The following is a 72,089-nucleotide window of genomic DNA, read 5'->3' on the forward strand; positions in this document are numbered from 1 at the left end:
CGCTACTCAGATGGCTTTCAATTGAACGAACAAGTCAACAAACGACGCCTCAATGTCATATGGATAAGACTCCACTATATGCGTTGCACATTTACGTAGATCATACAAGGTGAGAGACTCAAACCCTGTCATGAAACAACATAGTTTGTCAAAACCAGAATATAACCTCAACCGCTTGCGAAGTTCAACAGTAAGACAATCAACTATGCTGTAGAATGTGTGGCGAAAACGCGATATAATACTTCTGTATATTTAACCTGTTATTCGTGTCTGTGATCCGAGTTGTAGAATATTCCGATAAGTAAGTGAAATATTCTATAGGTTAGTGTATTAATCTGTCCGAAGATTGATTGAGGAATGACGCGTGAAAAAAAATGTGCAGGTTATAAACATTCGGTAAATTGAGCTTGAAAATCGAGGCACGGTGTTAACAACATAAGGTAGTAGTTGGCCTAAACTATCCTGAAATCTGACATCTGATGGCATTTTTTAGGCATGGCGTCCTTTTATGTTATAATGATTGCAAATACATTTATAAAAAATCTGGAGGGGATGTCACCCTCTGGGATGCTTGACGACCCTGTATTTAGGTCAAAAGGTCTAGAGTGCATTTTGTTTCAAAAATTAAGGTAAAATTGCCAAAATTGTGAAATATCAGATACTATTACTGATTTTACTCCTGAACTGACTCATATTTGATACTTGAAGGGTTATCTATTTTTTAACTGATTTCGGTTTTCATAAGTAGGTCAAAGGTCATCAAGTGCACTTTTATAACCCGTATATAACGTTTATTGCAATGTATGTTGAAACCAACCAAAGATCCATGTATTATATATTTGTAAGTTAGTTTTCAATGAGAGATGGATACTTTGATGATGAAAAGAGTATTTTTCTGTTGTATCTTAAGTGAATATTCCTAACTTTGTAAATTACGTTACCTAAATTAAAAGAAAACAAAGTTCATTTTTAGACTTTTAGCATTTATTGCGTTTTATAATATTAAATAAGAACCAAAATTATTTCTGCATTATCCTATCAATACAATTACGAGACTTTAAGCAATGAAAGTATAGTTACAAGTAAACATGTGTGATATACGTTACATATATATATATTGTTTTATATGCATATTATGCTAAATTGTAATAGATATGAACAATGTATCACATATTTTCTTTTACCAAAACAGTGATCTATTTAGTAATATATTTCAAAATCTTGAAGTACAATTTATAATATAAAACAAATGTTTATCTGACTTCAATGCCCTGTCATGACCTACTGTATCATCATGCTGAATATAATGTCGGTCTTGTGTGATAATGTATTTAACATACGTTACATAAATTCGCAGTTTTGTTACAAAAAACACGAATTTCAATGGCAGTATATGTATATCTATATCTTTTACCATTATTATATAGGGTTTAAACAGCCATTCGCTTCAAATGCGCCTTCAAACAAGCATCCTTGGTCAGATCGATAGTACTTACATCATGCTGTTCTACACTTGGTTTGACAGCCACAAGATTCTAACTGGACACATGCTGCAGGGGCCTTTGGTTTCCTCATCCATACCGGTTTCAATGAATTTTCTTCAAGTTTCCATGCGCCAATATCAAGAGGATCATCAGGTTGAAATTCCTTATCTGTGGCATTTAGCAATATCTTTGCCTGATAATGTGCCCTTTTAATGTGAAGTTCAAGCACATCATTTGTTGCGGGTAACACATCCAAACTCTTCCTGGCTGTCAAAATTAACTGAAACCTACATGTGTCAATGTTTGGTGAGTGGTCCTGACAGCAGTCATACAGCACATACAGAAATTTAGAAACTGCTAGAGCATCACCATCTCTACCAACACCCTCCAATTGATCAGGTATATACTTCACCCAGGCGGTTTACTTACTTTTTCCATTTAGAGCAGACGTTGTGTTGCCTCCTGTCAAAGCGTGAAACCCCAAAATGTTCCTTCTGACATTGTCACCTAGTTTTTCAGATATTATGTGCACAGGATAACATTATCTTTGCTTGCCTGTACCAGATATCATATTTACCACGGCGTCAGCTCCGAGGTGGTATATATTTACAAGAGCAGAACGTCAGTGTCTCTACAATATACTTCTAAACGCATGTAGCCTCTATCAATAGCGTCCATTGAGTGCAATATCATCCGCGTATCTGCCTCCTCATGATTTACACATAAGTTTGTCGCATCAAAAGTACTTGACTTTGAATCAACATCACCTGGTAATCCACCTCCTACAACTAGAGTTGATCCTGCTGGAAAGATTTCTGATTTTAGCAATTCGTTTGAGAGAAATTCAGCCAAGTCTGCTCTATTGTCATCGTGTGTGATATACTGTTCCCATATATGCGAAAGAGAAACGTATTTGACTTGTTATGAGCTTCCTAAAAGGTCGTCGCTTTCCTTTCCTCTTAACTCTCGTTGCTTCTTTGATATATTTACTTCCAGAGTATCGATCAAAAGTAACATCAACTCGGGTAGTGGTTGCGCTGAAATGCATTAAAACAGATATTACAAAAACACTTGCATATTGTCTAAATGTTTGACAGTCCTTAGGCTTACCTAATCTCTGTATTAGCGCGTGCCCATCAATTATTGCACATGTTGCATCAGTCGTTGTTGGAACAACTTGAGGCATCACTATATCATTGTCCTTTGAAAGCACTTGGAGTATGTTTGATTTCTGGGCTTCATGCATTTTCCCATTTGCCTTTGCAAATGATAATGGCACATCAGAAAGTTCTAGTACAGATGCCGTTTCTACGGCTCTCCCTAAATTAGCTGCGTTGAAAAGTATCTGCATAAGCTTTCTGTCAGCCTTAAAAATCTGTGTCACTTTCTGCTTTTCATTGACTGTCTCCTTATAGAGATATGCAAATATTTTGAACTGCAACTTTTGAATAGAAGAATAAAATTCAACATTCTGCTCTTTCATCCTTTTCTCTGCAAATTCCTTGAGTAATGTTTTACCTCAACTTTCACAGGTTAATAAATCATTTGTGATATCATTTGTTGCAACGTCTTAAGATGCTATCGAGAACAGTTTGTTCGCCATTTATGCACTGTGAATATATCATATGAACCAAAGAGCCTTATCGTTTTCTTGATGCATTCTTCTTCTGAAGGAACTCTTGAACCTATCCATCTGCTCTCTTCGTCAGCATCATTTTGATTGAACATTTTCATGGTACTATTAGAAACCTCAGATTTTACTGACTACGTAATACAATATTTCTCTTACCTTTCCTGTCTTTTTATTCCAATAATACCCCCTTGTCGTTTTACACATTCTGTTTATCTACTCAGTAGCTTGGTCGACAGGTACCCCGTTGAATTCTTTTTCCTTCAGCGTGACTGCAAAGTGACATTCAATAAACTCTTTGAACAGTTCAGGTGCTGCATATATTAATGCTGTTATGTCTGCTAGATATACAAGACCCTAACGGGCATAGTTTGTGTGGTCGTCAACGATTAGCCACGGTAGCATCTCGAAAAAGGCTTCAATTTGCAACAGCCAGTCGCCTATTCTTTGGGCTTTAATGAACTTCATAAGGATGTCAACCAAATGTAGGTAGGAAATTCAGATAGAAAAGTTCTTTACTTCACTTTTCTCTTTGTCCAATTTATCTAGTAATTCACCAGGGATTAGATCAGCAGTATAAGATACATGTGTATATGCAGTTTAAACAGGATGAAGAATGTACACTATAAAACAATGTAATAAGACACTGAAATACACAAATGAGTTTTAGTTTTTTTTTACGATGTACTTCATTTAATATATAATGGATCATTTTAAATTTTATTTTTACTTTACAAATATGTTTATAGAGTTAATAAAAAATTAGCAAAACTATTCCATTGTTTAATAAATACTTCTTGAACATAAGATTTAATTCTGTTGATTTTCAATGCCAGTTGTCATGTTATTTTGGCATAAAAGTGCACTTAATGAACTTTTGACTTATATAAGTGAACACTAGAATAGATAAAATTTTAATTAGATCCAAGGAGGTTTATTTTCAGACAATATTACTACCTTAAACGTTTCAACTTTGGTTATAAATCACAATGAGATGTATTTCAATTCCTTAATAACTGAAAACAGTACCCATTGACCTTTGACCTAATTAAAAGGATGTCAAACACCTGAGAAGGTGACATTCCCTCTAGATTTTTAGCAGAGGGTATGTAGATAACAAAAAAACATAAAAAGAAGCCATGCCTAAAAATGCCAACCAACATTTTTTCCAGGAACATTTCTCAGATTTTTATGTTAACTATTTGATATACATCAGAGGAGGCCCGATAACACAAAGAAGCAATGCAGTGTTACATATCTTAAGAGGCCCCTCCCCACTGGTGCATCCAGATAGCATAACAAATAAAAGCGAACTAAACGGTCCATACGGGCAAGTCGTATAATAAAACAGCGAAACTAATGGTTCTAAATGGATATACAACACAGAAAGAAAATTGATAGCACAGTGAATCAAAGCGAACTCAACGGTAACAATTAGATATACATCTGGAAACTGGTAAAATCACAAAGAAAACTTAAACATTGGGAAACTGGCCTGACGTTGGGGCCCAAAGCTGCAGCTTTGTTAGCCCAGTGCTTAAACCGGCCCCGATTTATTGAACAAGAGAAGCCTATTTAAATTCAAAGTAATTCAGAATTTACACAATCACTTAGTGCATATATTTTGTCTTTCCATTCAACTTCCTTGTGTCTTCTGTATCTGTGTATCCCTAGTCATTTTTGAATAAGCCACCCCTATCGCGATCAATTATTCTGCCCGCCTCATTGTCACCAGTAATCTTGCCGACACTGTAACCGTCACCGTCTTCCTTGTTGTCACCATCCGTGTCGTAAATCTGCCAAATTTTATTCTTCTCCCAAATCTACATTCTCACTGCCAACATTTCTCATGTCTCTCCCACGACCAGCATCCACATCTTTCATGTAGCCACCATAAATGTGCCTATAACACCAACCATTTGTCTTGCTCACAATCTCGTGCTCGATCAACCACACACACCTAACTGCCATCCTCTTTGCCCGCCGTACTGCCCGACTGGCAACATCCCTGTTGTATACGTCACAATCTTTGTCCTTCTGACAGCCAACACCGATTTCTGCCTGCCTCACTTCATGTCTCCCGAACAGCCACAAACCATGTCCGTTACTGCAACTTTCAATATAATTTTCCCTGTCATCATCCCAGCTCCCTGAACAGGCCGGTTCCTGATTTTTAATTAGTTTCAACCCATGTCCATCTCTGTCATCCTCACTATCATTCCTTTTTTTCACACATTTATCATCACGTTCATCCGTAATTCATTCCCTTATGTTACTGACCTATTTTTTCAGTGGCCTGCTTTCCTGTCCCTGAAAACAATCTCCGCTTTTTCTTTACGTTTCTCATTGACTGTTGCATTCTCTTACACCATACGTATTTTTTTCCGGACAATGTCCAGTCTGACCATTGGTCATTCACCCACTGTCAATCAAAGTAAAAGATAAACCATTCAAATGCATTTATCTCTGCCATACGGCCCGACGAAAAATATTCATTTTTGAACAATACATGGATGGAGCGGTCGTTTAATTTGCGACTGACCAATTATGTTCACAATCACAGGAAAGCAAACAAAACTTAAATACGTACTCATATTTAAATTATTTTCGAAATTTCCCATACCATTATTCCACATTGATTTGGTCATTAGGTGTTTAATTTAAACAAAAAATAACAAAAAAATCTCGATTTAATTAGCATGTAGTTAAACGGATATTGAACTTAAATCTTTTTTTATATAATACAGCTCAATCAACTTGGAGTGAAATCTCATAACTATCCATGACTAACATCATTACTACTAAATACTAAAAAAAGTTACGCCATTGAAGACGTATCACTCTCTTTTCTATTTAAAAAGCTAAAGTGTACTAAATTGAGGTTGCATTAACGCAGAACAAATATAATGTTCTTGTCTATTTATATGATTACTTAAATCACACGCTTGCAACTACAGAACAAGTTTTGTTACAGAACAAAATATCATACTTCAGTTATGTTTTGAGCATAATATAGAACACATAGATATTAGGATGGTGGCGATATGGCGCTGAGTTCGCACGATTATGAAGGGATGTCATTTCCCTATTAAAGTGTCTATGCAATCTAAATATGTTTGTTTAAATTGTTGCATTTACGACGAACCTCTTCAGTTTTACAAACGAAGTCATGTCAACGGAGAAAAGGTTTTGCCGCAATATGGATTACACTATTAGTAAATCAGCGTAAATAATAAGAAAACTCAATATTACAGAAAACAATTATGTTGTCAACAAAAATAGTTTACGAATACTGTATGAGGTGTAAAGTTAGCGGAGTGGAAATATTTGCGAATTTCGCAAACGCAATAAATTCGCTAAATGTCCTGCATGCCAAAATTGCGCCGGCATTGAGGTAAAAATTTACGGTTACACCGGGTAAAGAAAATTACTGTATACCATCATGTAAGAATATTAATCTTGACACTGGTTGGGGACTAAAACTAATTTGATATCGATTATACATAATTACGATCATAAAATGTTTGAGAAATATATATATAAACACGTTTAATAAACAAAATGTTTATTTTTATGTTTGACTAACTATTAACATACTGCTTAGTTAATAAATTACTGAAAGACACACAAATTAACAAATAAACTGAGCGTACAAAGCATACAAAAACGCACACAGCGCACAATGCTACATAATGTTAAAATGCAACAGTTATCAAAGGCTGATTAAATCATCTCGATATAAGATGAAATTGTTTCGTGTGTCTGTATTAGCCACACTGGGTGAATTTCCTTTATCGATAATGTGCACAGGTCGATGTCAACAACATTTAAATTGTTTCTTTTTTCTGCAACACAATCTGAAAAGTACGCTTGGAAACAACTTTTAAGTTCATCTTTGAACAGTTAATTTGGTATTCATCGAACGGTTGAAGTTGATATGTGCAGGACGGAGGCACGAAAACAGCGCGAATGCTGTGATGATACAGCGTATCCAGTAACGTATGACTTCTATGGGTTTTGAATATATCAAAGATTGCCGACGCTGTTTGGTTATAACTGAAAATAAATGACTGAACAAATAAACTGATTCGATTTGATGTAACAAACCGTTGTTAAGGTATCACATATCTACATCTTCATATCGGTACGTTGACCAGTCAAACTTGACAATTACTCAACGGGTAGTGGCGCTTAATACAAGGGTAAAGAGATCGATAGAAAGATAGATGATATTAAAATAAAAGATATGATACAAATTAAGTACAATATAATAGTATATATTCAGGGAATATAAGGTTAGAAGAGATAATACAGATAAAGTACACGATACTACATATTTAAATTAGGATTAATAAGGATAGATACATAGTAGAAGGAAGGATATAGAGAGATAATCCCAGCAGGTCATACGACCAGCTGGGAGTGAAACCCCTTGTTATAAATGCAGCGTCGCTAGCTCCCTCTTGAAGGATACCAAAGAGGGGGCCTCAGCTACTGTAGCTGGTAGTCTGTTCCACACTGAGATGGTTCTGGGGAAGAAGCTGAACTTAAAGACATCTGATGATGTTGAGTAGTAGTTGTAGGTCAAACTATGCATGTTTCGACGTGTTCGCGCTGGTGCTTCTGATAGATAGGCATCGCTTGGTATGTCGACCAGGTCATGTATTATCTTGTACAGAATCACTAGCTGGAGTTTTGTGCGTCTGTCCTCAAGAGACTCCCATTGAAGTAGATTCAACATATCGGTAACGCTGCTGGTATTGCGGTAACGGTTGGTGGTAAAACCAACCGTATCGACCAACACAGAAGCCCCGGTAGGAAAACATGTTTTCACACCTTATCGCTTGATTACAATAGGATTATTGTTATCGGAGAAAAGACATTGTTAAAAGTTTTTCCCCATAAATCACTAAAGCACGGTAATATATTGTCATTCAAATTAAAGTTACCTTAGATATTTTGTCAATATGCGACTAAACTACATGTATTAAAATAAGGGAATTTTAATTATCGCACACTTTATCCATTAAGTGCTATAACGTAATGAAGTTGAACATGACAATGTTGTCCAGGAAACTGTCCATGGTCTCCTCATTGCTCCGATGCGTTTCCGAGTAGGTGATATGCCATGCTGGTGGGAGTTTTGGGTTTGGGTGGCATCTACCGGTTTTGCCTTTGTAAATAACTTGAGGGGCAACAAAATTTTACCAGCCTTTGTACATGACAACAACACTGTTATTTGACGTTTGTCGTCCTTTCCCGCAATTCTTACTTGCTTGTCGCCTTCCTGCGCCATTGTCCACTGACAAGTTGGGACCATGTTTACACCCGTCTGGTCCCAGTTGATTACAAGTTCAGGTAGAATGGTTTGCTCTGATATCAATGTTTCAACCCTGTCCGTAAATTCTGCCTTGATTTTACCAAAATTGTCCGGAGATGTTTAATTTTCTAAGTCCCCTTCCGTTTTGTATAATTCATGCGTTCTAACAGAGATCTAGACCAAGTGCGACCAATGTCAATGCATCCACCATGCTGACGTATTGAAAACGTATTATGGTCTTTAATTACCCCGATCGCAACACTCATTACAATTGAGGTGTTTACAACTCCACCTGCATCACGCAGTTGTCTTATATATTCTTGTATTTTTAAATCCAACTGTTCAGACAATTTGGTTGACCGCCCACGTTTTTGGGGTAGGGTTCAGAGACATCATCTACCTGCTCTGTCTTTGTTTTAATATGTAGCAAGCCTTGAAATTCCGTATGGTACTTTCGTTTACAGACTTTCTCAATTTAGAACTGAAATGTTTGGCAGCCTTTGTATTTCCATGCTCTATAGCATAACGTGCCATTTTTGCCTTTGACTCTGGACTATAACAGGTATACTGCCCGCGTTTCCTCTTTTTTTCCCGAAAGAACAGACGATGTTTGGTATTCCCTTTCCACCACAGAATTTAATGTCCCAGCGAGTGGTGATGATGGTGCATATAATCCAATACCACATTTGTCTGATTCATTTTCTTTACTTTATTAAGAACTTCTATTTCCTGTAAGCCACTTTTACATCTTGACTTCGTAAATGCAACTGAACAACTATAAGCAAACAGCAATTTTTGGACGAAGAAAAAGACAGAACGAACAACGCTGAAATCATTTTATTTCACAAGCTTATATCAAAATTGAATTCAATAAATTAATGGTCGGAGTTATTTATTTTAACAGAACGCTTGTCATAACAGATAGAAATACTAATCATTTTCAAGAACACTCAATTTCTGCTCCCCAATACCACGCGATCGAAATGAAGTATTCTTTGTGTTAATTTTTTTATTTTACATAAAATTCGGCTACATCAATAAGCGTATATTCAAAAAAGGTACATTACACTTTTTTGAGAAAATCAAAACAAATCCATAGGCTTTCTTGATGGAGATATATAATCTTAAATGATGGTAATAGAGAAAACATTAGACATCATTGATGATAGAAAAGTGATTGTACAACAAGTAACCATAAAATGTTTGTGTTCACTAATACCGAAAAAGTTGTTAGGTTTCCGGCACACGTAATTACATTATTAGTTTTTTCAATATACACGCTCTTTAACCAATTAAAAAAAGTTGGTCTGTGAAATGTTCCAAGACACTGTGCAACCTTTTGCTCCTCTTTCTATTTACATTATTTTAAGATATGATCGAAAGTAGTAAAAATAATCGAAACCTCAAACTTGAATACAATTTAAGGACGTTACAAGGAATTATAGTCGTTAGTTTTCGAGGAGGAAACAACGTTTCAAGTTCTTACTTATTTATTGTTTTTGAAGCAATATACGAATTTTATCTTCAAACCACATCGCATTTCGGACCATGTTTAAACCTAACGCCAGTTATAGCCGATGTAACCTATATAGAGTGAAAGGTTAATTATTTTGAGTAAAAATGTATTGCTTTTGACGGTTTCGTATATCTTTTGAACGGGGCTTTGCAAATCACTTAAAAAGGAAGCAAATAGCATGGAATAAAAACATCGACAATCACTCTTTAAATGTTGAACTGCCTTTCTATTTAAGAAACACTCTTAATAAATGACCGTGCTAGTGCACCACTTATTTATTCCCACTCTCAAAATGTCGCCACGATTCAGCAAACACAATTGTACATTCAAACATATCATGTACAAAATATTAAATATATTAAATGTAAATAAACCAATTGTAAGTATGTTGTTTTTTCTATCTGCAAACGTTATGATAGGTATATAATCATAGCAATTAAGATCCAATTATAATACAATTGTGAAAACCTACTAATTGCACTATCATTATGACATGTTCGAGCAAAGTTACAACTACTCGAAAATATGCTTTCTATATTTATGATAACAATTTGAATAATATTGTGTACTGATTTAGCTGAGGTCAGCAGTATAAGCCATTTTGAGTATCAAAGGTAAAATACCCAACATGCTATGTATATATGTTTAGCTTATTGATTATATTACTTGACTTTATTTTCTTCGTGTTTGAATATTTTTCAAACACATTTTGCAAAAATACTGATCTACTTATACATTACAATAATAGCACAACACCACAAGGCATTTAAAGATAAAAAGAAAAGTAATACGCATGGTACATATGCATTTAAACATATTGAATTATCTGTGTAATGAAAGTCATTGAAAGCAGAAAATCGAGCACATTCATTTTTTGAAACGTCCCTAGCTTACGTATGAAGGTGTAAGATAGCTTTTACCATACACTCACAATTAAAAGCTAGTGACAATGCTTTGATGTATAAATGAAATTATTCAAAACTAAAATCATAACATTTAAGGTCATTTTGTATTGTATTATTACAATAGGAAAAGAAAAAGAAAAAAAAGGATAACATTTTTCACAATGTATAAATGATACAATTTTGAATTAACTTCAATACCCGAATAATATGTGCAATGTCGAGTGACGAAAGGCTTCGGAAACAATAATATGTACGTATATAGTTGTATTATAAATAGGTCTATACGTTATCTTCGATGAAAGATTACAAAAGTACGTGTATTTAGCAATATTGTGTTGTACACAACAGCTTAAGTTAACACTCAAATGATAAAACGATGAAAATCTAAACCTAATTCACTGTCAAAAGATGTTGAAATAATTTTTGAAATTGATTTATTTTAATCATTATACTGAAACTTTATGTATTTCTTGGTTCATGGGAATGCTTCAATGCATTTTATACTAAAATTATTAATGGCCCTGGTAGACTTTATAAGTGTCCTATTATAACTATACCTTTCACAATCGTGCAGCTATCAGATTGCAATATACTCATAATATTATTTAAAATTGGACTTCAAAGACTCTACGTTATCATAAATTGTAAACACTTTATTAAAGAGTCTTAATTTCACTTTCATTGATTTGTGGTGGATCATTTCGTGTCAGAGAGAAGATCTCCTGGTGAATTGACATAGCAAACACTCAGCTAAATTGCGGATTCATTTTCCTTTGTAATGTGCATTGAATCCAGTTTAAATCTAAAATGTTAATACTAATTTGAACAATTTCATTTCAGATTAAAGAAACAGTCGCTTATTCACAAACGAATATTAAACTGAGAGAAGATATATTGCCCTGTGTCTTCGGGAGTGATGTAAACTGTAAAACACAAGTCATAGACCGTTTTCAATCGACACGCCCTACGAGCCAATGTGTGCTCATAACACCCTTGCCCTGAAACAAAATAAAAAACAACAACACTATAATGGTTCAAAGCAGTATGGACAGTCATCTGAAAAAACTCACGTCAAACAAATTAATGTAATGGTGTTTAATTTGCAGAGACCAAATCACAATGCATATGTAATGACGTAGTTAAATTAAAGTATCTGAAGTCATTAAACAGCACGTGTCGGTTTAATAAAAGACATGGCGACAGATGGCTAATTCCGTGGGTGTTCTTTTCAGCAGTATTTTTGATAATGAGATACATGTAATTAACATATCTATCAGAAGTATCGGCCCTCTTTATGAATACAAACGAATTTTGGAAGTGAACACATACAAAAACACGCATGCTTTAAATGTCAATCTATAGTTTAATTTGTCTTCTTGGACAAAGCAACGAAAACTGCATTAAAATCGGCAACGTTTTGACAAAATACCGGCTTGACTAAGCTCCCTATAGTAATATGTATCATGTACAATGGGTCTCATAATATCGGCCTTTCTGATTGGTTGCTAAAAGTTGTTACTCTGTGCATGTGCCTGCTCTTAACATGTTATCTTAATGGAAAAACGAAACTCTTACTCATGTTTTTCTTAAAATAGTTTTACATGTTATTAAAAAATAAGCGGCTTTTAAAAGATTTCATTAAGCAATTATTAATCCAGAGGCAGACTTACGTAATTCTGTGTTACGTTATTTTACATTAATAGCATCACCCTGGAATAAAAAGTGTCTTACTTCCCAATGAAAACCGGATATCATGAAAATGATCGTCGTAATAGTCATGGAAAAACATCTAATTAATTACAACTTTCAAAAATTGAAAAAATATTGACTTTCCAGCACTCCTTGTGGTTTTTCATTTTAGTCATGATACTTTGAGGAAGGCCGATACTATAAACATAAGGGATACGTTATGGTTCAACGTATTACCTCTGGAAGCCTGAGCATTCAAAACGATCTAAACATTCGTACCTTAATTTCGATGAAGCCCCTATGCTCGGTGACGTAGTTAGAGAATTCAGACAGCAATTTTGACGTGGATTCGGACATTTGTATCATAAGAGCTGAAGTAATTGAAATGTTTCATCCTTCATTATAAATAAATAAATAAATAAATAAATAAATAAATATATATATATATATATATATATATATATATATATATATATATATATATATATATATATATATATATATATATATATATATATATATATGTGTGTAAACAATTAGAAAACTAGAATTATAAAAGACAATATACCTATTTGTACAAGTAAACAGTGAACAGAGATACATACTTATGTGAAGCGTACATGTTAGGCTTATGAACGGCATACTTATGCGTTTTTTTCCACGATTAACAATACATTTTTATTTGTATTGATTGATTTGGAAGAAAATATGTGTATACAAGATTCTAGACAACTAGAGAACTAGAATAATAAAAGACGCTATATGTATTGTTCACGAATACAATAAATACAAGTACATACTTATGGTGACCGTATATGTTCGGCTGATGAACGAAAATGTTTTGAGGTTTTTTTTTATCATGATAAACAATTACATTTTATTTGTATTGATTGGTTTGGAAGAATTGAAGTGTATACGAACGTAACGAGGTGGACTCCATACGCGAGGCAGTATTAACCGTGTCACCGAACAGACAGTAACGAGGCATCGTATGGCCGACAACGCCGGCGACGACTGGGCCTGATAAAAAATTGAATTCGCATTTGTGAATTTCAATCCGACTACGGCGCTACGAGGTTAAACTCTTTTAAAGTTATACCTCTCACATTTTGAAAGTACATAAGCAAACTATGCCATCATAATCTTAAAACAACATCGCGCTGAACACATTGATACGCATCTGAACTGATTTGTCTTGCATATAAACACTCGATGTAGGTTTATCTGTAATAATTCATTCGTTGAAAGGTACACGCATTAATGACTTCGAAATCACGTGTATGAAAATTGCTTACAAATTATTCAGTGTGATAAATAAACAAATGAGTATACATCTATATTACTGGACCACATATCGTTAAATGTGTGAATTGTTTGCACGTGTAATTACACAAATGTACATTTATTATTATCACACAGAAGTTAATGAGCTTTCCTTTTCAATAAAGAGGGACCTGCGTGGATACTGATAAGGTGTTATGCGATACATGTACATCCTAAAATGTTTTCGTGTAGGCGCAATACAATAGGCTTCAACTTACCTGAATTAATGCCGATCCTGATCTTCAATTTTGTGCCCGGCCTTTGTCGAACCGTGAAGCCTTCCACTGACTTCAGGATGACCAATGCCATGTCGGCTATCTCTGTCACGTGACTGTTTCCTATACGCTCAGGAAGACCGGAGACGCACATGTAAGCGTCACCAATAGTCTCCACCTGTCAGTACGCATCGCAGAGATAAAATATATTAACTCATATCTTGAGGCATACACATAAAGGATTTAGTTTGAATCTATTTATTTTAGCTCGATTGCATCGAAAGCTGATGGCTTATCAAAACACAATCGTTTTCGTTGCCTGGAAGATCAGGTACCAGATGTCTTTTGGGTAGATCTAAAAAAAAACTGTCTCACTGTCGGGTTCAAAGCAATGACCTCCGGGTCGCTAGACACACGCCATATCCACTACGCCACGGCGACATTCTTGAAGGTAATAGAGGTGTTGGTTCTACGTGTACCTCAACATCAAATGGAATAGCACACACAGGTGTATTTGATGTATGATAAGTCATAATATTAGTGTAGTATAGTTACACCGCATTGGTGTGTTCTTGACAGTTCCCTACACGACCATTAACAGTAGTTCGCTTAAGATGACATTTTTCATAAACACAGCATTGTTTGACAATAATAACACACACAATATATGTAATTTTGCTTTTTAAGTTTCAAACTGAACCTACCTATGTTTTTGTTTTAGCGAATTTTTCCCCTTCATAATCAACATGAAGAGTAATCTGGTAGAATGTTTACCCCTAAATCACTTATAACTGTGTAGTCCCAATGGAGATTTAATCCTATATTTAAGATTTCGTCGTTTGTTCCATAACTGTTTAATGGGATTTGACAATCAACAAACTAACGACGAAAGGATGGCATTTACATGTTGTGCACCAATCGTTAGTTTAACATGACTGTTATATAATCGTTCTTTATTCAGCACAAGTATTTCAAGTGGGAGTAAAGTGATGTTACCTTATACACTTTGAATTTATCAATGATGTTGTCGAAAGCTGTGTACAAATCATTGAGAAGATCCACGACCTGAAAAAGAAGCATGGCGCTAATTGAATGGTACAGACAATTAATAACGATGTTTTGATACGTCTTATTATATATCACGTACACATATATCAGTCTGAATAATAATGCAGTTCCAGTACCATGCAGTTAATTTCATATTAAAATAGGGTAAACTCATTTCAATGTTCAATTATAATAGCCTTGTTAATTTTATTAGAATTAAACAGCTTTTTCTTTCATGATGTCAAACACATTTTTTAAGGTTAAATGAGGTGACATAATGGTTGTTTTTGTCGAATGTATTCACGTTAATATTTCAACTTGCAAAAAGAGACAATTTTCAAAACGAACGATATATCAGTTAACCATATCTAGAACTTAATACACGTGTCGGATGGAAAAAAACGACAACATTAATTTACTGTTGCTAATGTGGCCAAAATATATGTATGTTTTAATTTGCCTGAATATTAATGAATCAGTTATGTTAACGAACATGTCTGTAGTAAAATTAGGCTTCACTGATGAAACTATAGGGCATTATACAATCGCATTATCACGCTTAAGATTATTAATAACGATTAAGTCAATCTAAAATAACCTATGGGCCATGGTATCAGAATAATCTAGCTTTCCATTTGTCGTGTTTATACCTCGTTAATTAAAATCATGTTCAAATCATTAATTTGTAGGTTGCAATAATAAATTAACCATAGAGTTTGCGACCATTTCGCTTAATTAACCATATAGTTTGCGATCATTTTCGCTTAATAAACTATTGAGTTTGCGATCATATTCGCTTTATTAACCATTGAGTTTGCGATCATATTCGCTTAACAAACCATTGAGTTTGCGATCATATTCGCTTTATTAATCATTGAGTTTGCGATCATATTCGCTTAATAAACCATTGAGTTTCGATCATATTCGCTAAATTATTGATACATTTGCTACAATCGCTCATGTACGACAAATAAACTATTTAGTTTGAGTTCATAAGCGCTACATTTGATACAATTTGCTTAATTTACAGAATAATTCGCAATCTTGATTTCTACATATATTCAGTAAATTAACAATGGAGTTGAGCCGAACTTTTAACGTTTATAAATTTTAGTGGTAAAAACAACCTGTTATGTCTGGCGTTATCTGCTAATCAAGTACATATCCTGACTTATACGTATATACATGGTATGTGTTATTTGGTTCCAGTAGTATTCACACAAAAACTCACCTCAGCTGGCGAAAGAATGCTGCAAATCGTAGTAAAACCAACGATATCCGAAAAGTAAATTGTCACATTGTCGAACGTCTCGGGAATGACCGACTGGCCCTTCTGAAGCTGTGCGGCTACCGACCTTTTGAACAAACAAGAATAATTAAATAAGGCGATGTGAATGGCGTCTGAATTTACTTGAGTCAATAATAAGCTCTTGGGTATAAACGATTGAAATTTTAGTGTCCGTTTTTGATTGTTAGTTCTTACTTTGAGATTTTGTTCATTGTTAACAATTATAAAACAGCCATTGAGATCTTAGAAATAATATAAATATATATATCTTCAAATAACTAAATGAAGAAGTTGTGTAACATTGTACATTACTCGTAGCGTTTCAGAATACAATTTTTTTCCGTCCATACATGTTCTCCATTCACTTAAAAATCACGTCAACGCGCAAAATTTTGTTAAGAACACATGTATCGGGTAATTTCTTGTCGCGAAAGTTCCTTGTCAATAACTTTGGACTCACCTTGGTAACAGCCTGTGAAGCAGCTCCTCTACTTTATGTTTCTCCTCCAGGAAAGCTTTGGTTCTCTCAGAGGCCAATTGCTCCAAGTTATCCGCGTAGTTGGACATGCGCTGCAGCAGGTTGTCCATGATGTTCGTGGATTTGCCTCTATAGAATATTTAAATATTTAAAAGAAATAGCTCGGCGATAACGATTAATTCGTGAATGATAGGTTGCCAGGATGTTTCTTTTCCCTAAATATACAATTTTGTGTTCATGCCAAACAATTTTGTCATGTTGTTTCGTTGGAAGTTGGTGTTTTTAAAGTTCATTAAATGAACGCTGACAACCAATACACAGTTAATCAAATTATCTATAAGTTAGTTCACAAAAACTGATCATTCTGTCTGGTATTGGTTAAATATCTACTCTTAAAATGGGAAAAAGTTTTGACTTATATTCCTGCCGTAATCATTCTGGTAAAAAATGTATAAACCTATTGATAAATACATGGTTTAGCTCTAAGGTATCCGTTCCAAGATTTCATACACTTTCATGAGGAGGTCCTTTTAGAAACTTCATGTAGCGAGTTTTCGGCTGATCGGAATTTAATGACATTGAATCTTCATTATGTACTGCTGTTAGCATCAACGTTTGGATATATTTTTTTAATTATTGTTGATGTAATGAAGCAGATTACGTGTGTTTGTATTGATATTTTTCAGTTTTAAAGTAGATAATATTTTTTGGCATCTATGTTTTGATTTGTACTATTTCTTGTCTAAGAGCTGAATTCAGAACTTTATTTTTCCTAGTTCAAATTGGTTTAACCATTTGGAATTTAACAAATAAGCTAAAATTATATATTGTATGACCCTAATATACGAATTTTGAAGTCGATTCAAGATATATTTTTGTTTCATGACTCAATATCTGTACTCATATTTATTCCCTTTTTGCAATCCTCCTCGTATTTTCAATACTTTGTTATTTTCTTAATTGAAGCTTTTGTAGTGTTTCGAAATGAAATACTGTACATTGAATTATTTTTTAATATATAAAGACACATATTGCTGTGTGAAAAAGAGACCAGCTAACCACACAATTGACGACAACGACAATGTCCATACAAATGAGGAGGAGCAGAACAACGAGGAAGAGGAACACGAGGTTGAGGAGGAGCAGAACAACGAGGAAGAGGAACACGAGGTTGAGGAGTCTTCAGATTTTGTATAAATTTTTGTTTCATGCAAACAACTTTCGTGTTATAAGTCTATACAGAAGTCGGGATCAGAATGTGGTAGACACTTAATTAAGGAAGCGCCACTGTAATGGGTACCTTTCCAAATATAATCTTATGTATTATTCTCTTAATCAGCATCATTTCACTGAACTACATGCACATTTTAGATAGGCTTTTCATGCTTTAAAAAATACTGATATTTTTCTAAAACACCCCCCGCTCGGCATTTTTCCAGTTTATTTGCACCCCTGGGGTATATGAAAGTTCCATAATTCATCCAGATTTCCAACAATGGGCATGCAGTTGGTGTGTGCAAATGGAGTAAATGTGTTGAAAGTTTAAACAAGATGAAATAAGTATTCTTTTACAAACATTTATTTTTATAACATGTTATCTATGGAAGAGCGCCATGAAATGTAAGTGGTTTCAGCCAAGTAGAAATGGGTTTGGTTAAAAACCAAGTGTCATACAATTCAAAATAGTATCATGTAAGTAATATTTTGAACTAAGTTTATATATATATATATATATATATATATATATATATATATATATATATATATATATATATATATATATATATATATAAACTATAAACAGCAAAAATACCAAGAAATATACAGATTTACCGTTCACGTTTTGAAATATAAATAAAAATGCAACATGCATGATTCGTATTTTCAGCAGTACATCGCCGAATTTAGCCATGACGTTTTTTTATTTTCAAAAATTGAAGAATGTGCATAAAATTACCACATATTTAACAATAAACATAGCGTATATGCTATGGTTTTTAATCAAATTAAGTCAGAAAAGAAATTAAACGCGTCGCAAAAAGAATGCGTTGTCGACAGGATTCGAACCTGCGCGGGAAGATCCCAAAAGAGTTCTAGTCTATCGCCTTAACCACTCGTCCACCACAACTGCACATTAACACCAGCTTAAATTAGATATGCATAAGTAAACAGGTAAAAAAGGCTCTTTAATCTTGAAAGAAAATGCGGGAAATCATTACAGTGGCGCTGCCTTAATCTATATAAGGTAACAACCGCACAGTGACTCTTTAGTAGGGTGCAATGACCTGTGGGACTAGGCAATTTCTAAGTTCATTTCCGCCCGCGGATTTGTTGCAAATATTTTTTATTCAAGAGCCAATGTTTCTTATACTACAACTGTTATTCTATTTGATATACTTTCTACCATTTATGCTTAAAAGTTTGTGTGTGTGATATTTTGAAGCAGGAAGCCAAAGGATGCTTAACAGTGCACACACAGACGGGAACTTTGCAATTGACCCACTACCTATAAACTAAAACGTGTTTTAAAAACAATAATCTTACTTTGAAATAAACTGTTGTGTCCAATCTTATACAAAATCAATCAACTGTAGTGTCATCAGCGCTGTGATATATTTTATTTAAGCGATTACCTTGCTATATGCAAAGTTAACGAAAACGACAAAATCGCCCCTCAGTATGTGTTATTTTCTCATGTGCAACGCTTCATAAGTGTATCAATTTCAAATGATGATTACATATAAACCAGATTGTGCTGTCAGTGTAAGTTGACACAATTTGTTATATTTTTCTGCCTGATGTAAAGTGTTCTGTTATGTTTGTTATATGTGCCAAAAAGTTCGAAAAGTGTCATTCAGACATTGTATAAACAAGCCTTTTTAAAATAACGTCTTTAATAAACGATATCAATCTAAAACTATAACCAATAGCAACGCACGCTCTGATCTGCCGGAAGTTCTCATCGATTTCGGCGAAACTCGGCCTTCCACGAGGGTCTTCTTCCCAGCAGTTCTCTATCATAGTGAGCATGCTCGACGAACAGGCTTCCGCAGGAATAAGCGGTCGGACGAAATTGTCACCTGGATTCTGCAGATGACCGATGATCACTGAAATAACACGGAAGTGGTTCATATCATTTGTTCGCTTTGAATACAGCGTAGTTCGTTTTCCACAATTTGGCATTTGTCATACTTGCCAAGTGTGTTAGATTAAATGCGATTGGTTTTTTTATAAAATTCATGGAAATACTATGTAATAACATTTTGGCACATGTCATCCTCGTTCTGAAAGAACTAACCTTTATGTATGTGCGTAAGGTATCGTCCGAGATTAGCCTGTGCAGTCTGTACACGCAAATCTGGGACGACACCAGACTGGACGTCTTTTAAACAAAAAAAACATGGTAGCTGAAAGTGTCTGCACAGGCTAATCAGGGACGACACTTCAATCACAACCATTAGTCCCAGTTTTCCCACAAATAAGGTAAATATATGAGTAAACCTTCGACATCCTCTTGGTTGAGTTCGTAGGGAACCATCCTCGTGGCGATTTCTTGCAAGATGATAGCGAATGAAAACACGTCCCCCTTCTGCGAGGCACCGATTTTGCCGTCGGAGCTCCTAAGATGCTCAGGTGCCGTCCAAAGTAGCTCTAAAACGACAACCGGAAGACATGTACGTGGTATTGGAATTAAAAGACTTAAGCGGATTATAAGTTGCCTAATACACCGTCTTAACGACGACCATAACATTCACTTTTAGAAAAGCAATAGTCAAAGTAAGAACCCCGTGTTTTCGATCTTGGCGATCTTACACAACCCGTCCTTGAATTAAGTTAGCAAAGACGGGGTTATACTAATACGTTGATACAGCATTCCTGATTATTCATAATGAACAATAGCAACGCATATGCCGTTCATCCGGTTTCTAAAACAGTTTATTTTGCTTCATTAGATACAAAGGCTTAAAGACAAATATCTTGTTCGTTTATATGGAGTACTGTGTTTCTTCGTATATATTTTGAGGACACTCTCGTACATACATTCGAACTGAAGACTGAGATCTATTACTCTTATTGCTGTTTATTCAAACACCATTAACATGATTAAAATAACTGTTTTTACTTCCTATATTGCAGGCCTCGCCACTTGAGACCCTGCGTATCAGATCCCTCTCTGGATAGAGCAGCGAATGAGGTCCGTAATCAGTGAGTTTGAGCGCGAACCGGGCGTCAATGACGCAGTTGGTGCTCGAGAGACGTCCGTGCATTTTCAAGGGACTTCTGTGCAGATATAACATGCCCTAAAAGTGAAGTAAGTCGATTACAACAATCGAAATGGCGTTTTATTGTTTACCGAGTTCAACGAAAAATATAAGTAATTTGTTTTACAATGATGTTTTAGTGAAGTAGAAATAATAACGAATACACGGTACACTGATTATAAAAGGAATCGTTCGCAGATTTTCGTAACATTCAAGTTAACTTCGACGGAATTTCATTTATTTTCAAGTGATAGATTAGAACATGGGCAATAATGAGCTCAAGTATTCTGCAAAAAAACACAACAGAAACAGAGGTAAGAAGAAGATATAATGTAACGAAAAATGTAAAACCCACTGATATAAACTTTCCGTACGTCATCTAACTTTTGTTCACAATATTTAGTAAAACAATTAGAAAACTAAATTAAATAGTTTCGCGTTTGTAACAATTTATAATTTACTCAATGTTTAATTAAGTTTACCCGTAAAAGTAAATATAAGTAAGACAAAAGTTGTAAATTGCCCTATTTGTAAACAAGTCACTTTAAAACAACAAGATTTGTAAAAGCACACGTTATTTATTTCTGTGTGATCTGTGTTGCTCCTTACGTTATTTCTATATTTAGGGAAGTATGTATTAAATATACATCTTTACTATATTATATAACTAGACAAAACATATCATACACTTACTAGTATGGGCAATACATTTTGTTTTAAAATGGTTTACAAATCATGGCAAACATACATGCATATAACATTATATGTATGTATATATTGGCACTTTTTACTCATGTTACATCGACTCAGTAATTACTAAATTCCTAAAACCTAAAAACTGATATTTCAAATGATGCGTCATTAACAATAATGCCCAAACAGTCTTTTAACATGCACGATGATCGTAACTCACTATGTAAGACAATATTAATTCCATTGCATAATACCTTAATTATGTCGTTCATCAGTGAATATCGAAACGACCAGTCAAGCTCAATGCTGTCGTTTTGGAGCATATCCTTCAACGAACAAAAATATACAGTGCTTATTAGTTAAACATACACACGGGCGTCGCTTAAGGACGAAATGATATATCCGTCGTACCTTATACACTGAAAAATAGAAATATTTATGTTTGCTAGCTCAGCTTACGAAATAAAAACGTATACAAAGACCACGCTTTCGACCGAAAGGATATCACCCCACCCCCACCCCCCCCCAAAAAAAAAAAGAGGTTAGCGATAAAGGGACACCTGATCTATTTCCGAACATCAACGAATGTCACCGCGTTAGTCTGAAATTATCCGAAACGACTCCTAATAGACAAACACCGATTACCTGTAAACTACCCCTGGGGCAGTACTCCATGAGCAGCAGATTGTGTCCGGGCTCTAGAACCGCACCCACGAACCTAGCAACGTTGGCGTGGGACAGCAACTGCAGCTTTATGTAAATGGCGAGAAAGATTACTGCAGGGAACCAACACATAAAATTATATATGCATCTTGTGAATAAGGACAACGTTTTACAAAGCGAATTCCATTGAGTCCACGGGTGGCTCTTCTCAACGTAAGTGTGTGCTTACGCGCCTAATTCAATATAAAGGCAACAGTCGCGGAAAGTTATCTCGTGTGGAAGGGAACTTCCGCCAGTACATGAACGCTGTTAAATGACATTCTAAATTTAGCAACTGGCATATGCTTTCTGATACATGGTAGCTGCATTTAACCTAGTTACATTTGCTGTGCAAGCACGTCATCCAATTGCCACATATTGATAAATTTATAATTACTTGATATAAATACATATATATATATATATATATATATATATATATATATATATATATATATATATATATATATATATATATATATATTTATATATTTACTTCGTGTGTGTTATCGACAACTACAGTTGACCCATTTATGCCTAGTGGACCCTCCCTTCCTTCTTAATTGGATTAATTTATTTCCAAAATTAGAGATGTCTAGTTTATTTATATTTTCTAACAGAAATTCATTTAAGCAAACAGTGCAGACCCTGATGAGACGACGCTGTTTGCAAAGGCCTTTTTTTTCTAGACGCTAGGCATAAATGGGTTAAACTTTTGGAATTTGTATTAATGCTAATTCTAACGGCGTTCTTTGTTTTACTATGTGCATTTGGCTATGTTGCTACTTAATTTAAATAGCTGCTTATATCTTTGTGGATCAATATTACTTCTTAAGTCGATTGCTAGTGCGTCTCTGATTTAGAATTAGTCTTCGGTTTTGCATACACCGCCATTATAAATAGTTCACGTTGCAAACAGGGGAACAAGTATTAAAAAACCTAATTCTAGCGCAAATTATATCGTAAATTACTATTGCCGGGAGATCACTCTAAATCAAAATCAAAATTTCCGGTACCAATAGTGATATATTGACTATCTCTGGAATCCTCCGTAAAAGGCGGAGAGCGAGTAAAAAAACTTACCCGTCTACATCATGCCTATTGTTTTGCTTGGAATGTCTAAAATCCCTCTTTCGACACCTTATTTCTGTTGTAAACGCTTTGAGAAAAATGATGCCCAGGTAAGTTCGACATTTTGTGATTTATTTACGCTATAACAGGAACTTAAAAGCTTTACGTGTCTCTGTTGTAACATGTATCGCATGGGATTTGATTGGGTTATATTTTACATTGCATCAACCGTGCGTCAGTTGTTCATTTATATGTCCGGCTCATTAGTGATAGAGGAAGGCGCCACGCCTGAACAACTAAATCAATTACTTGGGTAGGACGGTGATCCAGGGATATAGCCTCGGGATACGAAAGTTATTGGTTCGAGTCCCGTGAAGAACGGGGGCAGCCAACACCTTTTTCAATTATAACAGACAACTATTGGTTTGTAGCACAGATATATATAACGATCAACATAAAAAGGCATATATAGATAAGAGTCACATATGGATATCAGGGTGCGATACCCTAGCTCTTTCTATGTAATGTCTATGAACTTTCTTGGTTCTTTATCGTAATCTTTGTAAAGCACAGATACATGGGCTACCCTCTGGGTTTCATACAAGTTAACCTCTAGTTGGGTTGGAAACATGAAAATGGTCTCTGAAAAACCCACTGCCATGACCGGGATTCGATTCGTAGACTTGTGGATGGTGGTCAAAGCGTAACATCACTGAACCACAATGCATCAATCAACATCAGACACAAGTAGGCCTACTGGTTAGGTACCCAGGTGGCAGAATAGTGAGTGAGAGTATAAATTTGGAGAATTTATTTTACAATTGGACACATAATATTTAATAAATAATATCATTTTGTAATTTCTCTCTAATCCTTTGGTTTTTGAGTACAAACCCATTTATTTTAATTGTATATGTTAATTTATAATAATTGCCAGAGTTAATAGTCAAAAAGTAAAAATCTATAAATGCAATATTCAAAAATTGATCTTTAAGTAACATATCACTTTGTTATGGCCACAAATTTATATTTTTATGGGAAAACAGGGTCAAATGCGTAAAGTGTTGTCCCAGATTAACGAGGCTAATCAGGAACGACACTTTCCGCCTAATGACATTTTGTAAGAAAACAATTCCTTTAAACGAAAATACTATAAAAGCGAAAGTGTCACTCTAATAAGCCTATGCAGACTGCACAGGCTAATATGTGAAGACATTACAGACATGCTTTAAGCTGTGCAGGCTGCACAGGCTAATCTGTGAAGACATTACGCACATGCTTTAAGCTGTGCACACTGCACAGGCTAATCTGTGAAGACATTTCACACATGCTTTAAGCTGTGCAGACTGCACAGGCTAATCTGTGAAGACATTACACACATGCTTTAAGCTGTGCAGACTGCACAGGTTAATCTGTGAAGACATTACGCACATGCTTTAAGCTGTGCAGACTGCACAGGCTAATCTGTGAAGACATTACACACATGCTTTAAGCTGTGCAGACTGCACAGGCTTATCTGTGAAGACATTACACACATGCTTTAAGCTGTGCAGACTGCACAGGCTAATCTGTGAATACATTACACACATGCTTTAAGCTGTGCAGACTGCACAGGCTTATCTGTGAAGACATTACACACATGCTTTAAGCTGTGCAGATTGCACATGTTAATATGTGAAGACATTACACACATGCTTTAAGCTGTGCAGATTGCACTGGCTAATCTGTGAAGACATTACACACATGCTTTAAGCTGTGCAGATTGCACAGGCTAATCTGTGAAGACATTACACACATGCTTTAAGCTGTGCAGATTGCACAGGCTAATCTGTGAAGACATTACACCCATGCTTTAAGCTGTGCAGATTGCACAGGCTAATCTGTGAAGACATTCCACACATGCTTTAAGCTGTGTTTTCCCAGAATGAGGCTAATTTATTTCTCACTTCACTTTGTTTGCATAAATGATATGTTTTTGATTTAATATATTTTGTATTGCATATAACTGTGGTTATTAGGGAATGTTCCTGGGCAAGAAACACTTCCATAGCCTTGCAGTCGTTTGCAATTCAGGGATCATAACTTAATGAACTGATGCTGCAATATAGCTGAAAATAAGTGAAAATAACATAAAATCTCCATAAAAGTATAGAATTGTAGCTGTATTATGTTTTTGTAAATAATACTCTACATGTATCTGTATCATTTTCTTTTCAGTGACGTGGAGCAAGTAATGCAAATAAAAGATCTGTGTCGCCGTAGGTTTTTGCATTTGCAAAATGCCCAGAAAACCAAAAAACGATGAATTAATTGTCTCAAGCTGAAGAGGTTTTATTGCAGTAGTCTGTTACGTGTAGCTCAGTTATATTGCGATCCTCTCATTAGTGATGGAGGAAGACCTTATCACTTTACAACAAATCAAAATAATTCGAGTATTATAGGCGGCTATGTAGCACAGTCTTAAGTGCATACTCTTGTTTATGTGTTTGTTTTTAAAGTTTATGAGGTTTTATCATGACAATGCCGCATTGTGTGAGGACCTCTGGTCACCTAAGAAAGCATTCAATATACCACGGCAATAGCAGAACTTCATCATCCAGCTATTCTTGTAAAAGCAATAATGTTCAAATACATCTATAGACTAGCCCTTAATCATTTTACGAACGCTTCCTCTACTATTAGTGCATCTGATTTTGAATTTTCTTGTAGTTGTCTGGTTTATTTTTCCTTCAATAGTTTTATTATGGCGAATAATCCACAGGTGCTTCTTATTTAACCACATTTCAAACAAATTCTAAACAATATATACCAGCATGTTATCTTTGAGATTTTGATCACAATGATTGTATAAAGGACAGATATGCCTCTGACATCCGAACACTCTGATAAGTAGTCATAACGTCCGCTTATGAGACTACTTAATCTGGCAGGCAGGTAGGCAGATGCGGATGCTGGTCTGTAGCTTTTCTGGTTGCATCTCTTGAAGTTAGATTCTAAGACCCATTTAGCACGATATGGCTCATAAACATTAATTTTCAACATTGTAGGACCTGGGTCTTGCTCAAAACGCAGTGACGGCAGTGAAGTCCCGACACCATATGGGTCTTTTTCTTATCAGATTTACCGCATCATGACTAAGCGCGGGTTTGGTGGAAAATACTTTTCGTCTGCTTTTAAATTATTGAAGGATTATAACAAGCAGAAGAGATGATAAATAACATCATTATGTACTAGCATTATTATTTTTTCATGCGTATACTAAAAATCATGTAAATACATGAATGAACGCTTATTAGAAAACTATTGTTAAATTAATGATTCAAGAAGTTTGAAAAAAAAGTTTTTAAATGGATTTTGTATATAGATTATACAAGATTTCCTATACTTTAGATAATTATTTTGTAAAAAAAACACCTTCCCTTAGATATTACTCAAAAATATTATTGTTGATATATTTACCTATTTACCTGGTGGAATATGTTTTTTTGTTATAACAAAAAGCTTTTGTTCAGCCAGAAAGGTCTTAAAATAAAAAACTATTTTAAAGTAATTTTCACACAATAGAAAGGATGTTTCAGCAGATGGCCAGACATCAGACTGCGTGTCACCGATTGTTACATCGGTATGAGTTTTAGTTTATTTGTATGTACCAAACTATTTTGAAGGAGTCGAAGAGGTACCAAAATTTTCTATCCTGATTAATAAATCAAAGCACTGAAGGCAATGGAGTTGTATATTACTTAAAATATTATTGTTGATATGTTTACCTTAATACCTGGTGGAATATGTTTTTTTTGTTATAACAAGCTTTTGTTCAGCCAGAAATGTCTTAAAATAAAAAAACTTTTTTGAAGTAATTTTCACACAATAGAAAGGGTGTTTCAGCAGATGACCAGACATCAGACTGCGTGTCACCGGTTGTTACATCAGTATGAGTTTTTGTTTATTTTGTATGTACCATGAAGGAGTCGAAGAGGTACTGTTATTTTCTATCCTGATCAAAGCACTGAAGGCACTGAAGTTGTTCGCTATTTCATAATTTAAGACGCAATTCATTTTTTCAAAATTTATCGCAAGTTTGAAATGAAAACACGCCTTTCAAATTTATAAAGAGTACATGTATGTCATAACGCACGGGTCGAGCTTTGTGTGCACTTTTTATCATCCTATTTATTTCATAGAGATAACTTAGACAAAATAACAACAATTTGGCTCTTTTTGGATGTTCTGAAAGCATTGAAAGTATGATGAAAATGGTAATGAGAACTGAATATAAAGACAAGTTGCAATCACCATCATATTTAATGAATATTGTTGGAAAATTCCCTGTACTGATTATTTTATTTTGACACCATATACAAAGTTAAAATATACACTAAGATCATTGATGAAAAAACAATCTGCGATAATACTTTTTACTCACGAATTAGGTAGTCATCAAGACAGCCCTGTTGACCCGTACATTGTTGTTTATGCAATACTTGTTACCCGGGAATTGCTTTAAAATTTGAGCCTGTCTCTGGGAAAATGAAAATTAATGCATGTGCGCAAAATGTTGTCTCAGATTAGCCTGTACCGTCAGCACAGGCTTATCACTTTCCACCAGATACCTTTTTATCGAAAAAATCCATTTAAACGGAAAGTGCATCACTGATTAGCCCTGATTACCACTTGACACACATGCGTTAAGACCCATTTTCACAGAAGCTCAATTATGTTGTTGCTGTGTGTCTTGTAATGACTGTAGATGAAGCCAACCATTATGAAATAGCGTGTCAACATAATCTAAATACTGAATAACCTTTTACACAATTTTATTAGAAAATATCTGTATTACATGACATACTGGTTAAATATATAAGGATGAGACACACATTACATAAACAGCATCTGGTCCTGTTCCTAGTGTATCCCACACATACTGCTTATGACTAGACATATGCAACTTTACCACGATCATACAATTGTTTTCAAAACAATCTATACACTGGTGCAATATAAGTTAAAAACCTACATATACACGTGAGATTGCACTACTGTCCGGTTATAGGTACATGCCTGCATGCAAATGAATAAACTGATTTATAATTGTTAATTACATATTTGTAGTTTCATCATGGTTAAATAATTCGTGTAAAATAAATTCAATAAAACATCACACAAAAATGTATAACTTTCGTTTTCTTTGCCAAATTTTTAATTTCTTTCAAGTAAAAGAAGTAATATTTGGAAAACATATTTGGTAGCAAATTATATTGCTGCTAGTGATCACCAATTACTTATAAAAGACATAAAATAAGTGTGGAAAATCACATTACTTCATTGCCTCATTAAATCACATTACCTCATTACCTCATTAGATGCTAGAATTCAGGGGTTCTGTGTTAACAAAGATCTTATGACTGAATATTCGGCTTACAACAAATAGGGGGTATGAGAATATTGAAAGGAAATAAATACAATTGACCCTTGCTATGGAAAAATGGGGTTTAATGCATGTTCCTAAAGTGTCGTCGCAGATTAACTTGTACGGTCCGAACAGGCTAATCAGGGACGACACTTTCTGGTTTTATGAGATTTTTCGTTTAAAGAAAGTATTTTTAAAAAGAAAATCCAATCTAGGCGGAAAGTGTTTTCCCCGATAAGCATGTGTGGACCACAGTCATAAGCTAATCTTGGACGACACTTTACGAACATGCATAAAGCCATCTTCCCCAGAACGCGACTCAATTTGACTGCATACCAGGTCTTCTTTTCCTAAGCTGTTCACTGCAAACGTAACTTAGGTCTAAATGTCGGCACAACAAAATAGAAAGGCAATAAATTTTTACTAAAAAACTACACCATTGAAATCTAGCAATAACATATCTGCTTTAACCAATCGACAATATGTATGAACAAAACGCCTGTAAAATCATAGCAAGATAAGTAAAATAATGTGAAATAAATCAATTTCTCTAATATTATGTTGAGCCTAAGCATGCCAAATGCTCAAATGACAAACAACAAACTGCTGCATGATTGAATAAACAGTTCAATATGTTCTAACTAGCAGAATATTTCTTATTAAGAGTGACCTTATTTTTCTAAATCTTAATAAAATAACACTTCGGATACAGAGTAGCAAACATCATTAGCAATAAAACATAGCACACTGTATTATCATTAACAGAACATTTAGACTGGTTCCTCAAGGGTTTTCTTAAACTGTTGTAGCTCCAGTTAATCTGATTCACCTCTGTGCTGGTGTCTCTCCCGGATCTCGTCTAGCTCATTCAACAGGTGATCATTAGTTGTAACCAGGGACCCGCTTTTGCAGCATGGGGGTGAATGCAAAACATTTGTTTTGTTAAGGTTGAAATAATTTAATATTTAGCTTGACTTATGCAAGAGCTTATGTCTTATTAAGAAACATTAAGTTTATGCAATTGTATAACTGATAACTTATAATAGTTATTGGCCTTGGATTCAAGGGCAAAAAAACATTTAAATTCTATAACTGATACCAGCAGAGTAACCGATATAGCCTTTGCAGTTTGGACCTGACTCAACTCGATACACGTGTTTATTTGTATACAGTACTTAAGTGCTGTGCTGTAAAAATCAGCAATTGTTTTACACAATTGGAAAAAGGACGAGTACACTTGGGAATTTTTTTATTTATTTCAAAAGTGTTTGAAATATTCTAAACTATGAAACTCAAACCATATACCTTTTTAGATTTAGCTGCTTAAAGCATTTGTCCTCATCATTAATTATGTAGGGGGTTTCCAGAACAAATTTAAAGTACAGGAATGGCTTGTAAACAATAATTAGGAAGTATTCAATAATACATGACTTCTTTAAGTTTGCACGGTAAAATAAGATGTATATTCATGAATATTATGAAACAATATCAATCTTTACATTGAAAAAGAATTAGTGTGGTATTAACTGCAGTTCCGAAATATATAGCACAGGCCTCTTTAGTGATGCCTACCTTATTACACCTGGGTATAAAAGATCAGTGTTGACACTGCCAGAGCTCCTGTATTTGCATGCCCATGCCTCATACTTTTACTTTTACTGTCGGGTGCAAAAATTGCTTTTGCAGCACTAGTACTACTGACAGAGGTTACTGGTGCATGTGCTGGTATTGTGTACTTTTGTCACTTGTGTTGACATTCAACAAATTTGCTGCCTGCCTAAAAAGAGCAGCTGCTCTTTGCTGTTGGCTCATATCTGCAAATGTATTCATGTACATTATTTTTTATTTACAAAAACAAGTCAATATTATGTAGTATAATGATATATTTGAGAGATAATAACTGTTACGTAGTCAGATATTACACTTGTTGATATAAGTTTTCTATACTTTTTCACAGAAATGTGATCTTATCTGCTTTGATCATTCAAGTACCCTCTTTATGAGAAATCTTCATCCCCCCATTATCCTTCATCTAATAACATATTGATGTGTTTGTTCGTATGGTGTTTATGCCTATGTATTTAACTTACATTAAGACAAAGATTTCACTTATTTATGCTTCCTGGGTTTCACCAGTAATAGCTTGGGCTCTGCAGTCTTGCCCGAGGAAACTCCCATGAAAACAATCTGCGCCGCATGTGAGGATCGAACCCAGGACTCTTGTGTTACAAACCGTAAACATTAACTGTGTCACTGAGCTACACATTATAGATGCAAAGACAAACAAGATCGATCTACCATTATAGTCTATAAAAGAAAAATCTTCATCAAAATGTGTCTTTTTCAAGACACTTGTTTGGTAACTGTTCAACCCGTACTGTGGTCAACTTAAACCCATTTTGGTCAACTTATACCTGTTTTTTGGTCAACTGCTACCTATCCAAAGTAAACACGTACCTAATATACAGAAATAGGTGTAAGATGGTCAACATATATTGATTATAGTAAAAACAGTATCATTAATATAAACATTTGAAATAACAAAGAGAAACAAATAATTCCTGAAAACATAATCATTTTTGTTCGATAATGAGTTAACTGTGCATACTTTTTTTCTCACATTGCTTTCCATTTTAATTATATATGAATTTCTATACCGTAATGATAATAAACTAGTAAAATAACTATTAAAATGAATAATTTGAATAATAAAGATACGATTTTACAAACATAGGTACGATTTTATTAGATAAAGACAGTGTTACGAAGATATGTGATTAAAACAGTATGAAATTAATAGTTAAATTGAAACAAGCAAAGAGTCAAACGTTTTGATCATCGTAACTCCCCCTTCGTCACAATGATACTATGGAACGTTTTGACAGTGGTACGTTTAACGTGTAAATGAAAACAAGAGTACGCCCATTAATTTCAAATAGACCTTAATCACAAATCAAATGACAACTCAACGTTCGAAATGGGGATTACAATCGTATGCAATTTACCTAATAAACAAGTACAATAAACAAGTTCACTTTACCTGAATAAGAACAGTGGAAAATACGTTCGGGTCGACGCGGTAGAGTAATGTATCTGGTAGATATATAATATAACACCGTTCTTAGTGTTAACCTTTTACGAAAACTACCGATAACTACCGAAAACTCTGGCTCTCCGTCGTATATGAATTCAGTATTACTAGTGCATTCGTCTAAATGCATTCGGCATTCGGCTTACTTCATGTGAGCTGCTGCCGTGTGCTTATTCATTTCGCTTAGTAGAACTTACAATCAATATGCCTTTTCTAGCATTACTAACTATTGAAATGATAATGTTCCGCAACAAGAAGATAGCCAAATGAACATTTTTACAGAAATAATTCATTTGTCACTTACTCGTAAGAATACACGATTAACATACATCGAGTAAACATTAAAACGGTGTATGCAAGAAATATTTCACTAACTGATAGAAGCAAGCATAAGGTAGCAGTACACGGTAGGAAGGAGAAATATGCGAATTTGCCCCGGTCAAAAAGTGAAATATTGGGAAAGGGTTGGTTTCAATGTCAAATTTGAGGGTAATAGGTCTTATTGTACCCCCAAATTGCATTACATCCTAAGAATATGACCATTTTCAAATGCGAAACTGTGGGGTCATGACCTCTTGTTGTTGTTGTGTTCTTTGTTACTCAGGAAGGGCAACTGCGGTAGGCATATTGTATTTTGGGTTCTTTTTAAGCTGGAATCGCTAGTAGGGTCACGCTGTGAATTATTGCGCGAAAACCACCTGGATACCTGGTATTTATTCATGGTTTGATGGGTTGTGCTATGTTTTGCGTGTAAAAATATCATTCCAAAAGCAGGCTATCATTACGTTTCATTCGTCCCCAGCCTTTTTCGTACATGGTAAAAAGTTGACTTTGAAGCCCCTTTTTGCGGCCTTGTCATTCTTTCATTTTTGTCATTAGTATCACCTGTACAGGTTCCATATGCTCTTTTTTATCTTAAATGTAAGTTTCAGACTACTTGTGTGTTTATGATTGCAGGTTCGTTGTTTTCTGAATTGAGCGTGGTGGAGATCAAGAAGGCGTCCGCGGCTCCGAGAGAGTGTGTGTCTACTGTGGTCTGCTACCATAAAGACGCAAGGAAGACGCATTTATTTTGTAACAAATGAAACAAGAGATTGCCAAGCAATATGGTCCCCTACCGGTGAAACTCCACCATTGTCAATAAAAAAAAAATATATATATATATATATATATATATATATATATATATATATATATTTGTTGTCATAGCAACCAGAATTTTTGAAGTAGGAACAAAATGAAATGACGTGCATAATCTCCATATTGCATCTATCCATGTTTTAAGTTTCATGAAAAACAATTAAGAACTTTAAAAGTTATCACAGGATCCAGAAAAGTGTGACGGACTGACTGACTGACAGACAGACAGACGGAGTGCAAACCATAAGTCCCCTCCGGTTTCACCGGTAGGGGACAATAAAGCAGTGTCATTTAGCAATATGTAATTGTCATTTTGCAACATGAATGGACTGGCAGATATTTCCTTCCATAATCTCGTACGTTTAACAGAAACTGAATTACTGTAATTTATATTCAATTTCTGGACTTTTTCATATTTTATGAAAATATCTGTGCCTTCCATTCGTGGTGCGGAAAGAGTGTACCCATAAAGTGCGAGAGGTATTATTTCATTTTTACGCACATTATATGTTACACGTTCTAAGAAAACTGCACATAATGCTTGTGCGTAAAGTGTCGTCCCAGATTAGCCTGTGCAGTCAGAACAGGCCAATCAGAGACGACACTTTCCGCTGTTATGACATTTTTCTTTTAAATGAAGTCTCGAAAATCCAATATAAGCGGAAAGTGTCGTCCCTGATTAGCCTGTGCGGACTGCACAGGCTAATCTGGGACGACACTTTAAGCACATGCAGTATACCCAGTTTTCTCGAGCACGACTCATATCTAAGCGTGTGCACATTCTCGAATATTAAAACATTTTACGACGACGTTACTTGTCTAAATTCCACGCTTTGAGAACGACTCAGGTCGAGACTGGTTGCTTGAAGTTTCCGAATTGCGACCGTCTCGTTGTTGCAGTACCCGGTCAACGTGAATACTTGCTCCGAGACGTCCTAGTAATAAATGATATATGTCACGGCATTTCATGAAATCTGTAAAATGCCTATTACCGTAACTACATGTATTCTAAATTTTCGGAAACTTAAACACATTTTGTCCGTGTCTGAAAATTTAGATAAATGAATATTCAATAAGTTCAGATGTCCGAATATTTAGAGACAAACATACAAGGTGTTCAAATATTAAAGGCCCTATAAAGGTGGCAAATCCAATTATTATGCATATAAACTGGTCTAATTTTTACCGGATTTCAGTTACTCTTGCATAAAAAATGCTAATAACACAGCTTAGGTGTAACGTTGTCAAGAATAATGGAAGATATACCCGTTTCATAATTGGAAGAAATGTTTACAACTTTGCAATAAACGTGATGTGTAGCCTCAAAGCGGTGACGTATGCTTAAAAAGGCCGAAAAAAAAATTCAATTTTAATTCTATTTTAAACAACTTTTTACCAACAGAAAGAAACTTATCAGATCACTACAAACGTTTTAACCATTTAAAAGAGACCTACTTTGTGAGTGATACCGGAAAACGTCGAAAATCAACGATATATTTTTGGTGGTCTGAGTCACTTTCACTTTCACTTTCCCGAGTAAACAGCGATGTAAATAAACTGATTGTTTGTAAACACAATTGACTTGGAGGACACTGTATTTTGAGCTCAAAACAAGTTGTATTGCTAATTTTATGGTAATGTCCAATAGCATATATATATTCTTTTTTGATAACCTTTATAAATAAAATATAAAAATATTTTAAAATCGGTAAATAATTACGGATCGTCACCTTTGTAGGGCCTTTAAGAGACATTAAACAATATTGCAACGACGATCAATTCGGGTATAGAATTGAAGTGAATATATTCAAGGAATATTCAAGGAATAATAGGAAGTCATTGTCAAATAACCAGCCGTATAGTATAAATTACTTTTTTATATGTAACGTTACATATTTATTTAGCCTCAAAGTCAAATCTAATGGCCCATCGCATTTATTATTGCGTCTGCCAGTTTGCGTTACCTTAAACTGAAACAAACGTGTCGAAGTGCCCCAAGATAAGAGCAAAAGGTCTAAAGTCTGGTAAAATAAACGGTCGGAAAATTTGAGTCGTAACCTATAAAAAATACAATGACCTTACATTTAGAGTCATGAACAATCATTATTTTAGCTAAAAACGAAGGTGCCGGGAATTTGGATTGTCCGAAAAGTTAGATCAATAACGGTACATCAAAACATGAAAATGACGTCATTGGTTTGGTGCTACAAGCCAAGTACCTTTGTTTCTTCTCGATCTCTAATTTTACGTTGATGATAACGTGTTTTACGTCTGGATATTTGTAACTTTTTATAGAAATAATTGCTGTAATAAGAGTAATATACTCGGGTGGAGATTTCAATACCAGGCGAACAAAAAGAAAGCTGTATACACATGTTGAAGAAAAGATTCTTTCACTCTGGTTTTATTCGTCACTGTTATATGTGCATGCTACATTAAGTGCAGTTGAATAATCCACACTATAGAATATCATTTATTATATTATTTTATATTCCTCTAAATCAATATCACTGCGGGGAATCACGTGATCACAAAAGTACATCGTACGCACAAACTGGCGGAAAAAGCTCTCGCTTAATGACGAAAATCAAGGTATTCTCATATTTTATAATATCAAAATAAATGATAACTATGCGCAGAGTACCCGCTTAGTCGCTTTATGTACTCTGGTAATTGTCGTTTTCCTTAGATTTCTGTAGTTTTCTCAAACATTCAGGAGCAATAAACAACGAAAATTGTACATCGTCTGAACATACTTTATTTTGACATGTTTGCTATTCAAGACGACAAACAACGAAATGAATACAACATTTTTTGGTTGATAATATGCTCAGAATATTTCGTACAAGGTTTTGCAAGTTGTTTAAGCTTTTTTAGATCTGTGCCGAGGAATTTGGAAAAAAAGTACATCGTCTGAACGTTTTTGTTTGAATACATCGTCTGAACGGTTTTGAGTACATCATCTGAACTGCTTCTGTTATTACTTTTAATGCGATGTTTATCATAATAAAATTGTAATAACATCTGTGATCAGCCAAGCGATTTTTCGTCCAAATGACGTTCCGTTCTAGGTTCAGAAAACACAAAATCCTGTGTTATTTTACATGTTTACATAGTGTTTAATTTTATTAAATTAAATTTATAAAATTAAATACTAGTCACGCTCGAAAAAAGGTTGTTTTTTATATATATATATATAAAGGCATGACAATAATGTCATACGAGGCATGTCATTTGGACGAAAGATCCTTGGCTTTTCACATATTTATATTTAAAAGACCAAATGTAGTTTGCAGTAAAACTAAACTGAACTTAACATTTCTTTTTTTTTATACCTGGCACATGCGAGTGCTTATTTAAAATATAATGCTCGGTTCGAAGCAGTGGCAGCTCTGAGCTTGCGGTGATTTTTGTCAAGCTTCAATAATATATGTAGTATATAATAATAAATGTAAACCTTAGTCTGAATAACATATATTTGGTAATCGATGTATAATTATTTTTTGTGAAGATAAAATATTGATGTCATCAAATAAGTTGATATAATTAGATGTCTGTTATATGTAGCTGTTTTTTATTTCAGAATGCGCAAAAAGTCAAGTCGATCGCTTCATCGTTTGAAGAGAAAGCGCTTGAAAACATCGCAAACAATACGATTAGTTACACCAAAATGCATTTCGTCAACTGCATGTCACATTGGAGTTTGTCTGCAACAAATTACACCTGTGCTAACGCCCATTAAGTCACCTTTTCGTTTACCAGTGTATAAAGTATCTCAACCCAAAAAGCGCGCAAAGAAAAGCATTTCTGCAAGAGCTCTTTTTGAGCAGCAGCCATCTTGTGAAAAAATATGCCGTGGCATTCATGGCGCTACTGAATCAGATTATCTTCTGAACATTAACAATGGATCAGTCAAAACGAAAAGCGAACAGTTAAGTGGAATCGATATCGTGTGAATCTCAAAGCTATGAGAATACTACAACACAAGCAGACAATTTAACGAGATACATATTCAGAAAATATGTTGTACTAATGTATCTAAGGTATAAAATAGTTGTATATCTACATCTCATATATTAACTCTTCTCAGATTCTACCACCTCCTTTTAATATAGACTTTCCGAATGCTTTAAGAATGCTTTGTGCTATTTTATGCCAAATACAAATTATGTTAATGTTATGAAATAAAATTTAATGTTAATAACGAAGTCATTATGACCTAGTGTTATATTTTATATGAAGCATCATATAGAGGCCCTCGAATACATGTATGTGTTATTTAATCTTGACTGGGGTCAGAAGTGGCCACACGCAGGAAGTAAAATATTGTATTGACTCGAATAGCTAAATAACTGATAAAATAACTTCTACCGGACATGTGCCTAATTTGATGGGGGGGGGGGGGGGGCAGATATAAGACATTAGCAAAAAACAGCAAATACTCTTTACACAAGTATACTTGATACTTCAAGAGGAATTTACTGAATTAAAGCATTTTGAGGACTTTTATATCTATTATCTATTTTATATCTATTATACACGGTTCATGAATGTCTTCCTATCAGAATATACTGCTGTTGATAGCCTAGCAAACTGTTGAAATTATGCATCTGTACACTGCAGCATGAGGTGCATTACAACTAGTGCTTAGGTTTTTTTTTCTACATTGTCAGATACAAGTTGCAATAGACAATATCAGTGCAGCAAGTTTTTTTTTATAAACGATAGTGTTAACAAGGTTTTGCTATAGCCATACAAGGTAATCTGCCCCGCTCCCTAGTGACCATGTTTTTCAACGGACCGTAATAACTTTCGAATTCAGCCGAGGTATCATAACAACAAATGTTCGGACAACGTTTCATGAAGATTGAAGTATAAATGTGACTTATAGAGTGTTTAAAAGGTTTTACTATAGCCATGTGAGCAAATATGCCCCGCTGTCGGCCATCTTTTTCAATGAACCTGAACCGTTTTCAAAGAAAGCTGATATATCATTAAGACAAACGTTTAGACCAAGTTTCAAGAAGATTGAACTATAAATGTGAATTCTAGTGTTAACAATCTTTTTCTTTATTTTGACAAAGTGACCTAGTTTTTGACCTGGTGTGACCCAGTTTCGAACACGAAAAATATATCATTGGGACCACTTTTCTTACCAAGTTTCATTACAATCAAGCAATAAATGTTACCTTTAGAGTGTTAACAAGGAAAAATGTTGACGACAAATTAATGACAAATGGTGGTCCTAAAAGCACACCATAAGCACCGCGTGCTCAGGTGAGCTAAAAATAAGAAACCTAACGTTATATGTTATATAAAACAAATGTAATTTTTATTTGCACTAAACTAAATTTCCAGTACTTTATATTGACTATGTCATAGTCAGAGAGGTAAATATTATGCACATATACAGTACATAGATTGGCATGTTCAAAAATTCAAATATATGACTGTTAGTTTAAATAAATTCTTTATCACAGTCATTCTCAAGATTTATTAAAGTCATATCACGGTGATAATTTTCTCATCAATCCCTTGGCCGGTTCGGCTGTTGAGGGGAAATGAGTGACAGCAATACAGAAATCCTCCTCCAGTCAAGTCTGTTGTGTGCTGCTTAGAGTAATTCATCCATGGGAAGGGATGTCCTCTCTTAAATTATCCATCCAGCTTTTATTCAGACGGCCTCGGCGTCGACCTCCCTCTAATGTGCCATGCAGAGCAGTTTTGCACAGAGAATCGTGCCTGGTGACGTGTCCAAACCAAGCCAGCTGTACCTAAGCACAAATATTATTGGTCATGGTAGTGCAGTTATAAAATTGCTCTTACTGAAGCTTGTTTCATTCCGTTCACTGTTGTATATTTCTCAATATGAAACAATCAAAAGCACTGCAGTGTAATTTGTCCATTTCATATTGATGGCTTAATTTATTTGCCCATCGATATGTAGAACATTACCGTATTCGATTTGCTCTTGGCATATATGGTAAAGTCTTCTTGGACATTGTGTAGTACAATCCGATCTCAGTTCTGAAATTTAAATATATAATAGCATATAGTTGACAATATAACAGCAAATACATTTTTTACACATTGCATAAACACACATTCACAGATGGGCATTGAGGATTTTTTTGTCAATTAAAAGAATACTAGCGTCATAAATAAAGTTATTGGCTGATCACAGATGTTATTACAATTTTATTATGATAAACATCGCATTAAAAGTAAAAACAGAAGCAGTTCAGATGATGTACTCAAAACCGTTCAGACAATGTACTCAAACAAAAAACGTTCAGACGATGTACTATTTTCCAAATTCCTCGCCACAGATCTAAATAAAGCTTAAACAACGGGCAAAACATTGTACAAAATATTCTAAGCAAAAAAATGTTGTATTTATTTCGTTGTTTGTCGTCTTGAATAGCAAACACGTCAAAATAAAGTATGTTCAGACGATGTACAATTTTCATTGTTTATTGTTCCTGAATGTTTGAGAAAACTACAGAAATCTAAGAAAAACGACAATTAATAGAGTACATAAGGCGACTAAGCGGGTACTCTGCGCATAGTTATCATTTATTTTGATATTATAAAATATGAGAATACCTTGATTTTCGTCATTAAGCGAGAGCTTTTTCCGCCAGTTTGTGCATACGATGTACTTTTGTGATCACGTGATTCCCCGCAGTGAATATGTAGTTCAAATCTGCACTTTATACATAAGTGCTATTTGAAATGAAATCAAGCCCTCAACTAAGTAGCTGTATTGAAAAACGTAGTTACTAATATGCATATAGAGATGTGTACCTGCAGGTTTATTGTCAGTAGAGATTTGGATAGAAAGGAGTCGTTAACTCGATCCTTTCGTAGATGGATATCCGAGTATTTGAATAACCACGACTTCCGGTCAATTTCTTTGGCTATTCGAACTTTTCTAAAACAACACAAACATTAACCAATATTATGCGCTTGTGAATGTCATTGTTTAAAAATCAGCATTTCAAAGATATAAAAAATACATAACGTGTTATGTATTTGATATTTAAAATGCAAAACGTAACCGCGGGTTTTCACAGGCGTTAAATATACACAGAATGTTGATGACGCGCTTTGTACAATGCAATAGTATGTTAAACAAAAAACTTGACTTATATACCGATTACCTATATATGTTTATACGTACCTGTAAACGACGATCAAACACGTTCCGGAAAAGGCGAAGAGCAGTGCCAACGTAACACAAAGAATGACGATCAACGAGGAACTGTCTTCTGAAACAAGGGTAGTGTATCGGAATGACAAACAGGAGCATGCGTATACAGGAGCTTATCGGATTAAAGTGAGGTTAGTTGGAACCTACTTCCAATATGGCGTCGTTTGTGGTGTTTTTGTGAAGGAGTAGCGGCAATTTTCACCCGGTAAGTGACTATTTTTTTTTATTTATTTTAAAAATTACGCCCTTTCGGCTCTTCGATGTTTGTGTTTACCTCGTTTTTTTGTTTCAAGACCGTAGCTGTCAGTAAAAAAGTTATTGAAAGAAAACCGTCGAAAAATCTGTTGTCTACTTACGTGACTTTTGAGAAATTGGATGTTCAAATACCTTTTTTTCTTTTAATTCAGTGTATTGACACAAGAAATGAACGTGAGTAATCATTTAAAATAAATATAAATAACAAGTTACTTACCGGGTGAATATATCCGCTGCCCCTTCACACACAATTAGCACACTTAAATTCGGTAAGCTATCGTATACGCTTGCCCCCCCCCCCCCCCCCCCCCCTCTCCCGTACAAACAATTGTTTATTTATCCAAAAAAGCAACAATTCAAACATCATTAGACGCATATTTTCTGAACTTTTTACTTCGTTACATTTCAGTCTACCATACTAAGCTCACAATCAGGAAGAGTTATTCTCCCTTGAGTCGGACGTGTTAACGGTACAATGTCATTATACAATGTAACAAGTTCTGTGATCAAAGCCGGGACTTGACTTTTAAGTATCATATCTTATGAATCTATTTCAAATAATAATTTGTTCCCCAGCTAGTATGTATGCAAAAAGTTGATTAAGTCGCCGAACAGTCGGATTAACAATACCCACTGAAGTCGCCGAACAGTCGGATTAACAATACCCACTGAAGTCGCCGAACAGTCGGATTAACAATACCCACTGAAGTCGCCGAACAGTCGGATTAACAATACCCACTGAAGTCGCCGAACAGTCGGATTAACAATACCCACTGAAGTCGCCGAACAGTCGGATTAACAATACCCACTGAAGTCGCCGAACAGTCGGATTAACAATACCCACTGAAGTCGCCGAACAGTCGGATTAACAATACCCACTGAAGTCGCCGAACAGTCGGATTAACAATACTCACTGAAGTCGCCGAACAGTCGGATTAACAATGCCCACTGAAGTCGCCGAACAGTCGGATTAACAATACCCACTGAAGTCGCCGAACAGTCGGATTAACAATACCCACTGAAGTCGCCGAACAGTCGGATAAACAATACCCACTGAAGTCGCCGAACAGTCGGATTAACAATACCCACTGAAGTCGCCGAACAGTCGGATTAACAATACCCACTGAAGTCGCCGAACAGTCGGATTAACAAAACCCACTGAAGACGCCGAACAGTCGGATTAACAATACCCACTGAAGTCGCCGAACATTCGGATTCATTTGCCCTCAACACGGACACATTTGTCTTTAGGAGTTATTTTTTATCATTTATTCCCTATATTTAAAAAAAATGCAAACACAATATATTCACCGTCAAAGTCTTGTGTTGAATATACATTTTTTTATTTTGTCCTCAAGTTGACGAAAATTATATTAAAAAAGATGACACATGACATGGTCACTTGTATTGTCTGTTCGATCTTTACAACACTGGAACCATCTGTAGCATTCGGTTTGACACAAGTAAAAAAAATACAAATGTAAACAATCGCATGACTCTTGTTTTTGCGAGCTAAGACACGCTTTAAACATATGTGGTTAGTCTGCATCCATATGCCTCTGCAAGTAGGTAAACGCATGTTCGCCATAAGGACGAATTGCAGTCGTCTCATAGGCTAATTGAGTTGTGACACATTGTTAACTACGAAACGTATATAAAAAAGGGCAACCCATTGAAAACATCCTTTATTATTACATAAAAAGGTGATGTTTTTCATTTCAAGACACTAATTATCGCTGTTAAACGCATCTGACCAATATGCGGTTGGTATACAGATTATCGATATTTGAAAATTACCGTCACGGAAAGTTATCAATATTGTTCCATTTCGAAATTCATAGTGAGAAAGTATTTGATAACATTTTTTTATTTTTTTTATTTTCAGTATCAATCGTAAAGTGTTTCCTATATCGTCTTAAATCATTCAAAACACAACGGAATTTTGCATTTTTTAGCATAAAAATTTCCGACTAAAGGGTTTCAATTTTTTACACTATATTTTTCAGTTAAAACCGAGTGATCCGATTCTTTTCAGATCTGGAAAAACGGCTCATGGGTCGATGTGTTCATATTTTAGCGCCAGATGCGATTGAATGCCTTAACATGACGTCGATTAGTTATTAAAAATAGCAGCTTTATGCAAATATAAGAATTTCTTGATAAAATATAGCTACCACATACGTTTAATACTAAATATGTCAAAGAGCAACAATTGGTCTTAGTAACCTTTCTCGAGGTAGATACAAGAAAAGATAAACAGCTAGAGTAAAAGCGCGCCTGACTAAACATTTTATATGTAAAACACAACGAATTGCATTATGTAAAACAAATGCGCTTCATAAAATATATGCCTGAAGAAAATTATACTTCATACACAATGACACGTGAATACTTGGTAAACATGAAGAAATTATATAAGCCAAAATGTCGGAAAACACAAAGGCCATAGCAAGGATCGAACCCACGAGATTAGACATAAATCAAGGTAGAATTTAAAACTATGTGTTTATCATGATTTTTAATTTTAAAAATGTGAAATATTGCAAAAGCAAATACCCACAAATACCCAAAATTATGGCGCCAGTGTGTAAATATAAAAATTTCTAAACAGACACGACTCACATTATAAATAGATTTCAATTTAGAATGTTTTCACTCACTGTTAATTGTGTATATATAAGGTTAAAATCCTTATTTAACGGATATTCAATATTAATTAAATTTCAAAGAAATACTATCGCTTGAGACCGTTTGGTTTGCCTATATAACATTCCGTCTCATGAATGAAGCTTCTCATATGCCATCCTTACCAGCCTTGATGGTACATAATTCGCTTCTAAATCCACAGGGCGGCGTGTCGACCGGAAGTTCTTCCGGCCAGACGATTGAGACGCCCGCTATCGGCACGTAGCTCTGTGTGGCGCCCCGATATCGACCAACCAGCTACGTTAAAAATAAAATAGGTACAGTACGCAGAAAACATATATGGCGCTTGTGTTTCGGGTCCAAATAGATTATGAAGTGTTATAGGTTATAGTAATTGTCATGGATAGAAGTCGTAATAGTTGAAGCAGCAACAGCTTATAAATGTATTTGTTATGAAAGGAAAGTAAATAAAGCTTACCTGAAAGGCTCTAGTCAATGGTGACGTCATGTCAAACAGATCAAAGTCGGCCATCCGGTTCCCTATCTCATCGACCTTCACCGGCCCAGTTGTACCTAACAAGAATGGATACATCGAACAGTTTATAAAGAAAATTAATGACAAATGTCATAATAGCTATACTTTCATTGCTGGGTGAGTTTGATGTTAGCAATACATTAAAACTTTGTTCTCTGACAAACTGTATAATAATGCAATCAGGCGCAGATTAAAGAAATCATTTTTTGTTTTTAATAACATTTTTTGTTGTTTTGTTCGATTTTCAAAAAATATGTTTTAAAAATACAGACGTGAAAAAATCCATGAAAGAGAGACTGATGCGTGTTCAATAGAAAACATACGGTTGGTTGGTTTTATTTCGCCGTGTTCAACACTATTTCCATAATACCACTACTGTCAAACTCACACATAAATGACTTGCTTAAAATTACTTAATGTACACATTTCTGCAAGTAACCGACACTTGTCGTACATGATTCATTAGCAGGTGAGAAAGGCCATTGAAAGTCAATTCCCCACACATGTTTTGTTGCCGGCCCGAGTATTCTAGAATATGTGCTCTACCAACTGAGCTAACCGGACCGGTCTTTTGAAGTTGAACAGAGACATAGAATGATGTAATCAAAAGAATATCGAGATCTAAGAGATAAACAACATGCGTGGCTTCTGGGATTTAATATCTTAACTTGGTCACATACCCACAGGTTATTGCGTACTCGCGAATTTATGACAACGATCCCGATTTCTATGAGTATTCTTGTAATACGCCATAGACTATATATTCAACCATTAGGTACCATGCGGATATTTGGTTGTCTATATCTAACAATAATCAGGAACCATGGGGATATTTGGTAGTCCAAATGAAGCGAATTCCGAATCAGGAGAACAAATACCAGCATGACCAGGATTAAAAGCATGATCACAAAACGCTAAACTAATTTGCATTAATAACTGTGTTGTTCCTGTGGTAAACACCGACATCTTTACCGTTTGTAAAGGATAACATTTGCTAAATAGTGTTTCTGTGATCTGCTTACCTTGAAATGTGCTGTTCCAAAGTCGCTGCGCAATTTTCTGTCCATCACGAATATCCCCTCCCTCGTCGTAAACAGTTTTGTAAGAATGAGCCAGGTACATGGCACTATCGTAGAACGCCGTGATAAAATAGTTTACCTGGAAACAAACATGGACGCTGTGAACAATTTGTTAATCAGGGAAATAACATGGACGCAGTTCAACACTAAAATATGGTAGCTAAAATTGTAATTTCAATTTTATTAAACAACGTAACAAATAAAAATCTTAAAATTTAAAACAAGTTAAATGCAATGACATGTTGTACAAAGTTGATTTTAACTTTCGTCGCGCCTGAAAAATGTGTATCAATTGTGTTTACATAAACTGTAGTGCATACTTATGCTGAATTACAACAAGCAAATAAGCAAACGTCTTTACCGATTCGTTGACACCAAACTCGTAACCATAGTCCCGCCTGGCTCGCAGCTTAACCTCCGCTGCAAATGTATGGTACTCGGGATTGTCCGGCTGACGTAACGTGAGCAGCAGAAGGGACTCGTACGCCTTGGTTACCGCCGTGTCCTTCTCGTCACCTAAAATTTACGCATTATATTCTAAATATATTGTCACATTGCAACGACGCGCGACATATGAATTGGGCTGCCGGCCAACGAAGAATTAAGTTTGTAAACGTAAGTTACCTAGATATGTCACATAACACATGAATAAAGTTATAGCCAGACCACAAAACATCGCGTATTTAAAAAAGCGTCGGCTATCAACAAAGCATTTCGTAGTCACAAAAATAGTCATTTAAAAGAAAAGTGCACAGTTTTCAAATCCAATTATGACAGTGTTCGTTAATTAGGTAATCAGTATAAATATCAATATCAGCTTACAGTAAGTGTTTTTTAATGTGTCGTTTTGTTTGTATAAATTGTAATGTTTTTCTTATCAACCCAAGCATATACGTGCAAAATTATTTATAACATGCACCTTGTTCATGTGTTGCTCCCAGAAATTGATGTGTTATACAAGCAATTTTGTGAAGAATTGCCTCATTACAGAATGTCTGGATGCATGCACATTCATACACACTATCGATATCGCTATCAACATCAGTATCATCCGTTGAAATGCATACCATATTGGTTACATTTTTGCATAACATAACGCAGATTTGACTTAAATGAAACAAAATTTGTGCATTTAAAACACACACACAAAACAATCATATTTTATTTCAATAAATCGTTGTGAATGTAATTGTTATTGTTGATTTTGCATATACGATTCAATGCGTAAACATACTTTGAATATTACTAGTATATATCGCACCCCTTATGAAATTCATATAGTAGCCTAGCCAGTCGCTAGGAAACAGCTCCATGGAGATAAACACGTAATCCCCTTCTGCCTTGCCCATGTAGTAGGCCCGAAAGAGGATGTCACGGAGCACGTCCGAGTCGCAGAAAATGATGAACACTGTAAAAAGGGAGGAACTAGGAGTAACATAGGTAACGTACGGAACATAGAATACAAACCTTAAACAGATATGCATATATTCCGATCATTAAATATTTCCGATAATTATTAAACACAGCAAGTTTAAGAAGTTTATTTAACAAAACACGCAGAAGCCCAAAAGCACAAGTGGACATAGTAAGCGTTCGGTGTTAACAAAGTAAAGGACATCTTCGGATTAGCATTTCAGAAAAGAACCAGTAGAAATTTATGACAACAAGAAATTGTACATGTCCTTGTTATGTTTAAGACTGTCGGCGAATCAAAGTTGGGCGTTACGAAGAGGTCCAATTACGTGTCGTTTTATTCCGTTACCCGTTATTTACTAACTACATAGAAGTTGAGGTCTGGGGTTTGCCAAATATTCCATATTTAAATATGATTAGTCTATTATTTGCGGATAATTCAAACGAATTAGGAGTCGTAATACCGTTTTGTTTGGTGTCCGTGTACCAGAATTTTATTGTGAAATTTTGTTTTAATGCCAATTCAGGTTATATTTATTTGGGTCAACAATTAGGAATTTGTAGATTATAAAACTTAATGATAGAATTAAATAAATCGCACAAACACGCCACTGTTTATTAAAATGTCTTAGGTACTAAACATGTTTTGGCCATAGCCTTCATCAGTAGTACATTAATATAAACAAATACAAAGGAAGTGACGTCAACATCATACAATAACGTAACGTCGTTTGGCGGAAAAAATAATAAAGTACATAATATTACATAACACATAATACAAATATGGATCAGTGATGGTACAACAGTCTATTAGTAATAATATAATTAATAAAAAAACATAATAATAGACAAACATCAAATGTTTATGTAAATTAAGTTTATGTTCTTTATGTCATAAAGCAGTTTATTATTTAGACCGTTAGGAATCATAGTTTTTAATTTATGTATCCAATATGTTTCTTTACATAAACGTTCTAGATTGTTTTGCATTTTTAAAGCTTAATGATAGACATATGCATCTGAAATAAAAACAGAATGATCATGTAGACAAGTCGATGGCTCCACTTTTAGACGCTTATAGAACATTTCTGTCTGCTCAGGATTCGTCGACTCGACGCCGGTACAAAAAATAGTATAGTTGTTACAGTAGGAATTACTATATCCCATTATTATCCCTTATTTAAAGAAATATTTGGAGTTATCGAGACTGTTGTTGAAAGCTGAATAAAGCTCAATATAGTGACGCCATTTTGTTGGTTTTCATGACGTCATTTTACTTTAACATGTTAATATGAAGATTAAAATATGACATTTCATGAATAATTTGGGTACCATGTACGCGTAATATAAAGAAAAGTTTAGTTGCGATGTACACAAAATCTTAACCTCAAATCTTGATGTCTTGTATTAATGAAGTTACATCATAAAATAAGCATGGGTATGTTTTATTTTGTTTAATATGATGACTTCATTTAATGTGTTGTGTTGTTTCTCATTTATGTGCATACTTTCGATGGAAACAAAGCATGTACATTAAAAAATATAGGGAAAAAATACCTGGGAAGTTTTAACTACAGATTTATCCTAAAACATACCCCTGGTTTAGGTTTTCAAAGCATCCTTTAATAAACTCATCTTTATATAGCATAAATAAAATTTATTTATCTTTTGTAATCAAGCATGTTGTGTTATAAATATACATGGTAATCCAATATAAGATTGTAATCACTGATAACTTTGTACAATTTCGTTGAGAAAGCATCCGCAATAGTGCACTAGAACCATCCGTTAATCATGTGCGCCACCTATTTTTGAGATGCATTAATTAAAGAGCCAATGCTACTTCTAAGCTGGCGCTTAGGCCAGGATGTTTTGAAATTTAACGAATAATTTTACAGGGTGATTGTGTTTATTAACATATTTCGGATGGTTTTTAAAACTCGGCGAATGTAGTGCGATTCAGCGATTATAAATTCATCCAAAGATGTACAGAAACAAACAATCACAACCCATTCGGAAACGTTAGGACCTTTATAAGTTGTGACATGTTAGAATTCGTAAAAGCAAATGAATGTATTTTGCCTGCTTGACGAGCGAATTCCCAGCCAATTAAATAGCTCATTACATAAAACGATTGCTTTGAACCTGTACTAATTAATGCGTGTACAAAATTATTTCAAATGTGTGATTAAAAAATATATAGATGCACGGATGGAATAACAGAAAATGGAATTACAAATCTGTGTTATTGTTTTATTATAAGAACCGGATTGAAGTTGTCACCGAGGTGTGTCTTTAACTTTAAATTTTGCTGTTTGACGAATCTTGTTAAAGCACAAATAAAAGAACCAATTAAATGTAAGGATGAGTTTCAGTTTCAATCGATATTCATATTATCCAAATTGTGTGCTACGTAACATTATAATTATTTTCGATTCTTTCGTTGCGTTGTGGCTAAATTTTATTCGGTCGTTTGGAAATTAATGGCAAACAAGAGTTGTCGTTCGTTCGGGTCGGTATCGGGACAAACAGGTGAACAAACCAAACGTAAAACACGTTTTGCATCTCAGATCTCTGAAATCGTAATATTTACTGTTCATTTCAATTCAAATTTACGTAAACAGTTATTTCTTCATTGATTGATGTACTTATAGTTATCGTTTGTGTTCATTAGTATTTTAATGTCGTATTGCCATATAATTTCGTGACCCGGAACTGTTCATTAGTAAATGTTTAGAAACACTGATAATAGCTTTTATCTGTTAAAACTGTGCCGCTTGCATTATTAAATTGATACCCAACATTTATTACGTTGCTGTTAGGTATTTCATTGATTCATACGCCTTATTAAGGGGGTGTATTTTAAATATTTATTGATATTATTCTGTCATTGTCACACTTGACTATCAGTTTTAGGAAACATTTGTTTTAACAGCGATTTCATACCAGTTTAGAGAAAATTTCTTCATTTTCCGGTTAAAATATTATGATGTTTTTGAACTGTTTTTTGTTTAAACATTTTATTATAATAGTGTGTAAGAGTGTTGTGATTGTTCATAGTTCAGTGCTGTGTTGTTTATTTTCAATGTCCACTGACAAAATTAATTGACCAGGTTCTTCTCCGGATACAGCACTCCTTCCAGATCAAAGATGCTGTGGAATTAAATTAAATTGCTTGCATTATTTTTTTTATATTTACAATGAGTGTCTCCTTAATTTGTGTTATTTGTATATACAATGTAACCTTAAATAGATAATTACTATCGTAGTGTCTTTTCATCGAAGAATTTGTTACATATTACATTTATATTGCAAATCTGGGGGAAGTTTCATTGATTTCAATTCTATCTTAACGTTTGTTAGAACTGTAAAAATTGTAACAAAAGAAGTAATTGATTTTTATGATTTCATTTTTCATTCATCAATGTTCTTAAACTATTAACTAAACGATATAAAGAAGAATTAGCTTACGTATGGTAGGAATAATTGTGGTTAAAGGGGAAATTTCTCAAAATGAGCAATATGTCTTTACCCCATAATTTTTAGGATTGTCTGCAAAATTATGTAATTAGACATATGTACATGGTAATGAACCAAAACAGTGTCCATCAGTTTTTTTACAGTTACCTGAAAAGTGTTTCATTTTGACATCAAAGTAATACACTTATAAATTCATCTGGGCACAATAACAATGGAATTTTCGTAATATTCCACAAGTCTTTTTTGGTTCATTATTTGAACACATTGCCAATTGTTTAGTTTTAATCAATTGGGAAATGCAGATGGACTGTTGTAATACATATATCAATCAATACTTATATAGTCTGTGATATATATAATTTGGAAGTATACTTTACTGTAACATGTGACTGAACATAGCACTCAAGGAACAAAAAGCAGTGAAAATATAAAACTCATTCAAAATTAAAAAATGTTTTATTTATCAATACAGTACTAGTAATGAAGAGTTATTTTCATTTTGTTGCATCAAATAATTAGTTCACTATGTCATTACAACAGGTCTTAAATATCTTTAACAGCCTGTCTCAATCTTAATAGTGTTCAATTTTCAGTACATAACTTGCCTGCACCACATTCAATCATTATAAAAAACAAAGAATTAAGAGATGGTTATTTCTGGTATTCCGGTATTTGTGGAGATTTCGTGCATGTCAGGAAATGCCTGTACACCGACACTTCCAGAGATGCCATTACCGACACTGGTGTCATCAGTATGTGACTTGGAATAGCTGAAATACATAATTTTATGTATATTATATATATATTGTATCTGTTAATAATCTCGCTGTGGCATAGTGGATATGGTGTCTGCCTAGCGATAGGGAGGCCGTGGGTTTGATCCCTACTTGGGGAGCGTTCTCGTGAGCTCTCAAAACACCATGTACTGGTTCTTCAAAGGAAACAGACTCGATAGTACTGGTATCTAACTAAACCTAAGGCTTTGGATGCAATCTAGCTAAAATAAATAGGTGTATTATTATAAATACATAAATATGAATGTTTATTTGATAAGCACTTTCAAACACCTATAAAAAAGTAAAACTAAGATATAAATGCATGTTTATGTACATTTTATATAAATACAACAACACACAAATATACTGATAAAATGCAGATAACAATTCAATACACAGGACGTTCTTCATTCTAAAATTCACATAACCAAGTGCATATTAAACCTAAGTAATAAGCTAGAAATAAGGGTTTTATGTTTTGAAATTTAATTGAATAATATTGCTTCATTCGTGTTTAAATATGTATGATCTGAGTGTCTTCACATAGCATACATTTAACTGGTGTTTTTTTTGCATTTTTTTCTTATGCAAAGTTTGAGTTAAAAAAATGCGTGGTCTATAATTAATTTAGATTGCACAAATTATACATTGTATAATCTTCAGATACTGTTAAAAGCATGAGATGCATAAATTATTTAAAACGCGTTGAAAGGCTGAAACAGCAATTAATCACCTTTATTAGAGATTTTCATGTCTTTACTTTCTTAAAAGAAAGGATCTTCTCCGCAAGGTATTATGTTTGTACCTTGTTCCTGTTCATGGAGTCTGGACCATTTCCATCCACAAATTATCAGAACATCCCATGTTGTACCTGCAACATCAATATACACAAAAGGCTTTAACTTAATACCGAAAAAATAAATAAACAGCCAGAATAAATTTGTCATAGCGATAATTGAAAAATTCCTGTTTCTGTGTAACATGACAAAAAAAAGTTTAATATACACAGTGGAGCATGATGTTTTCATTATAAATGCCATTTAAGTTCATTATAATACAATTTCAGGCATGCACCGAATAGAGCAGATGATTGTTGGTATTTACATTATTGTGGTCCGGTTACATTAATATTCAATGACAATATGCTCTAATTAATCATTCAAATTTAAGATTAGCAAATAATGTTGTAAAATGTCAACACATTTGTCCATATTAAATCGAATTTAATTAGTTTATAAACCGATTAATACTATGCAAAATGTTTATTTTTTTTTTCTTGCCACGTGCATGGTGTACTACTCCTACATACACGATATTTATGTACATCGACTTATAAGAAGTCGAGATAGTATATATTGACGATACCTACCCGGTTGGCTTCAAATGTCGCCCTGCTAATAGTTCTAAACCATGCGGTTCTCGTAGCACGATTACTTGGCAATTTGTGCAGCGTTACAGGCTTGTCATATTTGCCAAATTTGCCTGAAAATGTTGACTCTCAGGCATATAGCAATAGAATTTCCCATTGTTTATTTGTTTCGCCTGTTACTTTTAATAGAACGGAAGTGAGCAATATCTACTCGAATGGGAGACAACTCTTATTCGACTTAGTTTCGAAAATCCGGAATTGATCACTGTTGGCTAAGACTGAATGTGGATGCCATTTTCTTTAGTATAAGAATTGCAATCCCATTCTTTTCTGATATGAAATATCGGCTTGGATAAGCGGACCGATATAATGTATATTGGTACGGATAACGGCCCGCTCGCGACGTCATTTTGTTACTATTTATAGAAACGATATAGGATATAGCTATTTGAAAGCGAAATATTTTATATAATGGTTTCTATTATGTGTTTGTATGTTGACTACTTCAGCACAATTGAGTCTGTGTAAGATAAGAACATTTAAACTGTATTATGCAAAAAAGTTACCGTAATTACTCTATGTTTTCGGACACTTAAAAATAATTAATTTTTTTCGTGTCCGAAAACGTAGATACGAAAAATATTCACAAAATGCAGGTGTCCGAAAACTTAGAGTCCAAAATTGAAGTGTCCGAAAATAGCGTCAATTGTATCAACGACTACCGGTAATATCATGCGCTTGTAAAATACCATGCCGTATAGTATAAATTACAGTTATATATATTTGCACTGCATTTTAAATAATTTTAAATGCTTTATTTATTTGACAGAAAGTTACTACAAGGTTGTAATTTGACCAACGAGTTCAAAGATGAGAATGTGACGTACCGATACTCGCTAGTATGAACCTGTAATTAACGCAAAATAAGCAAACTATGAATTCTTTGTTTGTTCATTTCAGATAGTTGTTTTCTAACACCTTCCATTGTTCGTAAAACTTGCAATAGGGTGCATCACACTTTGAAGCGTTTAGTATTTGTCACAGTTATTTTACTTAGAGGGGGTAGGACCATTGCGGTAGATAATTGAACTGTTAATTGGTACTGCCCCTGGTAAGTGTCATAACGCTTATGCTATCGGGCGAAACCATTGTTTTATACCGGTTTACAAGGTTATTTACTCAATAACGCAATGTTATGGTCCGTTGCCCTAAGGCATGCACCTTCCATGTTTTATGATGTTAATCTGGTTGTAAAACACCATGATCGAAATGTCATTAGATATCGAAAACCGGACCGAAATTTGGTAAAATAGCGCTGTAAAATATTCTGTCCGAAAACTTAGAGACATAAATAATGGACGAAAAATCGTGTGTCCGAAAATTAAGAGTCATGAAAAATAATTATTTTTGCTAAAAAAGGGGGTGTCCGAAAACATAGAGTGTCCGAAAACATAGAGTAATTACGGTAACGGTAAAAGATCGAGCTATCTTCATTTTTGGAGTTGATAGTGGGAAAAACATCATATAGGAGTCTAATTAAGATTCGTTGACCTTGGCCTTTAGTAAATTAAGCATTTGGATTAAGGAACACCAATTATCGTTTCAAGAAGAAGTATTATATTATATTTATTTCGTGAATTATCATATTGTATACACATTTTGGTGAAGACAAATTATGTTGATAATATTGAATTTGTTTTATTTAGTATTAAGCATTTTTGGTATGCATGTATATCGTACAATAGGTTTTATTCATGTTGGTGACTTCTTAATTAAAAACTACATCTTATTTATTATAGAATGTTTTATGCTCTGTAAAGATTTGGGTCTCCGTTTGCACGTTGAAAATAAATTAAATAAAACACAAAACATTATCTAATATATATCAAATGTACGTCATGTGATAGTTTCAGTGCGATACGACTGTTATCGATATATCCTGCATTGGCGCCACCTCATATCATTAGCGCCATCTCATGAGCATTGGCTCCATCTCTTTTTGAAAAATTCAAAATCATCTACTACGTTGGCAAGAAGCCAATATTTTTTGCATGCAGCATCTAATGTATGTTGTACGCAATCGTTTGAGGCCGTTAGAGATTTAATTGGGTAGAAATTGTATCGTAACACAGGAAAAACTAATCGAAATGCTTTTTAAAACTTCACCATGCCAGAACTTATAAAGGTTTTACGTTCTTAAACGGGTTGAGAATTTATGTTTCTGTACATTTTTAAATGAATTAATCCTTGCTGAATCGCACTACATTGCTCGATTTGAAAAATAATGCGAAATATGTTGAGAGAAAACATATAAAACCTAATCACCCTGTCAAATTTTCCACGAAATTTGAAATTATCCAGGCCTGAGTACAACCTCGGAAGTTGCATTGGCTCATTTTTTATGCATCTCAAAAAAGAGGTGGCGCGCGTGATTTACAGCCGTGTAGAAGAATACATGTTTTGTAATTACGTAATAATTTTGTCATTTTACAAATATAAAATCGTATTACTCATTGTTTCAACCCATACTTTCTATGTAATAAAGCCGAACTGCTTAATGTGTCGAAGCATAGATGTAGCCTAATTTTAAAACAACAGAGGGTTGACATTTTGGAGAATCGTTGCATAATAAATTGTATCATGCACATTGTAATATAAGATCATCCATTTCAATTGCTGATAATTTCATCACAGCGACCATGCATTTCTCCCAACAATCTGCTTGGATGTTTAAACTCTGCAAACAAGACAACACTTCATTGCCTATAATTTACCTCGCGCATGCGCACTAGCTTCTGTAAGAATTCCGGCGTAGTCAATGATCTTTTGTGGATTGAACGGAATATCGTAAGGTCGGCTTAGGGCCGGGTTTCGCTTGAAGTCGTTAACAAGATTCGAGCCCGCAATGTCGAAGAACACGTCGGTGAAGTCGTACAATATCGATACGTGACGCCAGTTGTACGTGGACATTATCGTCGAAACAGAATCTGCAATAAATCGACATTTGTCGAAAATAATAATAAGAATTACAAAATAATAATAATAATAATAATAATAATAATAATAATGATAACAATAATAATAATAATAATAATAATAATAATAATAATAATAATAATAATAATAATAATAATACATAATAGATAAATAATAATAATAATAATAATAATAATAATAATAATAATAAAAATAATAATACTCAGTTTTGTATCCAGTAGGGATAAATATAAATTTACACAGAACAAATTCCATTCTTGTCTAATATATTTCGCCTAAATAGGCTTTTTCAAAGTTTGTTTTAACAAATTAACTACATTTTCTTTCTGTTTCTCAACAAAACCAATAATAAAATGACGTAAAAAAACAAATAAACAGGAAATGACGTCATGACGTTAAAACGGCTGTGACGCTTATTAGCGCCAGAAACTCATGCATGCAATGTTCATTGTAACAGTAATAATGATAATGAAAATATAAATATTCTTATAATGAGATAATTAATCATAAACTAATTATGAAAAACTAGATACATGTAATAATAATAATAATAATAATAATAATGACCAACAATAATAATAATAATATAAATAATAAATATAAATAATAATAATGAGATTAATAATTGTATTAAAAATATCATTAATATAGCATATAGACAAGTATCATTATTATAAAAACACATGTATTTTACTACTTGCATAAAATACAACAAATGATTAAAGTAATTAAATTAATAAAAACTGAATTAATTTTAATAAAAAATCAATATCAAAATGATAACTATACTACTGCTTAAAATGATAATGCATGTTTGTGTTATTATACTAACATTAACAACTATTTTATTAATAATAATTATAATAAAAATAATGATATACTTTTAATAATAACAATACTCCCAAACTTATTATCTTTAAACTTATCATCATCATCATCATCATCATCATCATCATCATCATCATCATCATCATCATCATCATCATCATCATCATCATCATCATCATCATCATCATCATCAACATCATCATCAACACTATCATCAACATCATCATCATCATCACTATGATCAACATTATCATCATCGTAATATAACTATATCATCACATTAATTATTAATTATTAAGACTTAAAATTAGTTATCATATCATATTATTGACAGTTGAATTATTTTAAATTTATTTAGGCGCAATATATTAGACAAGAGTGGAATTTGTTCTGTGTAAATTTATATTTATCCCTACTGGATACAAAACTGAGTAGTATTATTACACTCCTAGAATATTTGTGGAAATGAATGGCTACATTTCAACACACCAAAACAAAATTATACGTTACAAATCACATGCTGATTTTTGAGGAAATGCCTAAAAGAAGGAATAGAACCAAGCGGATTTAGTTTACAATGGGAGCCGCAAATTGAGATGGACCATGAAACCCGTGAAAAATGTGATACAGTTCGGAAAGATGCTTCGTTAAAATTGATTGCACAAACAGAGCAGGCTGTCACAAGTAAGATAATATCTTCACTAGGAATGAATTCTAATATTAATAATACACATACTGAAGAATTAGAAAGAGTCTTACATCAAAAGAAAGAAAGGAAATTACAAAAGGCACGTGTTTTGAATTTTAATGTTCACAACAAAGATAACTCTTTAGATGATTTCTATGTGACAAAAGTAAAGGCTGATGGAAACTGTTTCTACAGGTGTATTGCTTTAGACATCTATGGTTCCCAAGAAAAACATAAACATATTCGTGATAAGATAGTGGAGCATATGAACAATAATATTGATCAGTACTCAGTACATATAGATGGAAATACCAGTGTCCATATGACTAATCAACTATACATTGATGGCCGAGTGTCTTCATGGGCCACAGAGGCAGAAATATATGCTGTAGCTACACTATATTCAGCTATAGCACAGATTTACAGTGTTGAACATAACGCGGCTACGAAGCTGACCTTTGAACCAACAACAAAGAAGAGCAAGATAAAACATAAAATTTTCTTAAGGCTAGAAAATCAACATTATGATTTCTTAAATGTGAAAAATAAGAGCCACACTTCCAACATCACTGTCAGCAGAACAGAAAGTGCGAAATTTGACTGGTATAACATGGAACCAATACCAAATGAATTAGAAACATCGAAGTCAAATAGTGAAACAGTTGAAAGTCACATCACATCGAGTATTGAATGCTCCTCAGAAAAAGCAGATGAACATACACACTTAGAAAGAAGATTCAGGAATAAGGAAGTTAATTCGGTACATACTGACCTGTCATCAACCGTAGTAAACTTGTCTTCTAGATTTTGACGCCACATGAAGTAACACTTCTATCAAGAGGTTTGAAATTCATACCAACTACAAATAAGTATGATGTAACCAAGCTACATAGTGATCTACTAGAGTGGGAAAGACGTATGCGCCTCTAGGAATACTTCCATGGAAAGCAGAGTGAGCTAAAGGAAGATACCAAACCATGGCTAAAAAAGAAAAGTAACTTCACACCTGTCCCTGGGAGGGATAAAAACCTTGATATATATATATCGAATCTGTAAAGAGAGACATTATCAGTGGCCTTAAAGATACAATTGCATCAAATGTAAGTGATGAAGAATCAAATGCTATCAAGACAATATTGTTATTCGCCCAGCAGACAAAGGGTCAGGAATAGTAGTAGTGAATGTAACAGACTATGTCATGAATATAGAAAAGGAAATGAATGACAAGAAGTCATATGAGATATCTAATGGAAATGGAAAAGAGGAATCAATCAGGATTGTCAAAAAGGTAGCCAATAAACTATACAGGGAGGGACTGATTTGCAAAGAATTAAAAGATTATTTGATACCTAAAAATCCACAGGAAGCCCGAGTGAATGGTAATCCAAAAATCCATAAGAAAGACAACCCCTATAGATCTATAGTCAATGGAATAGGAACACCAACGGAAAATATGGCAGAAATAGCAGAAAAGGAACTTAATGAATTCATTGAAAGTACACCTAGTTACATCAGAGACACAACCGATTTTCTAAATAAGCTACAAGAAATTCGATACGATACCACAAGGAGCGCTACTATTTTGTTTTGATGTTGTCAAACTTTACCCGTCCATTCCTAGACAAAAAGGTTTCGAAGCTTGTAGAGAGGCATTGAATACAAGAACAGATAAGACAATCCCGTCAAAAGCGGTAGAAGACATGATTACAACTGTAATTAATAACAATATTATAATGTTCAATGGTACAGAATATAAACAGATAAAAGGTGTTGCCATAGGATCAAAGCTAGGAAGAAATTATGCATGCAGCTACATGCGTAAGTGGAATGAACAGTTGATGAAGTATGAATATCTACCAATCTTTTATAAGAGGTTTATTGATGATAGGTTTGGGCTTTGGACTCATGGAAGGAATCAGCTTGATAAATTCCTAGATCACGCCAATAAGATCGACGAAAACATACAGGTAGAAATGAGAGTCCATGCAAACCAGATAGAATTTTTTGATACAATTGTTAAAGTCGAAAATGGAAAGTTACATCATTATATACTAAACCCACCGACAAACACATGTACCTCAATCAAAAGTAAAGCCATCCTACAAAAACAAAAGAATCCATTCCATACAGCCAGGCCATACGACTCAAAAGAATATGCTCCAATGAAAGTGATTATCAACGACAGAAACTAAAACTCAGACACCATCTTAGAAAGCGTGGATACAGTGGCAAGTTACTTGATAGACAGTTTCAGCGTGCTGATAAATTCAGCAGGGAAAATCTCTTAAAACCAAGCAAAACTAATAAGGAAGACAACAAAAGAGTACCTCTTGTTCTGACATATTCAAGAAAATTGCCTAATATCCACAGTATCGTACAAAAAAACCTACCCTTGCTACATCAGTCAACAAAGATGAAAGAGGTGTTCACTACAACCCCGCTTATCGTATATAGAAAGGATAGAATATCTCTGATGTTCTCGTTCATGGGAAAACAAATCGTGTTGTCAGTAGCGGGTCGAACCAAGATGCAAGATGCAGAGGTAAATGTGTTGTTTGTGACATATTAGGAAGAGGTCTAAACAATAATGGCGGCATAGAAGGAGTATCCTTATCGAAAAGGCAAAGTTGTGAGACATGGAACATTATTTATGGCATTAACTGCCTCAAATGTCAAAAGATTGTGTATGTGGGTGAAACCAAGAGGTCATTAAAACAAAGACTGAAAGAACACGAAGCTGATGTCAGACTCCAAAGAGAAAAACCAGTTGCCGAACATTTCAACTCCCTCGAACATGGTATGGACGACATGGGTGTCAGCATACTCCAGTGTATTCGGGATGATTCGGGATCGTATCAAAAACTAAAAGAATTGTCATGGATTCAAAAACTCAAAACAGAGGTTCCCAATGGACTGAATACGAAATCAACCGTCCGAAATATTATGGCAACAATATAGACAGTGAAATTAAACGTCAGAGACTGGAGCATGTATTTTATCATAACAACAATATTCAATTAATAAAAATAATTCAACTGTCAATAATATGATATGATAACTAATTTTAAGTCTTAATAATTAATAATTAATGTGATGATATAGTTAGATTACGATGATGATGATGTTTATCATAGTGATGATGATGATGATGTTGATGATAGTGTTGATGATGATGTCGATGATGATGATGATGATGATGATAAGTTTAAAGTTAATAAGTTTGGGATTATTGTTATTATTAAAAGTATATCATTATTTTTATTATAATAATTATTAATAAAATAGTTGTTAATGTTAGTATTATAACACAAACATGTATTATCATTTTAAGCAGTAGTTTAGTTATCATTTTGATAAGTGATTTTTTATTAAAATTAATTCAGTTTTTATTAATTTAATTACTTTAATCATTTGTTGTATTTTATGCAAGTAGTAAAATACATGTGTTTTTATAATAATGATACTTGTCAATATGCTATATTAATGATATTTTTAATACAATTATTAATCTCATTATTATTATTTATATTTATTATTTATATTATTATTATTACTGTTGGTCATTATTATTATTATTATTATTATTATTATTATTATTATTATTATTATTATTATTATTACATGTATCTAGTTTTTCATAATTAGTTTATGATTAATTATCTCATTGTAAGAATATTTATATTTTCATTATCATTATTACTGTTACAATGAATTTAACATGCATGAGTTTCTCGCGCTAATAAGCGTCACAGCCGTTTTAACGTCATGACGTCATTTCCTGTTTATTTGTTTTTTGACGTCATTTAATAATTGGTTTTGTTGAGAAACAGAAAGAAAATGTAGTTAATTTGTTAAAACAAACTTTGAAAAAGCCTATTTAGGCGAAATATATTAGACAAGAGTGGAATTTATTCTGTGTAAAAAAATATTATTATATAATAATAATAATAATAATAATAATAATTATAATAATAATAATAATAAAAAAAAATAATACTAATAATAATAATAATAATAATGATAATTTGCAACAAATATAAGGACAAAATAAGTGAGTATTTCGAAAATAAAACATTGAATTGATAATTATGCAAATGTTGATCATTTGTGTTATTACTTTTATGCTCGTTTTAATCAAATTAACAATAATCAGAAAATCTGATGTGTACAGCTACGTGTGCGCCAAAGAATTAAAGCTTATGCCATCAAAAAACTGGAATGTCGTTCAAATCTAAATCTTACTGGCGTTATGAAGGTTAAGAAAAGAGCAGAAATATACAGACTTAATCTTATGACTGAACAATATTTGTTGTGATCTGTGATTTGCATGAAAGAATCACCGGACTAGTATTTTTTCATTTAAACTTATTTAAATCCAACTGTGTTTGCCCGAGTGTCTATGTTTTTGTGTCTGTATATATTATTATTTTGTTCAGACGTTTAAAACATGTATTTATTATGACACGATAAAAAAGAAAAGAAAGTCATTTCAATATAGATGTTACATTAGACGATATCAAAATATAATAATACATTTATTATTATTATTATTATTATAATACCTGATTTGTATAGCGCTCTTTTCACACATAGTTGTGCGTTCAAAAGCGCTTCACATGAAATTACATGACATAATTCAGTATAAAATACAACACAAGCATATGACAAGATGTATAACAATATAGGTAATACACCACGATTGAAGGAATTTATCTAAAAGTACTAGAATTAAAAATCAATTGATTAAATGAACATTCAATAGATAACACGGACCCTTAAACAGAGCATGATACACTCAGATAGTTGTAAAAGCAAAGACGCAACCCCTACGGTAGCAAAGCGGATCCTACACAGAGAGCTAAAACATGCTTTCAGACATAGAACAATTCTCCCTGTTAGGTCGAGGACATTGACATTTAACAAATCATTACAATGCAATACGTACCAGATAACTTCTGAAGATTGTACGAAAGAATTGTCAAAGTCTTAAACATATCAACATCCGTCTTCCGTATAACCAAATCTCCTAACCCGGTTACCATCGGAAGTTTTAAATACTGCGCAAGACGGGCGGCCGCGGGGATCCCCTGCGAACAGGCGGGTCCCAACACTGCGTCTATTCCTTCTTGGTGGTAAAGCATCGACAACAGCCCCACTGGCGGCTCGTAAGGACAGTCGCCTGAATACGGCCTTTTGATGACTTCAAATGTCATGTTCAAGGTACGCGCAGCGTCCTCCATGGCGATGTCAATGGCGGGTCCGACTCTGCGGATGTCGAATGGTTTTGAGCTTGCCTCCATCAAAATTAATCCGATTTTAATGCTTGATTCTGTATGAACAAATCTTAAAGAAAAACCAATCGACAGGGCAAATACTAAATTCATTGTTTGCATATTCTTTTTAAAAAAGGACTGCTCACAATCACAATAATATTGAAACTAAGATTACTTATACGTAATGATATAATATATTGTCATCTACAGAAATTCAACTCTTTGAACTATCTGGGTTCTGTTTATTATTTATTAGCGTGTCCGTAACAAATCCCGTACGTATTTAGACTATTAAAAAATATAAGAAGCTTATTATTTATTTGACATTTGTCAACGCGGATGCTTCAAACTTATAATTAAACCATCGCAAGTATGACGTCTAATTACTAGGCTATAATGTTATTCCAAGAAAACCAATGGTTGTACTGATTGTGCTCTTCAAGTTCATACAAGTATATTCTATTCGCTTCGAGAATAGTTCATTCAGACGAAGGTAACTATATTTTCAATCAGTCAAGTATTGGATTTACTTCTATTGATCAAAGTTCGTCAACTTGAAAGCAATTGTTTTATTTATATATATAGCAATCATTCAATATTGAAAGTTCAAACCGAATGCTTAATCAACGGAACATAAATATGATAATATAATACAGTTTAAAAAAAATGAATACTACTACTACTGCTACTACTACTACTACTACTACTACTACTACTACTACTACTACTACTACTACTACTACTACTACTACTACTACGACTACTACTACTACTACTACGACTACGACGACGACGACTACGACGACGACTACGACTACTACGACTAAGACGACGACGAAGACGACGACTAAGACTACGACTACTACTACTACTACTACTACTACGACTACTACTACCACTACTATTACGACTACTACTACTACTACTACTTCTACTACTTCTACGACTACTTCTACTACTACTACTACTACTACTACTACTACTACTACTACTACTACTACTACTACTACTACTACTACTACTACTACTACTACTACTACTACTACTACTACTACTACTACTACTACTACTACTACTACTACTACCACCACTACTACAACTACTACTACTACTACTACTACTACTACTACTACTACTACTTCTACTACTACTACTACTACTACTACTACCACTACTGCTGCTACAATACTTTTTCGATATTGCAGACCGTACATGTACATGTATGTTTGCAAAGTTCATGAATGCTTTGTTTCATTTGTATTTATTACTTAATTGTAAACAATCGCCAAAATGTTCTCTTTTGTTTACCCTCGTTACAGAATCAGCGTGAGGATGAGTATAGTTGGCGTTTCATACTTTATGTTTTGTTTCCATTGTTTCTGTATGTAGTTTTACTTGTTGTTTATTTAAAGAGTTTTTGTTAAAGGGACTGTCAACCACGACGACGTAGAAATGAAAAGTTGTAAAATAATGTATTGTTTTACAATTATTAGTTTATATTGATTAAAATAATACGACTGGTATATTACATTACTTGAAAAAAGTTGTTAAGTTTTCGCATTTTCTGTATATTTAGAAATAACTCTTACTGGTTATGTATACCAGGTAACTTCCAGTTAACTTTAAATAACACCAGTAGATTGATCATCATCGTCACTTGGTAAATCCAGGAATGCAAATTGTGCATGCGTAGTGAATTGTATATATCTAATATAAAAATGATCAATCTACTAGCATTTTTCATAGTGTGTATATCGTTATGTCACCTATTTTTGCGATGTACTTTCTATTTCACATCGCGAAATTTTATTACCAAATATACTGAAAATGTGAACTTTTTTCAAGTAATGTAATATACCAGTCGTGATATTGTACTCAATATAAACTAATAATTGATGAAAAATACAGTATTTTAGAACTTTTCTTTTTTCATCATTCGTGGTTGACAGTCCCTTTAACACTTCGAAAATGCTTTCTTGTTTGTCTACATATATACATTTTAGCTTGCCAATATTTAAATATTAACATGTTACATGTAAGTTGGTATTAGGCTATTTTAGTTTTTTCCTGTTTCTATAGACAATCCCAGAAATTGATAACTCCCGGATTACCGCCTCTGAATAGTCGCGCGCGCCTCCAAAACGGTACTGAAGAAAACAACAGGGACATATATGTTTGTATAGGTCCCTGAACAAAACTAGTAGGCGAAACGATTTTATCGAATGTAATTGAAGATTTAAAAATAAATGTTATCATTCTGATAATAACAAAATATTTCGTGTTTTTTTTTAAAATCAGTTATAACGTAATTAGAAGAAATAAGGTCCATCTGCATTCAATTGAGAGTAATAAAACTCAGCAATAACAGGGACCTATTTGTATAGGTCCCTGGCGAGATAAAGGTCTTGATTGTCATTAAACATGTTATTTAAAGGTGACACGTGATATGCTATCTTAATTACGGTATCTACACATGTGCAGACATGTGGTGTCATGGGCATACCCATAAACGCTTAAAATCATGTGAAAGCCAACATGGCGGCGGTCAATTGGCCATATTGGCTATCACGTGACCCGCTGATCCTGACGGTACTGAAGAATTTGGCAGATTACAGCGTAATCATAGTGTACACCCGCTTTATTCCAATAAACAGTACTTGATGACTTCGCACAGTAGGATTGAAAACAATCGAAACATGAAACCAAGTGTCATATGTGTAACATCGTAAATCAATATAAGTTAAATAAGAAATATACACGATAGATTTATAAAAATGTGTCTCTGCAACAATACTCAGTGACATCACGTAATGTTTAAGGCCGAGTTTGCTTTTTAAGCATACCTTTCAGTAATGCCTTTGTACAAAATTCAATTATTTCTTTATGGAATAACATTATTCAATGAAAGTTATAAATGTTATAGAAATATCTAAAGTTCGAAGTAAACGTTGTGATTTGAGCGTAAACAGTGCCGGTGATATTAATAAACGTATCTTTGAAATATTTCAGGACGAGGTAGACAATTTCATTGAAAAGAAGATATCTGCCTCTGTTTAAGCCTGTATTATTTCTTATTAAATGTCGTATTTCTACAGTTCCGGAGGTACTCATAAGAAACTTTGTAAGATTCAAGACCGAGGCCGACTTTTTTTATTGAATAGTACATATCTTTGTTTGTCTAAACATTTTCCATTTCGTTATTAATATTTCCCTGGTAAGTGTCTTTTTAAAGGTAATATAAAATAGCCGAAATGAAGTTTGTGATTATAAAATTGGTTCAGAAATATTTATTAGCGGACCTCTGTAAGATTTCAGTTAGAGGCAAACTTTTTTTAATAAAAACTATGCATCTGGTTGAGTCTAAAACTTAAGTGCTTTTTAGCAATTTCTTTTATTTAAAAATCGCTCTCAAGCTTATACAAAAATTACTAGCCGGATATGAATTTTGTGATTCTAAATGAGAAAGTACAGGAGCTATCCATTTGCAAAACTGTGTAAGATGTCAGGACATGGCATACATTTTTTTATTGAAAATGACATTAGCTTTTGCCTATAACTTTCTTATATTATTATTGAAATAACGTTTAACATGTAATATCGAAGTTTATAGTCTGAAATAAACTGTTTTGGGCTGTTCTCAATATTTTCTAAACTGATTTCATTATTTATTAAATTGTCTTAATAACATCTAAACTGATTTCATTATTTATTAAATTGTCTTAATAACATCTAAATTCACGATAAGCATGTTCAACATGAAAAATACGGAGCCTTAAATAAAATTGAATAGTTCCAATTGTGTCCTTTAGATTTCCTAAACGTATGTCTTTATTCAATTTTCGTTATAAAGTCTAAATTAACCATTAACAAATAAAAACACGAAAAAGTAAGTGATTTTTTTCTTCGTTAATTATGGATAATTAATTTCAGCAAGATAAAGGTCTTGATAAAAAACATCAGCGATAAAGGAGCGAACGAATCCGCTCAATGGGAGGCGATGTCACAAGTGTGGATCTAAAGCGTTTGTGGGTATGCCCGTGAAACCACATGTCTGCACACGTGTAAATACCGTAATTAAGATAACATATCACGCGTGACCTTTAATTAACACGTTTAATGACAATCAATACCTTATTCTCGCCAGGGACCTATACAAATAGGTCCCTGTTCATGCTGAGTTTTATTACTCTTAATTGAATGCAGATGAACCTTATTTTTTCTAATTACGTAATAACTGATATTTAAAAAAAACACGAACTATTATGTTATTATCAGATCGATAGCAGAAACTTTTTAAATCTTCAAATATTTTCGATAAAATCGTTTACCTTATTGTTTTGTTCAGGGACCTATACAAACATATATGTCCCTGTTGTTTTCTTCAGTACCGTTTTGGAGGGATTGCTTTGGAGGCGCGCGCGAGTATTCAGGGGCGGTAATCCGGGAGTTATCAATTTCTGGGATTGTCTATTGGTACATGTATTAATTTGAATAAAGATTCGAGACACGCGCAGTAAGTATTTTAATTTCATAGTCATTTGAAAAGATCATTTGTCAAGTTAGTGATTGACTACATTGTATGTGTATACCCGTTGATTGAATAAAGCATATTATTTCGTTAATATTGTTCCTATGTCAATTGATATATCTCGGCAACATCAATGATAATGTTCAATGAAAGTCGGTTGTTTTCTCAAAAAGTTTAACGGTTCGTAATAATCGACACAGAACGGAAACTTGCAAGAATTCTTAAAGGATTTATTGAAACATCAAATACAACTTGCGTTATAAAATGTGATGAAATCAAAATAAGGGCATGTGTAGATAAAAGGGACCTTGGTGCGACATCATGCTGCACCCCTGTGTTAGGCCTTAGTCTGATAGCGATTAATGTTTATAGACAATCAGAGAATAGATAAATTGACCGCCGATGGCTATCACGTGACTCGCTGCCATTATGATACCGAAGAATTTGGAAGTTTACAGCGTAATCATAGTGTACACCCTTTATTCCAATTAACAGTATTTTATGACTTCGCACAGTAGGTTCGAAAACAAGTAAAGCATGAAAAAATGTTTCGATATGTATCACATAGTTAATCAATTGAAGTTAAATAAGAAATATACATGATAGATTTATAAAACATGTTTTTTTTTGCAACAATATTAATTATCAGACAGACAGACAGACAGACAGAATGTTTTATTGACGTAAACTTTACAGTTTTTTGTCATTTACAAAATAGTTACATGTATACAAAGCATTATGTCAACGTGATAACAAATAAAAATATTAAAATATCATATTGATCGCGTAAAGATCATATTCATACATACATGAATTTAATTAATAAGTTGTACATAATAAAGATTTGTTTTACAAATACTAATAAGAAACAAGAAAACAATAAAATAGTATTCGTGTTTCGCAAGATTAACATATACAGATGATGAAAACAATTATTTGATATTAACTTTCATAGAAATATTGGAGGATGAAAACCATAAATATAGTTCAATTATTTAAACGTTATACAAGACAACTTGATACAAGAAAAATGAAGAAAAATTAGTTAGTTAATATTTTAACAAATTTGTTCAAGATAAGTAAAATTTGACCATGCGTTAAGACTATACGTAAAGTATTTGAGATATACTAAACTGTACAACATATATAATTTAAAAACAAAAGGTAATTGTACAAAATTTGATTATTTTTTGTACATTTTACAACATATGCAACAATAATCTTTAAGTTGTGCTAGGCTAACATATTCAGATGATGAATAAGGTGAATGTATTAAGAACTTGTACAGACGAATGTTGAGGATGAACATAGTACGACCATCAAACATTAAAAAGACGAGTTTATTTACCCAACTACTAGATGAAGGGAAATTTATTAGTTAATATTTGAATATCCAGGGTTAGTTAGCTGGGTGGGGCTGCATTGTGGCTCTACATATGAACTTGCTCAGGTTCCTTACTTGTGTTTTGTTTGAAGTACCCATTAATTCAACAAATTTAAACATACTTGGTCGTTTATAATAGTAGGCTTTGATTAGTTCTTTTCTCAGTGAATTGAAGGCTGGGCATATCATGATAAAATGGTACTCGTTTTCAATATCTCTGACTTGACATTTTGCGCATACTCGCTGTGATCTCTCTATATTGTTATGTCTACCTGTTTCAATTGCTAGTTTGAGCGACGATAATCGTAATTTGGAAAAACATATACGCAATTTGTTTGGCAAATAATCAAGATATGGTTCAAACTCAAAGTTGCTATTATTAATCGAATTGTACCAGGATTGCTTGAAAACGTCTAAAACAGTTGACTTAAATACAATATGGAAAGTATCGAGATTGACCGAAGAGGGATTGTCCCATACGTATGAAAATCCGTAGGTATCCAATAACTTCTTCACATTTAAAGCCCAATTACCTTTACATAATTTCATACTTTTGAAACGTTCATACAATTTTGATATGATAATGTTATTTGAATGGATAAGTTTACACCATTATTTTATTATACGAACATTTCTGTTAATGCAAAGTGGATACCTTCCTAGTTCCCCATATACTCCCATGCTGCTGCTAGATGCTTTGATACCTAGGAGCCTTTTTCAAAACTTAAGATGTATACGTTCTATTTCGATAAACTTATCAAATCCCCATATCTCGCAACCATAATTTAAAGTCGCACCCACGAATGCGTCAAAAAGTTGAAAAGCAATACTAGGTTTGATATCAAGGTTTTTTATATTAATCATTAAAACATTTAGGGCTTTAAGTCCTTTCCCATAAAGAGATTCGGCGTTTAGTAAAAACGAACCCGTGTAATTAAAAACTGTTCCTAAGTAATTGAAGTCATCAACTATATCTAACTTTTCACATTTAAATGACCATTTTTCATTGTTAAAAGTCGGTCCTCTTTTTCTAAATACCATTACCTTAGTTTTGCTAATATTAACTTCTAGACCCCAAAGATCGCAATATTCACTTAGGTTGTTAATACTTTGTTGGAGGTCAGTTACATACTTGCCGAATATTACCATATCATCAGCAAGAACTGCAAAATTGTTCTGCTTGGATATGATCTACGTGTTTTAAATCGTTCTGGAGAGAGTAAAAATAATTATAAAAATCATCAATGGACAAAGAATCACTTATGCTAGTTTTATTTTTACTAAAAAGCTTCCAAAAATCTCTAGGCTTTGAGTGTCTAAGACTAACGATTTCTTTTAATTTTTTGCTTTTATGTTGCTGAGGTTTCGATTTAACAGTACGCTTGTACAATGTTTTGTTATTTATCATAAGCGCTCTATCGATATCTGATCTGCTTTTATTGTATTCCATTAGAGCTTTGAAATATGCAGATTTTGCTAGACGGCAGTCGTTATCGAACCACTCTGCTTTCTTAAATAAAGTATTTTTAGAGTAAGATTTCTCACTTTTTAAAGTCTTAGAAAATAAAGCCTCACCAGCTTCGTTTAATATTTTCGAAAATCTGCCCACGCAATAGTCAATACTGTCAACGTTATTACAATCAAGATCATCGCTAATACTGTTAAATACATGTACATTTGCGATTAATTTTTGTCGAAATTCGTCTCGATGCTGATCTAACCAGATAAGACGTGTTGTAGTCGATTCATTATTACCTCTCGATATTAAAGTATTACACATGATATTGAATGCCAACGGGCAATGATCTGACCATTCTGAGTGAGATTCAACATTAAAATATTTTATAAGCTTAAAATTTTCTTCGCGTAGTAACAAGTAATCAATAACACTTGAACCACGTGAATTCATGAACGTAAAAGCGCCGAAACTATCATGGCTAAGTCTACCGTTAGCTATTCTCAATGAGAGCGATTTGCACATGTCAAGAAGCTTCGTACCAAAACAGTTACTTTGCGAATCCATTGAATTTCGTGGAAGTTGAGAATCACTTATGTAAGATTGGTCATTTAACATATTAACTGTGCGATCACATACAATAAAGTCTCGCTTATTTCCTACTCGAGCGTTCAAATCACCAGCTAAAAAAACTTTACCATTTGTTTGAAAATGATTAATTTCATTTTGTAAAATATCAAATAAGTTAACATTCAAAATATTATATATAGGGGAATTCTCAGGCCAGATATAAACACTAGCCAGAAAAAAGTCTTCCGTTAGATTAAAATAAAGCTTATCTAATTTAAGTATTCCGTTAGATTAAAATAAAGCTTAACTTATTTAAGCCACACAATTGCATCCTGATGATTTTTAACAATAGAAATTCCCTTCGCAATAGATTGCTTAATATAAATTGCTATTCCGCCACTAGAGCGTTTTGATTTTTTGTTCTGAATTTTCCTGTTAAAAAGGTAACATTTATAGCCATCAATGTCATAACAAGCTGAGTTATTAGCCCATGTTTCATAGAACAAAATAATATCAAATTTTCGAATGTAGTTTAAGAAGTCTTCATCGTTAATTTTTACATTTGAAAGTCCTTGAACGTTCCAAGAGAGAACTTTTATTTCAGCCTCCGGAAGTCCCTACTTTCTGCTACCGCTGCTGTTGTTGCTTGTGGAACTGTCAGGACGCACCGGAACACCATCTATGTACAGTTTGTCGTAGCTTAACCATGCCTTCTTGCCATCAGCACGTGCTTTCCGGAAGGCCGGCATCAAGCTTCTGCGCCGGTCGGCAACGTCCTTTGGAAATTGCTCACTGACGTAGTAATTGGTTCCTTTAAGGTTCCAACTTGATTTCCGCACGCTTTCTCTGTCCTTGAATAGTGAGAATTTTGCCACTATTGGACGAGGAGGTTGGTTACCGCTTTGCCTAACACCAATGCGATGTACTCTCTCAAGATTAATACACTTGGCATCATCCTGGGGTATTTGCAGGTTTTCTACTATGAAAGAGCACAGTAGACGTTCGGTATCGTCAGGCTTTTCGGACGAGCTTTCATTGATGCCGGAGAAAATTAAATTGTTCCTCATTGACTGCGCTTGCATTATCAACAAGTACTGTTTGAGGCCGATTTAGTGGGTTTTTAAAGCACGCCTCTCACTCAGTAATGTCTTCGCATAAAATTTAATTATTTTTGTATGGATTTAATTATTCAATGATTATTAGAAAGGTTATATCAATATCTAAAGTTTCAAGTAACCTTTGTGATTTGGGCGTAAATAGTGCCGGAGATTTTTATTAGCGCAACTTCGAAAGATTTAAGGCCCAGGTAGATAATTTTATTAAAAAGTGGATATCTGCCTTTGTTTAAACCTGTTATTCTTCTTTTTAAATGCCGTACTTGTATAGTTCCGGAGATATGCACAAAGAAACTTTGTAAATTTCAAGAACTAGGCAGACTTTCTTTATTGAATCGTACATTTCTTTGTTTGTCTAAACATTTAATATTTCGTTATTAATATTTCCATTGTAAGTGTCATTTTAAAGGTATTAAACAATCCATAGCCGAAATGGAGTTCGTGATTTTAACTAAAACTGGTCCGGAAATATTTATTAGCGAAACTCTGTAAGATTTCAGTTAGGGGCAAACTTTTTTTTAATTAAAAAGTATGTATCTGGTTTAGTCTAAAACTTAAGTTAATTTTAATTAATATCTTTTATTTAAAAATCGCTCTCAAGCTAATACAAATTTCTCTAGCCGGAAATGAATTTTGTGATTTTAAATGAACAAGTACCGGAGCTATTTATTATCAAATCCGTATAAGATGTTGAGCATGACAAACCTTTATAGACAAATAAGCTTTTGTCTATAACTTTATTTTATATTATTATTTAAATAACGTTTTTTTGGTAATATCAAAGTCTATAGCCTGAAATAAACTGTGTTTGTGTCGTTTTCAATATATACTAAATTGATTACATGATTTTATTATTTCTTACATTTTCAAAATAAAATCTGAGAATTTACGATAAAAAAGTGTTCAACGTGAAAAATATTGAGCCTGAAATAAACTTAAATAGATCCAATGATATTCGTAATTAAAACAAAATTTACATACAAAATAAATAAATAAAGCATTAAAAAATAGGTGATTATTATCTTCGTTAATTATTGATTTTCAATTTAAGCAAGATAATGGTCTTAAAAAAACATCTGCGATAGAGGCACGAACACGCATAAGCTCAAAAGGCGATATCCAAAGAGTGCATTAAAAGCGTTAATCGGTATGCCCGTGTCACCACATGTCTGTACATGTGTGATACCGTTATTAAGATATTTAGATATCTAGCGCACCTTCTA

General features: G+C 33.8%; 2 protein-coding genes and 1 long non-coding RNA gene across 3 annotated transcripts; all 3 read right to left on the reverse strand.

Annotated features, from left to right (window-relative positions):
* Positions 1–9,284: 9,284 nt before the first annotated feature.
* Positions 9,285–55,367, reverse strand: LOC127842513 (atrial natriuretic peptide receptor 1-like). The gene is made up of 22 exons (XM_052372061.1): positions 55,264–55,367; positions 54,802–55,014; positions 46,251–46,397; positions 45,351–45,505; positions 44,933–45,068; positions 43,854–43,948; positions 43,540–43,672; positions 40,445–40,532; positions 40,069–40,195; positions 34,077–34,196; positions 22,496–22,600; positions 22,105–22,176; positions 21,019–21,196; positions 20,397–20,546; positions 19,834–20,002; positions 16,878–17,024; positions 16,361–16,484; positions 15,079–15,147; positions 14,086–14,260; positions 13,466–13,564; positions 12,824–12,915; positions 9,285–11,853 (listed from the first exon to the last, which is right to left on the reverse strand). Exons 1-22 carry the CDS (start codon positions 55,277–55,279, stop codon positions 11,806–11,808), a joined length of 2,658 nt encoding a protein of 885 aa, XP_052228021.1. The 5' UTR covers positions 55,280–55,367; the 3' UTR covers positions 9,285–11,805.
* Positions 50,320–51,463, reverse strand: LOC127842524 (uncharacterized). Its single transcript, XR_008031685.1, has 2 exons — positions 51,392–51,463; positions 50,320–50,652 (listed from the first exon to the last, which is right to left on the reverse strand). It is a non-coding gene; the product is annotated as an uncharacterized LOC127842524 (long non-coding RNA).
* Positions 55,368–70,368: 15,001 nt separating the features above from the next.
* On the reverse strand, positions 70,369–70,833 carry LOC127840939 (uncharacterized). The gene has a single exon (XM_052369440.1). The coding sequence runs from the start codon at positions 70,831–70,833 to the stop codon at positions 70,369–70,371; it is 465 nt and encodes a 154-aa protein (XP_052225400.1).
* Between the last annotated feature and the right edge of the window lie 1,256 nt (positions 70,834–72,089).

Source organism: Dreissena polymorpha, chromosome 1, assembly GCF_020536995.1.
Source record: "Dreissena polymorpha isolate Duluth1 chromosome 1, UMN_Dpol_1.0, whole genome shotgun sequence".
Taxonomy (NCBI): Eukaryota; Metazoa; Mollusca; class Bivalvia; order Myida; family Dreissenidae; genus Dreissena; species Dreissena polymorpha.

Excerpts from the sequence above, each read along its gene's own strand:
- LOC127842513 (XM_052372061.1), bottom strand. Across the intron at positions 34,197-40,068 it reads TACTGACAATAAACCTGCAG|GACGTCTCGGAGCAAGTATT; the intron begins GTACACATCTCT and ends ATTTATTACTAG. Across the intron at positions 22,601-34,076 it reads AAAGCGTGGAATTTAGACAA|CTGCAGTTGCTGTCCCACGC; the intron begins GTAACGTCGTCG and ends ATTTACATAAAG.
- LOC127840939 (XM_052369440.1), bottom strand. The coding sequence starts at position 70,833 with ATGCAAGCGCAGTCAATGAGGAACAATTTAATTTTCTCCGGCATCAAT.